A 72,089-nucleotide genomic window follows, 5' to 3' on the forward strand; every position below is an offset into this window, starting at 1 on the left:
GGAATTTCTGACTTCCAAGTATTTGTTAAATAATTGGATTATTGACTACATACTGAAATAGCAAAACTTTTCAACTGCATCTGCTCTTAAACTAGAAAGAACCTTTGAGGAGATTAGAATACGAAAGAGGAAGGATCTGGCCATAGAAGAGTAGTCAGGAGTTGGCTAGAGAAATCTAGTAGTTAGATCATTTTTAACATTTATGAAGCTAAAAGTGTTTTATGAAAGTGAGGGGATAGTTGCTGAATGAATTGATACTCAAGGATTTCTAATCTTTTTGGGGTAGGAAAGATAAACAACAATATGGAATGAATGAAAATGATGAAGCACTGTGCAAGCCACACTAACATAGCTGAAGCAGTGAACGCACCATATTCATTCTATTGCTCTGCTCCCACTTGTGCCCTGCAGTCTACACATCAGCAACATCATGCAAGGTGGACTGGCATATATTAAAAATTCTGGTAGCTTGGAGAAAAATTTCCAATTTTTAACAGTTATGGAGCAGGTTATTCAGGAACTCTACAAAATGGAAAAGAATCACAGAATCACAGTGCAGAAGAGGCCCTTTGGCCCATTGAGTCTGCACCGACATGTGAGAAACACCTGACCTACCTACCTAATCCCATTTACTAGCACTTGGCCCATAGCTTTGAATGTTATGACATGCCAAGTGCTCATCCAGGTACTTTCTAAAGGATGTGAGGCAACCCACCTCCACCACCCTCCCAGGCAATGCATTCCAGGCCGTCACCACCCTCTGGGTAAAAAGGTTTTTCCTCATATCCCCCCTAAACCTCCTGCCCCTCACCTTGAACTTATGCCCCCTTGTGACTGACACTTCAACTAAGGGGAACAGTTGCTCCCTATCCACCCTGTCCATGCCCCTCATAATCTTGTACATCTCGATCAGATCGCCCCTCAGTCTTCTCTTTTCCAACGAAAACAACCCAAGTCTATCCAACCTCTCTTCATAACTTAAATGTTTCATCCCAGGCAACATCCTGGTGAATCTCCTCTGCACCCCCTCCAGTGCAATCCATCCTTCCTATAATGTGGTGACCAGAACTGCACACAGTACTCCAGCTGTGGCCTCACTAAGGTTCTATACAACTCCAATATGACCTCCCTACTTTTGTAATCTATGTCTCGATTGATAAAGGCAAGTGTCCCATATGCCTTTTTCACCACACCACTAACGTGCCCTTCTGCCTTCAGAGATCTATGGACACACACGCCAAGGTCCCTTTGTTCCTCAGAACTTCCTAGTGCCATGCCGTTCATTGAGTACTTCCTTGTCAAATTACTCCTTCTAAAGTGTATCACCTCACACTTCTCAGGGTTAAATTCCATCTGCCACTTATCTGCCCATTTGACCATCCCGTCTATATCTTCCTGTAGCCCAAGACACTCAACCTCACTGTTAACCACCCAGCCAATCTTTGTGTCATCTGCAAACTTACTAATCCTACCCCCCACATAGTCATCAGAAGCATTCTGATGGAATTTCATAAGTATTTGGAGCAAAGATCACCATCCTCCCTTGCCCTAAATGATAATTCTCAATCTCTACTAATTTTAGCCCTAGCCATCACCCCCACTTTATGAATCCCATTTTGTTGACTATGTAAGTATTATTCAATGAAAGGTACGTGTAGTGCTTGATACCGTCAATATAATGTAATCCTGGCTAATAGAAACAATATGTATAATTTTCTTTTTGTTCCCTACATTAAAAAAAAAATTCTGGTTACCACATTCAACTGGACATGAACATCAATAAAATCTATCAGAAAATATCTCCACTGGATTGCCCAAGGGGCTACCACCCTGATTGAGAGGCATTCATGCTCGTAACATTCAGCACTGGTCCAGTAAACAAGGAAATAAATGAGAAACCAAAATATGAATATATTTTACTAGATTGGCCCTTACATTGAATGTTTTCCTCCTACTTAGTTTCTCTTTACAGTTCACACTTTTGCATTTCATATTTACATTCTATATTAAAGTTTCTAGTACATTGCATGGTCCTTATATGGATTCTGTGATTCAGGGTGGATTTTATTTTTTAGGAGGCCAACTGTTGAAACATGTCAGTTGCCCAATGATTCTTGGGAGAAGAGCTGGAAGCTGTCATGAGGTCTTGGCTTCATTTAAATGGAACTGCTAAGCTATGGGCTCTAAACAGGCTTCCCTATGTAGCTTGCCAATTTCAGGCTTGAGCAATTTAACTTCGCTCTTATGCCAAAGGCGGTCCACAAGAATGCCTTTGGAGGCGGTGGGGGGGGGGTGCTGGAGGGTGGTGGGGTATAGTTGAAGTGTGTGTAATTGGGTGGGGGGGAGAGTGGGGAGAGATGATCCAGAGTCAGCAACAGCCCACAAATTTTTGTAGATCAAGGGGCAGTAAGTGGGAAAAAATTGTTAAGTAAGCTTCTTCCTTTTAGGGAAATTCCCTGAAGAAGAAACAATCTTGAGGAAGAATTTAAAATGAAGTTAGAAGCATCCAAAATAAAGAACAAAAAATGTTGGCATGAGGTCAATCCAAAGTAATGAGTCCCTATGTAACAACACAATGAAAGGCAACTATTCATCTTTAACATTTCTGTATTATACTTCCACAGTTGGTGTTTTAAGTTATCACTGTATAATAGTGGCATAAGTTACAGTGATGGAGTCTCAGATGCAGATAACTAAATGTGGGACTAACAATACCATCTTGACGTGAACTAATCATTTGCATGGTTGCACCTTAGCTCAGGTCGATGTAACAGACAATGGTCCTCACTTCCGACAGACTTTAGGGTAGAACTTAAGCACAGTGTAATACTGGCGATGCTCTCTCTCCTCCCCAATTCCATACACAAGGAGGTAATTCAGCTGGATTTCAGCTCTACCAAACCATTGACATTTAGAAACCAATTTCTGACACTTGTTGAGCATTCTGACTTCTCTATTCAAGAGTTAAAATGGAGAGTTAATCGCCACCTGCTGAACAGGGTTTTCTGCAGCATGTGCTAGGCTGTGTAAAACTTGTGACTTCCCAGTTGGCATGGTGCCTACAACTGATTGAAGTTTTTTTTGTTTTCGGTATTAAGTTTGTGAGTTACCTTTCTTAGAAATGTCCCTCCTTCCTATAGTTCTAGCATCTAATATTATAAACTTTCTGACTACTGATAGGAAACAACATTGCACAAATGCCATCTCCTGTTATCAGACCCCAGGAATTTTGTTACAGTTCATAATTCACCCTAACATTTCAATTTTCCAATGCATATGCAGAGTATAGTGTCACCTGGATAGTTGTGAGCAATGTGCAGCCAAGGATCACTTATGAGATAGTGTTACAGTTTATCACAAAAGTTCTCAGCATCATCATATGTGTAACAGGGAGGCCCAGTAATAAAAGCAGAAACATTTTTCATCATTGAACAATTAACTTATTCAGTACATGTGTTAAACTATTTGATAATTGAAGCTTTATTTACAGGATTATTGTAAACACAACACCAACCTGATGTTTTTCAAATGGTGCAGAATGAGGGCGCCTGAGTTTCCTTTTGCAAGTATCTCCATGCTCACCAACTATCATGATGAAAACATCTACATCAGTGCTTGCTGCAGGAAGGTTCCCAGTTAACACATGTACTGAATACAAGATATCTGCAGGAAGCAGAAACAGTTAGTCCATTATAGTTTCTTCTAATGCATTGAGAACTGTGAAAGAAAATAATAAGATAGTCACACATAATAACCTCAGGGATCACAGAATCTTTACAGTGCAAAAGGAGGCCATTCAGCCCATCAAGTCTGCACTGGCTCTCTGAAAAAGCATTCTACCCAGTTCCACTCCCCTGCCTTATCCCTGTAACCTTGCACATTCTTTCTTTTCAGATAGCAATCCAGTCCCCTTTTGTATACCTTGATCAAACCTGCCTAAAAGTCCATTCCAGACAACAACCCTCTGGGTAAAAAAATGTTTCCTCACATCAATTTTACCCCTTTTGTCGATTATTTTGAATTTATGCCCTCTAGTTCTTGATGCTCGCTTGAGTGGGAACGGTTTCTCACTATTGACCCTGTCCATACCCCTCAGGATCTTGGATACAGCTATCAAATCTCTCATCCTTCTTTTTTTCAGGGAAAACAGTCCCAACCTCTCTAATCTATCCTCATAGCTATAGTTCTTTATTTCTGGAATCATTCTTGTGAACCTCTTCTGTACTCTCTCCAATGCCTTCACATCCTTCCTCAAGTATGGTGCCCAGAATTGGATGCAGTAAGCTAAGGCCTAACTAGTGCCTTATACAAATTCAACATAACTTCCTTACTCTTGTACTCAATGCCCCTATTGATAATGCCTAAGATTCTATATGCTTTCTTAGCTGGTCTGTCAACATGCTCTGTCACCTTCAATGATTTATTTACATATACACTGAGATCCCTCTGTTCTTGCACCTCCTTTAGAGTTTTTCCCTTTGTTTTATACTGTCTCTCCAAATTCTTCCTGCCAAAATGAAGCACCTCACACTTCTCTGCATTGAATTTCATCTGCCACTTGTCTGCCTAATCCACCAACATGTCTATGTCCTTTTGAAGTTCAAGACTATTCTCATCACAGTTGGCAATTATGGTTGTTAAATATGGCAGTGTCCGCACCAACATCACCAATGACAACTCATGCCAGAGATCTCATTAGCATACACTTCAATGTACAAACCAACATGAACCATGTATTTAGGAATAGCTAAAGTGCTGATGAGCCCTTGGAAATCTCAGCAGCAGAAATGTTGTTCTTCAGACTGGGGTTTGGGTTCACAGGTAACTGCACCACAGGCCTGGGTTTTAAATGTTCAAATGTACAGGCAATGGGGAAAGGTGTCCAATCATATATGGGAAACCTGAAAGAATGTGAATTGTGTCCATCGATGATTTTCTCAAACAGCAACTGCATTAATATATGATTTCCTGGTTTTCCAGAAGTTCTGGGGGTTGCGAGAGCCAGGAGAAAGAAGCTGGCTGGGGACAACAAGAAGGTGCAATTTGCAGGAACACAAGATGTGAGCAGCAGGATTGTTGTACCACGCTCCTGGAAACATTGCAGGAAGCAGTTCAATGACCCCAGCAGGTCAGGAGAGGTACATTAATCTAAATTCTTACATGTGTATCACACAAAGGCCCTCATTCTGCCTACTCAAGTTTACTCCAACACACTACTCCTCACACCAATTTACTTTACAGGCTTTCTCATCCCTTTCTGTCTATGCACTTCCTCATATTTTCATCTTTGAATCTACTGCTGACATTGACCCTCATCTTTATGATGCCTCACTCTCAGTCACCTGCAACAAATGTTCTCCATCCATTTGTTCAACACATTCCATTACCCTTACCTAAAGGCCTGTTCTTTCCCTCCTTGCAAGGGAAGAGAGCACAGGACATGAGAGAAAAGTAGAGAACTAGAGGTGCCCCTCCAGCCATCTCACAGTTAACAAGTGTAGGGTTGCTGCCACTGAAAATTAATGGAGTCTCGGCATACTGGGCAGTCAGAGATAGGGGCCACTCAGCTAACCGGTGTAGAATTAAATATCAGACATCAGATCATGCACTAACCACTCACGTTCACTTGATGTTAACAGCAAGTGAAATACCATCATGTGCATACGATAACATAGGAGCAGGAGTAAGCCATTCAGTCCCTTGATCCTGCTCTGCCATTCAGCAAGATCATGGCTGATCAACTACTTCAATGCCATTTTCTCGCTCTATCCCCATAATCTCTTGATGTCATTAATATCTAGAAATCTATCAATCTCTGTTTTGAACATAGTCAATGACTGAGCTTTCACAAGCCTCTGGAGTACAGAATTCCAAAGATTCACTATCCTCTGAGTGAAGAAATTCCACATCTCACTCCTAAATGGCCTACCCTTTATTCTAACACTGTGTCCCGTGGTTCTAGACCATCCCGCCCCTGTGCCCCCCCACACCCACCCACCCCCAACCAGGGAAAACATCCTTTCTGCATCTACCCTGTCTAGCCCCTTAAGAATTTTGTAAGCTTCAATGAGATCACCTCTCATTCTTCTAAACTTGAGAGAAAATGGGTCCAGACTCCTCAATCTCTCCTTATAGGACAATGCCACCATCCCAGGAATTAATCTGGTGAGCCTCTGTTGCACTCCCTCCATGGAAAGTATATCCTTCCTGAGGTCAGGAGACGAAAACTGTACACAATACTCCAGGTGCCGTCTAACCAAGGTTCTATATAATTGAAGCAAGATATCTTCATTTCTTCAAACATTCTTACCTTGCGTGAACTCATTCATGTCTTTTACCTCCCATAGGGTTTTCCTGTGTCTTGCAGGAGATGATTGAGGTCATCTCCTCCTCCTCCCTCCTTCTCCTTGTTTGCTTTCTCCTCCTTGGAATTATCTGAAGAGGTTTTGTGTTCTGCCTTGTTCCACCTGTGGATTCAAACCTCGCTGCTGTACAACGTTGTACAGAATGCAGCACATCATGATCTTTTTATTGACCCTGACTGGAGCATAGTAAAGGGCACCTCCAGATCCATTTAAGCACCTGAAGTGCATCCAGATGGCCTGTTTAATCACACAACTGGTGGGTATGTGGCATTCATTAGATTGCTCCTGGGCCTCATTCCTCAGGTTTCTGAGAGGTGGCATCAGCCCCTTTAAAGTGGGGGTTCCTTGTCTCCGGTCACTCTGCTTCCAGGTATGAAGAAATCAAGGAGGGTGGCCTGTGGTAGGACTAAAGCATCATGGAGGCTGCCCTGGAATCTTGTGCATGCCTACAAATCATTTTGTCGCTGCACATCAGCTGCACTTTGGTGAAGTGCAAACCCTTGCGGTTGACTGGGTGATTTATGGGTGGCTTAATTGCCACACGTGTGCAGTCAATGATAACCTGCATCTGTGGGAAGCCAGCCAGAGCCACAAACCTGAGTGAGTGCCTGGTGATTCTGACTGGCAAAATTGACATAATTGCTGGGTCTGACAAAGAAGCAATCAGTTATTTGTCTAATGCATTTGTCAGTCTCCAACTGCGAGATCCTACAAATGTCTCCGCAGAGCCCGGGAAAGAACCAAAGGCAAAGAAGCTGAGGGCGGTGGTGTTTTTGACAGCCAATGATAAAGCCTGGCCACCAGGTGGAGGTGGCAGCTGGCCTTGACCGCAAATGTATACCGTTAGCGGAGGTGACATCCTGAGCTTCCTATTACTCTGGTGTTCCAAGAAGGCAAGGCAGCTTATCCTCTGCTTGTAGACCCAATGTGCCAGGATTGGCTCCTGTGAGCTGTAACTCACTGTTAATCCCCCTACTCTTGTGCAGCTGTAGTTGCTGCTACTCAACACCTTGGCCCTCATCTGAGCTCCAAAGTAACACATAAATCAAAGTTCCAAAGGTGTAGATCAAATCTCCGAACCTCCTTTATGCACCTTAAAAATGTGTAAAGTGACCTTTCAGATCAAGTACTGTGAACGGACCCTTTCACATAAGTAGGTAAGAAGGCAGCTGTGAGTACTGAGTACTTAGCAGCATATTTCCCTGCCATGTGCTCATGCCCCACAGTTGCCACTTTCTTCTTGCCTCAGTTTCACAGGCAAGTGCCAGAAAGCCTAGGACATGTCATGACAAAATTAAACTCCAAAACCAACATGCTGTAACTAATTTATTCATATAACGGAGTTGACAAGCTGCCTGTCCCGGTGGGGGGGTTGCTTGCAGGCAGGTTCATGTGGCCCATTAAATATGGAACTCAGCAGGTTGGAGCTGGCTTCCCAAAATGCTCACTTTTTCACAGATTTCACCCACATGCTAACATTTCCATTGTTAACTCTGTTTCTCCCTCCACATATGCTGCCTGGCCTTTTGGTTGTTTTCCAGCATTTTCAGTTTCATTGATGAAAGGTTCAGCCTCAGACAGTTGCCAAGAATAGGGAAGAGGCTGAATTTTCCTAGCCCATTGGTCATGGATTAGGAAGTGGGAGGACTGGCAAAATAGCAGGGGGAGGCATCTGGAGGGGAGCCCAATGTCTTCATCTTGCCAATTGGTGGGAAACTTGGCAGCTTGGCCATCCACTGGTTGAGAGCCACTTCCCACCCAATAACCTCCTAGCAGATTCTACAGATTGGGGGGAAGTGGAGGCAGGAAATGAGGCTCTCCTTGATGAGTACTCCTCATGGAAAGGCCCCTTGTATAAAATTTTCCACCAGTGCTCCATCACCACCCCTGCACCAATCACCAGGGCCTGGCAGCCCCCCACCCCACTAACCTGTCTTCGAGGGCACCCAGTTGTTGAGGTGCCTTCTCACCGGTGATGCAGCCTCAGCAATGGTCACCATTCCCAGTGGAGCTGCTTAGGCTTCTGGGCAGCCAGCCATCTGATTGGGCTTATAGCTCTTGGAGGTTGGGGCACCACTTAATTGGCCACCTCTGGCAAAATTTCACCTATGGGTCCCTGCTGCCGCTTGGAGTGGGGTTGGTTCTCACTTTTGGACCTGCCAGATGGACTTCACTGTGGCCAACAAAATTCAGCCCATGGAGTCTGTGGCTAGGGAACAAAGTTTGTGCTGGAGACTATGGATTCAATCTCCCCAATATTTAATTGGATAAAATTTATACTCATCCATAACTGGAGGTCGGACAAGCCATTTGATAATTTAGCAAAAGTGGAGAAGTCGAGGGAAGTGATGGTGAGGTAAAGATGGGCGTCGTCAGTGTACATGTGAAAACTGATGGATATTGTCACCGAGTGGCAGCATGTTGATGACAAATAGAAGGGAGAGAAGGATAGATCCTTGGACAGCACCAGGGATAATGCAAGAATGAGAAGAGAAACTATTAATGATGATCTCTGACTATGATTAGCTAGATAAGAGTGGAACCAGGTGGCTGCAGTTCCATCCAGCTGGATGATGGTGGAGAGGTGTTGGAGGAGGATGGTGTGATCAACCGTGTCAAAGACTGTACACAGGGGCTTAAGAAGATGGTTTCTACTAGAGAACAAAAGCTGGAGGCTATTTTTGCAGTACAGTGTAATGCTGGCATAGTGAGCAATTTTGGCAATGAGCAGGACCCAATAGCACTTTATGTGGTCCAGCCGGATCTGGTGGTGAATGGCTAAACTAGTTATTCACAATATAAATTCAAGTCAGTGTCCCTTGGACCTACAAGATGAGGGCCGTACTGGGGGAACAGCTTGGGCTAAATTGGTTTATAAGGCAAAAAATTTGTCTGTACCATTAATTGGGCGCAAGGAGGGATGTCACAATTCAGTTCAAATAGGGGTGGGTTGCATGCAAATTTGGTGCTGCCACCTCATTTACATAACAGGAGCACTGGGCTGAGTGGCTCCAGCACTGTTGGCTGCCTCTACACTCAGTTAGAGGTTGAACAGTGTGTGCTAATAGTATGTGGTGCAGCCAGCCTTCTGTTCTTAAAGACAGTCTGTCCCTCTCCAGGGGGAAATGCATGGAAGGACAGGAGTCTGCTGCTGCACACTGTTGTTGCAATTCTGAGCAAACAAAATGGAACACTAGGGCATAGGTGACAGCGTGGATCTAGAGTCACCAAAGCAATGCTGGAGGCATTAGTGGTAGAAGTAGATAGGAGGTGAGAGGTTATGGTACTATAGAGAGCCAAGGGAACTTCAAAGATACTCTAAGTAAAAAGTGGGAGCAGGTGGCGAGGGAGATCAATTCTAGGTGTCTGGACCTGAGGACTTGGCAGTAGTGCCACAGTAAGTCTATTGACCTCATGTGAAGATGCATTCACTGACCTTGACCACCCACATGGCATCTTCTACATACTTCTCTCACACCATTCAATGCACCACAGCCCCATGATGACCCCATCTACAGCCTATGGCGCTCAGGACTCATGCCTAATATCTAGAAACTCCATCTCACCCTCAGACAGTAAAAAATTCTGCCAGCCTCACATCCATTTCTTGCTGTTTTTTTGGTGTTGCTTGGTGTTTTTAGCAACTGATCAGAGGTAAAGGAGCACAAGCAGCAGAGAGTAGTAAAAACACTTAGGGCAGGATTTTTAGGTTGGCGTGCGGGTGCAATCGGCAGGCCCAGGAGTGGCCGAGGAACGGAACGCCACCCATGATAGGCCCTCGACTGTGATTTCACGCTGGCTGGCCAATTAATGGCCAGACAGCATGAAGGGCACGCTGAAATGCTCAGCACCGCCGGAGTGAGGGCGGGAGGAGGGCGGGAGCTGACATAAGCGCAGGTGAATGCTGAACGAAAGCTCCCTGAAGGCAGAAAGCTGCCTCAAGGAGCTGAAGACTTTAAAACCAATAAATAAAACTTTTAAAATCTGGAAAAAAATGTCTACGCATCGCAATCAGTCACCTAAACATATACATAATGAAAATTCTGTCCATACATTTTCATTATTTTTTTAATTAAATAACGGAAACCTCACCCTGCCCTTGGCTGAGGTTTCATGAAAAATGCAGAGTCCGCCTGGCCAATTTGTCCATCTGCCAACCGTAAGGTTGGACGGACCATGAAAAATTGGAGACAATTACAACTTTAATTGCACTAATTGGCCTCTTAATTGTCAGAGGGCACACTTCCAAATTTTGCACGCACCGCCAACTGAAATATCTCACGCGATTTTGCATCCGATCGGGTCGGGTGCGCGCCTACACGTTGACCTAAAAATTCTGCTCTTAAACTGACATTAATATGAGGGGAAGGACTGATTGGTGAGTGGCTGGTAAGTGTTTCCTTTATTCATCTTAATTTTATTTCTGTTAAGTTAGTTACAGCCTAATAAATAGAACGATGGCAGGGCACTCCAATCCTGTGGAATGTACATCCTGTTTCATGTGGGAATTTCAGGATGTTTCTCCTGTCCTAGGTAACTACATGTGCAGGAAGTGTCATCAGCTGATGCTTGAACAGCAACTGGTGTCACTGCAATCCATTAGTAAGGATGAGTGCTACATGGATAGCATATTTCTGGAGTGGTTGTACTGCAGCTTAAGAGTGTGAAAGCTGAGAGGAAATGAGTGACCTCCAGCTAGTCAAGCAGTACCATGCAGGTAGTGCAGGAGGCCTCTGAGTGCATCGCGCTCTCCAGCCAGTATTCAATTCTGAATAAAGATGAGGGTGACAATTCCTCTGGGGAGTTGAACCAGAGCCAAGTGGGTACCATGGGCGGATCAGCTGTACAGGAGGAGAGGAGGAAGATCAGGAAAAGAATAGAGGTAGGGACTCAAGAGTTAAGGAAACAGACAAGTGTTTTTGTGGACAGAGACATGACTCCAGGATGGTATGTTGCCTTCCTGATGCCAGGGACAAGAATGTCTCTGAGAGGCTGCAGAATACTCTGAGGAGGGAGGGCGAACAGCCAAAGATCATGGTCCATACTGATACTAATGATATAGGTAGAAGAGGAATCAGGTCCTAGTGGTAGATTTGAAGGAGCTTGGGAATACATTAAAAAGTAAGCCTTCAAATGTAGTAAACTCCAGATTACCGTGAGTGCCATGCACTATTGAGTGAAGATCTTGGAGGATAGTGCAGCTGAATGCATGGCTGAAGAGATGGTGCAGGAGGTAGTGCTTTAAATTTCTAGGGCATAAGGACCAGTTTTGAGGGAGTTGGGACCTGTGCCAGCTGCGTGGGTTGCACTTTACTGGGCCAAGGCCAATATCTTGGTGTGGGAGATTTGCTGGTGCTGTTGGGAAGGGTTTATATTAGCTTGGCCGGGGATGGAAAACTGACTGCAAGTTCCGAAGGAAGAGAAAGAAACCTGGAAATTGAAGCCAGGCAATTAGTAAGTGAGCATGGAAGGTTGAGGAAAGAAAAGCTAGAAAATAGATAAGGGAATGGATCAGTGATTATCTGTGCATACTTCAAAGCAAGGAGTCCAGTCAATTAAGCGGATGAGCAGAGGGCACAGGCAGACACCTGGAAGAATGATATCAGTCAATAGTGAACTGCGGCTTAAAGAAGGGCCTGAAGGCAGCTGAACATTCCTGGTTCCATGGTCTTCAGACAGGATAGAGTGAAGGATTAGAAAAACAGATGGGGTTTGCAATATTGGTTAAAGAAACAATCACAGCTCTGAGGAGGAAAGATAATCTGGAAGGATCATCAAATGAGACCACAGGCATTAAACAAAGGAGCAAACAATAGACAACCACACTGCTAGGAATATAGAATAGGCCTCCAAACAGCCACAGGAAGGTAGAAAAGCAAATATGTAGGCAAGTACTGAAAAGTGCATAAACAAAAGGGCAGTAATGGTATGAGATTTCAACTACCCTAATATTAATTGAGACAAATTCATTGTGAAAGGTACAGATGGTACAGAAGTCTTAAAATATATTGAGGAGAACTTTTTTAATCAATACATAACAAGCTCAACAAGAGAAGGGTCAGTTCTAGACTTAGTTTTAGGAAATGAGTCTGGGAAGGTTAGGAATAAGAGACCACTGTAGTGGTGGTGATCATGATTCAGTTAGATTTAGTGTAGTTGTGGAAAACGGTAAAGATACCAAGGGTAAAAGTTTCAAATTGGGGAAAGACCAATTTTTCAAAGCTGAGAAGCGAATTGGCAAAAGCGGACTGGAAACTGCTACTTGGTGGTAAATCAGTGTGCAAGCAGTGGGAAGCATCCAAGGAGAACCTAAAGAGGATTCAGAACAATTATGTTCCCCTAAAGAAGGAAGGGGGGACTCACAAATCTAGACACCTCCCACACCTTACTTTCCTACACTTCCCTCCACCACCACTCCCACAGATGTCAAAGAGAATGCAGAATCGAAAAAGCAAAAAAAAAAGGAAACTTACGTCAGATACTAAGGGCTGGATTTTTGCTACTGAGGCAGATAACTCGAGTAGGGAAATTTCCCAACTCACCAGGCCCACCTTGGTAAAAGTACCCTGAATCGCACCGTTTTCTCTTGGTGGAGAGGGCGCAGAATGGAGTTGGGTCCACTGACCCCAAAACAGAGCATTGGCAGCCAAAGGGGTGTGTAAGTGCAAGGTGGGCTGATTAGAAGGCATTAGTGCCCGACCTGGTCACTCCACCCTTCTTCACTGTGATGCCCAATTTTGAATCATGCCTCACCAGCAAGTTGCCTGTTCTTGGCAACATAGCAGCTTGATGCAAGTGAAGCTTGAGGCCCAGTTGCTGGTTGTCTCAGGCCTTATGGTTCAGGAACTGGAAAATATTCCTGCACCGGCTTCATCCAAATTTCTAGGTCAACAGCTCTTACAGAAGAGAACAAAAACATGTCTGAGTTGGGAAAATGTCAAATTATCGTAAGACAGGTCCTAATCAGATGAAAGTTTCACAGTTAAGTGATATGAAACTAAATTATATTCAGAAACAATTTTTGGAATGCTTACTAACCCTTTGATAAATACTTATTATATTTACCTCTCAGTGGTCGTCGGTCTGGCCGAATAGCTGCCAGTTCTGTCACAGTTTCAGTTCCACGTTCTTCAAACAACCAACAATGTGCAGTGTTAAATCCCAGCTCCTGTTTTGTTTTTAGGTTCTTCATACGTAGCTGGGATAATACAGATTTATTGTACATGTCTAGATCTATAGCCAGCAACAGTTAAATAATTCATTTTTTTCTTTTAAGCACAAAGCAATAATATTTTTCCAAGAAGTTGCTTCAAAATTTTCCCATAAATCTCTTACCTTAAATAGTCTTATCCCCTTACTCAAGTAAGGGTTTAGTAACACAAAGGAAACTTTCTCTATTTCACCAATCCCTTCAAGGCTTATCTATAAAAAGGCAATAAAGTATACAAGGTTCTAGCATCAATAAGACAAATCTACTGAGCAGTAATCACAAACAAATTGGATTATTTTCAGCAAAAAGCTGAAATTACTAGAATGCAGCATAGGTTTCTTACAGAAAGAGAAAATGTTAGAAATATTCAGCAGGTCATGCAGCAACTGTGGATGAGAAACAAAGTAAACGTTTCAGGTCGATGACCTTTCATCAGAACTGGGAAAAATCAGAGATGTAATAGGTTCTGTGATAGGATGAAAGAGAGAAGAGATTGAATGGCAGAAAATTTAACCTTACAGTATCAAATGGAATGGTGATGAGGCAAGAAAAGAGACAAAGAAACAACATGTGTGCCTTGTGCTGCTGTCCTACTGTATGAAAGTGATTTTAAGAGAAAAAAACAAAACTTGCAAACAAAAGGAAACAAAATGACTGTAAACTCTGTCCCCCCACCCTTCTTATTCTGGGGACAGAAGATCAGGAGGCAGGCCTCCCAACCACAATAGGGCAATCAGATGAGCAAAAGAAAGGCTGCAGGCAATAGGTGCACAACTGTCAGATTTGGGGCTCAGTGGCAATGAGGGGCAACACCCCTTGCAGGGAAAATGAAACCCTGAGCTGCAGAAGAGGAAAAAGGGCAGGAAGCAACAGAGGCCAAACCTTCACCACAGGATCTACCGCCAAACCCTGAAGCTACCTGAAGGTGACCGAGACCGAGAGCTGTGGGAGATTGTGACCCTCCAGGCAGATGTTCACAGAGATCTGTGCCCTCGTCACTGAAGACCTTGCACCTCGCAGTACTGCTGGGTGGCCATGCCCTGCCAGTTGCCATCAACGTCATTGTGACTTTGAACTTCTTCATTTCCAAGGATCCGCTGTGGACCTTAGCAACATCTCATAAATGGCAGCACACTGCATCTCGCAGGCCACTAATGCCCGTTTTGCCAGAGTTGGACAGTGCATTCATTTCATGACAGATGCTTTCTCATAGACACAGGGGGCAGAAAGGATATAAATCTGTTAGAAGCAGTTCGGAGAAGTTCACTCGATTGAAACCCTGTGATGGGGTGGTTATCCTTTGAGGAAAGGTTGGACAGGCTGGGCCCCTATCCATTGGAGTTCAGAAGAATGAGAGGTGATCTTATTGAAATGTATATATCCTGAGGGGACTTAACAAGATGGATGCAGCGAGGATGTTCCCACTTGTGGCAGAGACTAGAACTAGGGGACACAGTTTAAAAATAAGGGGTCTCCCATTTAAGATGGACATAAGGGGAAATGTTTTATTTAAAAGGGTTGGGAGTCTTTGCAACTCTCTTCTTCAGAGAGCAGTGGTGGCAGGGTGATTGAATATTTTTAAGGCAGAGGCAGATAGATTCTTGACTAACAAGGGAGTCAAAGGATATCGGTGGTAGGTGGGAATGTGGAGTTGAGGCCACAATCAGATCAGCTGTGATTTTATTGAATGGTGGAGCAGATTCAAGGGACTGAAAGGCCGACTCCTGCCTGCCTAATTCATCTGATTGTATATTTGTATTTTTGTATTCGATTAAAAGAAGAGGATTATAGCGTGGCAAAGAATGGCAGTAAGCATGAGTAATGGTTACAATGTGCAAAGGACCACCAAAAAGTTGATAAAAATGGGAATAAAGAATATGAGAGTAAACTAGCAGGAATATGAAAACAAAGCTTTTTATAAGTTTATAAAGAGGAGGAGAGTAGCTAAAGTAAACTTTGGTCCCTTGGAGCCAGAAATTATCATGGGGAATGAGAAAATTGTAGACATTGAACACATTTTTTTTTTGTCAGCACCAGAAATTAAAAAGAGTGAGGAACTTAAGGTAATTATTATCAGTAGAGAAAATTATTGAAGAAACTTAAGCGATTCAAATCCAACAATTCCTCAGGACCTGATGGCCTTGTTTCTAAAAGAGGTAGCTGCAAAGATGGTAAATGCACTGGTTATGATTTTCCAAAATTCCCTAGACGCTGGAATGGTCCCAGCAGAATGAAAGTTAGCAAACCTCCACTATTCAAGAAAGGAGGGAGAGAGAAAACAGTGAACTATTGGCTAGTTAGCCTGACATCAGTTGTCAGGAAAATGCTGGAATCTTTAAATAAGGAAGTCTTAACAAATCACTTAGAAAATCATAATGATGTCAGACAAAGTCAACATGGTTTACGAAAGGGAAACTGTGTTCGACAAATTTATTAGAACTTTTTGAGGATGTAACTAGTAGGGTATATAAAGGAGAACCAGTAGACATAGTATACTTGGATTTATAAAAGGTATTTGATAAGGTGCTGCACAAATGGTTTATACACAGGATAAGGGTTCATGGAGTTGGAGGTAATATGTTAGTATGGATAGAGGATTAGTCAATGGACAGGAAGCAGAGAGTAGGGCTGTGACTAGTGGAGTGCTGCAAGGATCAGTGCTGGGGCCTCAGCCATTTACAATCTATATTAATGACTTAGCTGAAGAGACCAAGGGTAATGTAATGTAAAATTTCCTGATGATACAAGGCTAGGTGAGAATGTAAGCTGTGAAGAGAATACAAAGAAGCTCCAAATGGATATAGGCAGGTTAAATGAGTGGACAATAAGGTGGGAGATGGAATGTAATGTGGGGAAGTATGAGCGTATTCACTTTGGTCGTAAGAATAAAAAAGTAGAATATCTTTTAGAAGGTGATAAATTTGTAAATGTTGATGTTCAGAGGGATTTGGATATACTTGTACAAGGAACACACAAAGTTAGCATGCAAATGCAGCAAGTAATGAGAAAGGCAAATAGCATGCTGGCCTTTATTGCAAGGGGATTGGAGTACAAGAATAAAGAAATCTTACTACAATTGTGCAGGACTTCAATGAGACTACAGCTGGAGTAATATTTGCAGTTTGGGTCTCCATATTTAAAGGGAGGGTACACTTGAATTGGAGGCAGCGCAGCGATGGCTTAATAGATTAGCACCTGGGATGAGAGATTGAGTAAATTGGCCTATATTCTCTGGATTTTAGAAGAATAAGAGGTGATCTCATTGAAACATGCAAGATTCTGAAAGGGCTTGATAGAGTAGAGGCTGAGAGGCTGTTTCCCCTGGCTGGGAGATCGAGAACATGGGAGCACAGTCTCAGGAGAAGAAGTTGATCATTTAGGACTAAAATGAGGAAAAATGTCTTCAATCAAAGGGTGATGAATCTTTGGAATTCTCCATCACAGAGGGTTATGGATACTCCAATGTTGAGTATATTTGAGGCTGAGATAGACAGGTTTTTGATCTGTCAGGGAATCGCGGAATATGGGGAGCAGGTAGAAAAAATAGTACTCTGCTTATAGAACCTGAGGAAGTAAAGAATAGATAGAAAGAATACATCAAACACCTGTCTGACAAAGATGGCAAAGCAACAGAACAAGAACCAGAGAATGAAGAAGGCATTTCCCAGGATGATCTAGGACTTGTTCTTCTGGAGTGTGAAATATTTAACGCCATATATAAAGCCAAGAAAAGCAAATCCCTGCTGAAATGATAAAAGGACTTGAAGAAAAGGCAATAAGATAATTGATTAACTTATGTAAGGAGGTGTACGCTAAGGGAGAATGGCTGGAAGACTTTTTGAGGAGCACAATGGTCCCATTGGAGAAGAAGGCAAATCCCATGAAATGTGAAGAGTATTGCACAATAACTCTGATTACACAAGCTTCCAAAGTAATTTTAAAGACCTTAGCAAATAGATTGAAAGCCAAATCAAGCTATTGCATTAGCTGTGATCAATTTGGTTTCAGGAAGGGTTGTGGAGCTGGAGAGGCTACAGAAGTGATCAGAGTGTTGTGGAAGAAGCATTGAATACCAGCAAGAAGTGTACACCTGCTTTGTGGATTATGAAAAAGTTTTCAACTGTTGAACTGACAAAAGCTGTTACAAGAGCTGGAAGTAATCTTTGATGATTGGAAAGATCAAAGAAAGGTTGTAGCTCCATACATGGGATAGACTGCAACAATCAGGACAATATTCGGTGAAAGCGAATCAGTGTAATCAGGTGCAGGGTGAGACACGGCTGCTTAATATCATCATTGCTCTTTAAATCTATGTGGAAGCCATAACAAAAGAAGCAATAGATACAGAAAAGTGTTGAAGTCGGAGGTCAATTGGTGAAGATAATAAGATTTGCAGATAACCAGGCCCCAGTAGCTAGAACAGCAGAAGGTCTAAAGGTACTAATGGATAGAATGGATGAAGTGGTGAAAGCATGCGGAATGGAAATTAACGTAACAAAGATGAAACTTCTGAAAATTAGGAGAAATTATGGTGGGAAAGCAAAGGCCAAGGTCAACAGCTAGAATAGATATCACAGTGTAAGTACCTGGGAAGCATCTTGTCAGAAGATGACTACTGCCATAAAGAGATCAGAAGCTAGAATAACAATGACAAAGAATGAATTCTCCAAACATAAAGAATTGCTCAGCAGAGGAATGAGTAGAGATCTTAAGAAAAGAATTATCAAGAGTGGAGTGTCTTGCTGTCCGGTGCTGAAATGTGAATCTTGAGAAAAGCAGACATCCAAAGACTACAAAGTTGTGAAATATGGTTCTGGAGAAGGATAGAGTGGGCCAGTTGGAGAAAACACAAGATCAATGAATAAGTTCTCAGGATGGTGGAGTGGGAAAGATCATTAGTGAATATCATCTCGAAAAGGCAACAAGGTTGGATTGAAAAGGTATGAGAATTTTCTCAAGTAGGTGATCGAAGGAGGATTAGGGGGATGTAGACCAAGAGGTAGAAAAAGAATGATGATGTTAGACAGCTTGACATTGAAAATGGGTGCTCCAATGGGCAACTGAAAAGAAAAGCACAAGACCATGAAGCATGGAGAAATTACCTTAAGCAGATTTCTACCACATAATGAGGCACTTTCCTCAAGTTTGGAAGGAGCTTTGCAGTATGCTCCAAGCTGTGTGGCATGCATAGTTGCATACAAAGAGGCCTGGACATGGACAATGTTCATCAAGCAGCTCTAGCTGCATTGGTGGCAGGAGGACATTGAAGGGAGCATCACAATGACCTTACTCAGAGGTCTCTTCAGTGATTGCTTCAAGGGATAACAGAACACTGCTGAAGTATTCAGCAATTTTTGACACCAGTGCCTTTCCTCCTTCCCCCCTATCTTAAAATAAAGGGCCAAACCTTCAATCTAGTAGCATTGTAGGGCATCACAACATATTATCCCACTTACCTCTACATAACTTTGCTAAAAATTATCATCGGATTAAATAAGTCAGCAACAACTAAGCGCATCCTTTCCTGTGTGACTCTAATCTCAAGGAACAACAAAGCACAATGTAACTATACATTTCTAATTTAATACTACAAACTTCAAAATGGACAGAAGTCAAACTAATCTTGCCTAACACTATACTTAACCTTGGGCAGCTAAACATGCCTATCTTTCACCTATTCTAGTGTTTGTCTTGGGTGCAATCTAAGGGTCAATAGCACAAGAGGTAATAAGCTGCTTATTTCTAAAAAAGGTTCACGGGACTGAGCTCATCCTCATACCATTGCTACTGATTGGAAGTCACTTCTGACACCTTCTGTGAAAGTCTCATATTATTTCCTACATTGCAATTGTTAGAGCTCTGAGTGAGAAGGTAGAGGCACGGAACATGCAGTTGTTCTGAGAGTTGTAAGACACGAGGAATTCCTGAAATGAAAAGAGAACTTTATTGATTTTGATATTTTAGCCCAATGAGGAAGGTAGTGTTGGATCTACTTCCGGGGAATAAAATTCAGCAAATGCAGCATATTTCAATGGGAAAACAGCTGTGAAACAGTGATTATAATATCATCAGGTTTAGAGTAATTCTGGTAAGGGACAAGGAACAATCAAAAATGAAAATGCTCAATTGGAAAAGGGTTAATTTAAATGAGCTGAAATGGGATCTGCCCCAAGTGGATTTGAAACAAAGGTTATCAGGCAAAACAGTAAATGAGCAATGTGAGGTCTGCAAGGAGATCACTCATGAAACACATTCCCGTGAGAGGAAAAGGAAGGACAGCCAAAGCTACAGCTCCTTTGACTAAAACACTGAGACTAAAATGAAATAGAAAAAGAGACTAATGATAAATTTTAGGTTCAAAATATGATAAGAATCAAGCAGAATAAAGAAAATGGAGGGAAACAAAAAATGGGAATAAGAGAAGCAAAGAGAGCGTATGGGAAAATATTAGTAGGTACTATAAAAGGGAACAATAAACTCTCTTATAAGCATATAAAGAGTAAAGGGATAGTCAAAAGAGAGGTGGGGCCAATTAGGGATTGTAAAGGAGATTGCCTTGTGGAGGCAGGGGGCATGGCTGAGGTACTAAGTAAGTACTTTGCATCTGTCTTTACTAAAGAAGAGGATGCTTCCAATGTCACAGTATAGGAAGAGTAGCAGATAAACTGGATAAGATAAAAATAAAGAGAGTGCAGCAGGTGTTATGTACATGAACTTTCAAAAATCATTTGATAGAGTACAACATAATAGACTTATCAAAATTGAATCCCATGCAATTAAAGGGGTAGTGGCTGCAGGGATATGAAATTGGCTAAAGGCACAGAGAGTGGAGAGTAATGATGAACAGTTATTTTTCAGACTGGGGGGAAGTATGTTGTGGTGTTCCTAGGGGCCAGTGTTGGGACCATTTCTCTTTTCGTTATATATTAATGCCTTGGATATTGGTGTACAGGAAATAATTTCAAAGTGTGCAAATGGCACAACACTTGAAATGTAAGCAATGAGGAGGGTAGTAACAGACTTTAGGTGAACATAGAATGATGAATTGGACAGACAAATGGCATTGAAATTTAATGTGAAAAGGTGTGAAATGATGGATTTTGGGAGAAAGAAATTGCAGTTTTCAAGGGGTGCTGGAACAGAGAAACCTTATGCAATCAGATTGAAGTGGAATTGAAATGGATAGGTTGAGTGAGTGGGCAAAGATCTGGCAAATGGAGTTTAATGTGGGAAAATGTGAAGTTGTTCACTTTGGCAGGAAGAACATAAAAGCAGAGTATTACTTAAATGGAGAACGGCTGCATAATTCTGAGGTGCAGAGGGATCTAGGTGTTCCAGTACATGAATCACAAAAGGTTAGTACGCAGGTACAGCAAGTAATTAAGAAGGCTAGTGGAATGTTATCCTTTATTACGAGAGGGATTGAACATAAAAGTAAGGATACTATGCTTCAGTTATATAGGGCATTGGTAAGACCACACGTTGAATACTGAGTGCAGTTTTAATCTCCTTATTTAAGGAAGGATGTAAATGCATTGGAGGCGGTTCAAAGGAGGTTTACTAAATTGATACCTGGAATGAATGAGTTGTCTTATGAGGAAAGGTTGGACAGACTGGGCTTGAGTTTAGAAGACTGGACTGGAGTTTAGAAGAGTGTGGGGCGATTTGATTGAAGTATACAAGACCCTGAATGGCCTTGAGGTGGATGTCGAAAGGATGTTTCCTCTTGTAGATGAGTCCAGAACTAGGGGTCATTGTTTTAAAATTAGGGGTCGCCCTTTTAGGACCTAAGAGGAGAATTTTTTTCTCTGAGGGTTGTGTGACTTTGGAACATTCTGCCTTAGAGGTAGATAGGTTCTTGTCAGGCAAGGGAGTCAAAGGTTATTGGGGTTAGATGGGAATTTGGGAATTGAAACACAAGAAGATCAGCCATGACTGGGGGTAATATACTGGCATGGATTGAGAATTGATTGACAGGCCGGAAAGAGAGAGTGGGAATAAATGGCTCTTTTTCCGAGTGGCAGGCAGTGACTAGTGATGTACCGCAGGGATCAGTGCTTGGGCCCCAGCTATTCACGATATATATAAATGACTTGAATGGGGAATCCAAATGCAATATTTCCAAGTTTGCTGATGACACAAAACTGGGCGGGGTTATGAATTGTGAGGAGGATGCAAGGAGGCTTCAGGGCGATTTACACAAGTTGTGTGTGTGGGCAAACACATGGCAGATGCAGTATAACGTGGATAAATGTGAAGTTATACACTTTGGTGTGAAAAACAGAAACGTAGGATATTATTTAAATGGTGATATATTGGGAAATGTGGATGTACAAAGGGATCTGGGTGTCTTTGTACACCAGTCAATGAAAGTAAATAGGCAGGTGCAGCAAGCAATTAGGAAGGCAAATGATATGTTGGCCTTCATTGCAAGAGGATTTGAGTTCAGGAGTAGGGATGTCTTACTGCAGTTATACAAGACCTTGGTGAGACCACACCTGGAGTATTGCGTGCAGTTTTGTCTCCCTACCTAAGAAAGGATATACTTGCCATAGAGGGAGTACAGCGAATGTTCACTTGGCTGATACCAGGGATGGCAGGACTGTCGTTTGAGGGGAGATTGGTTCGACTGGGCCTGTATTCACAAGAGTTTAGAAGAATGAGAGGGGATCTAAATGAAACATATAAAATTCTATCAGGGCTGGGCAGACTGGATGCAGGGAGGATGTTTCCGCTAGTTGGGGAGTCTAGAACCAGGGGCCACAGTCTCAGGGTAAGGGATAGGCCATTTAGGACTGAGATGAGGAAAGATTTCTTCACTCAGAGAGTGGTAAACCTGTGGAATTCTCTACCACAGATGGCTGTGGAGGCTGGGTCACTGAGTATATTCAAGAAAGAAATTGATAATTTTTTGGATATTAGGGGCATCAAGGGGTAGGAAAAGAAAGTGGGACTATGGCATTGAGATAGAGGATCAGCCATGATCTTACTGAATGCTGAAGCAAGCTCAAGGGGCTGAATGGTCTACCCCTGTTCCTATTTTCTATTTCTTAAGTTATCAACATAACGGGTTACCATTAACCAGAAAATAGATTGGACTAGGCATATAAACACTGTGGCTTCAAGAGCAGGTCAGAGGCTAGGAATTGTGTGATGAGTAACTCGCCTCCTGACTCCCCAAAGCTTGTCCACCATCTACAAGGCACAAGTCAGGACTGTGATGGAATACTCGCCACTTGCCTGGATGAGTACAACTCCAACAATATTCAAGATGATTCACACCATCCAGGACAAAGCAGTTTGCTTGATTGGCACCCCATCCACCACCTTCAACATTCACTCCCTCCACCACTGATGCATAGCGGCAGCAGTGTGTACCATCTACTGAATACACTGCAGCAACTCACAACGGCTCCTTCGACAGCACCTTCCAAACCCGCAACCTCTATCATCTAGAAGGACAAAGGCAGCAGATGGAAGGGAACACCACCACCTGCAAACTCCACTCCAAGCCACACACAATCCTGACTTGGGACTGTATCGCCTTGCCGGTCCTTAACTGTCGCTGGGTCAAATCTAGGAACTCCCTTCCTAATGGCACTGTGGGTGCAGCAGTTCAAGAAGCTGGCTCACCACCACCTTCTCAAGGGCAATTCCGGATGGGCAATAAATGCTGGCCTAGCCAGGGATGCCCACATCCAGTGAATGAATACATTTAAAAAAACAGATGAACTAATGTCAAATCTTTGTAGATCATTGATTAGGTTCAGCTAACATATTGTCTCCAATTTTGGCCACCACACCTCAAGAAGGATATCAAGATCTTGGAAAGGATGCAGAGGAGATTCACCAAAGTGGATACCGGAGATGAAGGACTTCAGTTATGTAGAGAGTAGAGAAGCTGGGGTTATTCTTTTCAGAGAGAGGAGGTTAAGGAGAAATTTAAGATGTTTCAACATTATGAGGGATTTTGATAAAGTAAGTGAAGAGAAACAGTTTGCACTGAAAGTAGTGGCAATGGGGGTGGGGAGGGGAGGTTGTTGGCTGGGAGATATACAGAGGTTACAGATTTAAGAGAATTGGCAAAGTATTAGAGGGGAGTTGAGAATATTTTTTTATGCACCGAGTTGTGATGATTTGGAATGCACTGCCTGAAAGGGTGATGGCAGTAGATTCAATAGCAACTTTCAAAAGAAAATTGAATAAATATTTGAAATAGTCGTTTGGTAATACAGAACTTGAGTATTGCTGAAAAAAGAGACATTTTTTGTCAAAACTTTTCATCCTCCACTCATCAGGGCAACTCGCAAGAAAATACCGATGTCAGGGGAAATAACATATTTATACTATGTGAGAAAAGAATGCTGAGTTGTTGACAAGTGTCCTCTGATTTGTGGAGATGTTGCCATGGAGAATGCATCAGTTGATGTTGACTGACAGTTAACTGCCAAGCACTTGAGCAACAGGTGAAGCTAGCTGTTTCATGCTGCTACTATGTAGTAGCAACATGATTGGCATTTGCCACTAACAGGATGCTGCTGTCAAGCCAAAGAGATGCTCTGTCTATCACACAAACGAGTAATATGGTGTATTAATTTCAGTGCCAGTATGATGCTGGGTATGTAGGCAACACGTCCCAAAGACAGACAGATCATATCAAACAGCATGTCCCAGCTGATGTTTGTAACAGGCAAGGTACAGACTGTACCCAACCAGCCCATGCTTGTAAAACTCAAAACAGGGTGTTCAAAATTAGATGTGATTCTGTGATTGGGCATTATTTGTTAAATAATCCTCAATGTGATAAGAATTATGCTGAGAACCAATTTAAGATTGTCAGTTGGGCTTGCAGTGTGGCACATTTGCATGTACTGAAAGCTACATATATTAATACACAGGGCCCTGTACTTTGCTGACAGAAAGAACATGTACACACATTGCACCTTTTGTTAAACAAAACAAGTGACAACCATTCACTGGTTCATTCCTCAGGGCAACGTCTTGACCAATCAGAGTCAAGCTGCCTGATTTCAATTTCAAACAATGTTTGGCAGTTAACTGTCAGTCACCATCTAATGGTGCATTCTCCATGGAAACACCTCTACCAATCAGAGTCTACTTGCCAACCAATCAGCACTCTCTTCTCATACAGTATAAATATGTTGTTTCCCCCTGACATTGGTATTCTGTTGCAAATTGTCCTGATGAGTGTAAGACAAAAAGCTTCTACAAACAAAACTCAAATATTGGAAAAGCACAGCACTATGGGAAAAGAGCAGAGGAGTGAGACTAAATGATTGGCTCTTTTAAGAAGCCTATTTCACAGGCATAATGGGTCAAGGGGCAGCATCTCTGCTGTTTGATTATGATTCTACATATTTCTCACTATTTGGAAACTATATCATATGAAGCTACCACAGGGCTGGTCCTAAGTTCCCATGGGTCTTGTGGGGAGGGTGGGTGCAGGAATGTTACAGGCTGTGTATCCATGACTTCTCAACATGCTCCTATTCCTACATGGGGTGCAGCGGCATGGATGGTCATATGGTTATTTCCCAGTCTCTCACTAAACCTACATTTGTCATCCTGAACAAAAATTAACAGCAAAAAAGAATAAAATAATTGTTTATGATAATAATCTGTCCACTAATGACTTTCGAAAGAGTGTTATGCTTGAAAAAAAATGCATGACTATCGGGAAAGTGTAGATGAGTGGCATTAATAGGATAGTTATTTCAAGGAGCCAGCACAGACACAATGGGCCAAAGCACCAACTTCTACACTGTATGACATTTTCTTCTACTTTGGAAAAGAAAAAGGAAAAGTTTATAAGTTTTGGGATAGAGCAGGGAAGTGGGACTAATTGGACAGCTCTTTCAAAGAGCTCAGTCCAGGCATGATTTTGCAGACATGAACCTGCACTAGAAAATTGGAAACTAACAACCTTCAAAGAATATATAGCTCACACATAGAGCTCAAAATTCAGTCCCAAATGTGAAGCAGGTGCCATTTGTGATTTAATTTCCATAAACTACAAGCTTAAAATAAGCCAGACATTCATTTTCTTCATGAATTCTTCCACAACAATTACTCCCAGAAACTGGTTAAGCTGCACAAAATGGCTACCCTGTTTATCTGCATAACTACAATAGTCACTACATTTCAAGCAAGGAATTGCATGTGAAGTGCTCTGAGATGATTCCGAGCTGTGATTACGTGCCATGTGAATAATAGTCATCCAATCTTTTGTAAAAATTACTGGAAACACTCAACAGGTAAGGCAGAATCTGTGGAGAGAGAAAAAATGCTTAGGGTCTGAATTTTGGAAACCCAGCAGAGATGGAACAGAGCCTGATAAGCCCAGAATTTCCTGCTGCTGGCTGGGGGTTTTCCAGCACAGTTCTGCTTCGTGGCCATTTTTAAGGTGGCCAGGTCAGAGTGAGGCCATTAAAGGACCTATTAAGCCCCCCACCCCTGCCCTCTCAGATTGAAATGGCAGTGTTTGTTAAGCATCTCCCACACTGTTGCCAATGCAGAAAAATGGCCACAGCTGCAGCCACAAGATTTTCCTTCCACAATGGCAGTCTGGCAGCTGTGACATTGTTATTCTCAATTGACTAACTCAACAAAAATCACGTTGGGTGTGTCATGCCCATGCTTTGTAGAATCAGGACCTGGAAACGATCCCGACATTGGGGTCCCCATCCTAAAGCAAAAATCCTGCCTAATGTTTCAATGATCTTTTGTCAGAACTGGAACATTTTAGAGACGTAAGGGGTTTTAAGCAAATAGACCAGCAGAGAAAGAAGTGGGGAATGGAAGGAAAGAACAAAATGGAAGGTCTGTAATTGCATGGAAGGCAGGAGAGATAAAATGATAGAAAGGATGATCAAGCAGGGCAAAAGATGATAGTAATGGGTGTGGTTTCCCATGAAATTATGCCCCTTGCCCATTTAGTGTCGATGGTATGTTGTGCTATATGTTTCTGGAAGTGTGGGATGGAAATGGCACAGAGCCCTCTTCAAGGCATCTGAGATCTAACTGAACAGATCAACAACTGTGTATCCCCTTAACCAGTCAGATTGAAGCATTTTGAAATTAACAGCTCAAGTACTGAGAAGGAAATGTAAGTTAGAATGGGTGAATTCAACATCAAATCAGGTACAGAAAGACAATTAAGGAGATGGAAAGAAAGATTGGATTAAGAGAGAGTGAAAAAAAAGAGACAGAAATAAAGGAATAAAAAACAAGTTTGATTTTAAGTTCTAAATAAAATGGTAATGTGTAATTTTCAGTGTCACAGAGGTTGAACGGCAGTGGTTAATATCACTTCATTAAAACAGTAATTAGACTTGAAACAACTTAATTTACTATAGCAAGCTTACTTTATATTTACCGTGCAAGTACAGGGCCATTGCCGCTCAACGTATTTGAATGGGGAGCAAACAGCAAGATGTTGTTTTCACAAAGGTAATGACAGAGTAACACATCTGTGAGAGCAACGTTTTGATTTCCACATTTAACTGAGCATCAGCCCTCACCTAAAGTTTCTATGGTATTTGCATATAAATAACACTGAGCGCTCTATCAGTCTCACCTGTTATTTTGACAACAAATTTTGAGCCAATGTGTAATGAAATTACTGTGGGAAGAATACCATTTTAACTGCTCAGAGGAGCTTAACATTTTAGGTAGATATTATAGTAATGAAGTTGAAGTACGAAAAGGGTAATAGTATACTATTTATGCCAAGCTTACAATCAGAAGATGTCATCGGAAGAAAAAATAGGTAAACATTCAAAATATTTTGAGCATCTTTTTGTAAAATTAACTTACTTCAAATGGGAGATTTTTCATATTTGCAATTTCCAGCAAAGGGGTTTTACCCTTTGTACCAAATACTATCATGGAAATTTCTGGTTTGTGTAATAATTCCTTGCTGTCAGGCAAGCTAAGTACCCACACGCACCACCGTTCTTTACGGTCAGTTGTAACATGCTTCAACGGGTTAGTGAAAATGTCAGCAGATTCTGAATAAAAACAAACAAACAAGGCTGCTTTAAAAATAATAAATACTAATCAGTCTTCCATGTACTGAAAACAGAGTCATGAACAAGTATAGTCTTCATGTGACACCAGTTAAAGGGTGGAAGATAATTGGATCAGAAGTGTTCAGACATAATTCATTTGTTATTTTAAAGTTGATCAAACATTTATTTTCAGTGACATATTTCTATGCCAATATTAATAATGGAAAATATCTAATAAATGTATAATGTAGTAATTAACTTCCCTGGAAAATTCTGACAGGAGGTTTGTTCAGAAGTAAGACCTTAATATGTTATAGATATATACAACACATTCAAACAATATTCAAACATTGTTTCAGAGAAGCATTTTCTTTTGTTTACTTCTAAAGAAAGCTGAGGGAACAATAGAGGGAAATGAAACCAAATAATTGTTTCCTGTCAGACAATCCAATACATAATACCATTATTTTATAAAGAAACATGATTAAAGTTTTACAAAAATATTACAGATAGCTCATTTATTTAAAAAGATCATTGAACAAATACAAATGTCCTTCCTTTGGTTTTCCCTATAAATACTTGCAGCTAACACAATGGAACCTATTGTCAGGGTTAACTTGTATTTTGTGCATAAAGTTAATGATTATAATTAGTTGGGTAGGCTATATTAATGATTTGTATACCTTCAAGATGGATGATTACTTCAGAGAATTCATTGTCCTTCTGTTTTTTTCCAATCCAGTCATTGTGGATGAATATACAGCTAGAAACAGGCATTTCCCCCTCTGTTATCATAACTTTCTCCAGGAACCATTCATCTGATTATGAAATATAAATAAAAATAATTAAAACCAAAGTAAAATCAGTCTACATCAGCTGGAATAAAACATAAAGGGATGATTTTCAATTTGCAGTGGAAAACAGGTGGGAGATAGGCTTGCCAAGAGCAACGATCACTCGGAGGAGTCGCCGGAAGCATATACCCTTATTTGCATGGTTGTGGCAAGCTGCCGGCAGGAAATATGCTCCCCAAGTGCTTGTAGATTAGAAGGCTGGAAATCGGGTACAACTGCAGGTTCTTGAGGGCATTGAGTACCTTAAGCACACAATAGATAAACATTCCCTAACACATTTAATTTTTTCTGGCCATAACAAGGAAACAACACCGTAGATCTGCAGGAATATGCCAATGGGCAAGATTAGTTGCACCAGGCTCCTGAGCTTTTAGAAACAGCCATGGAGATGCTTATGGAGCAAGGTCACAATAAAAAGGAGCTCCTTTAATGACAAATTGGTGAATGAGCTATCCGAGAGCTGGCATAACATGTAGAATCATAGAATAATTACAGCACAGAAAGGGATCATTTGGCCTGTTATGTCTGTGTTGGCCCTCTGAAGAGCAATTCACCTAGTGCTACTGCCCTGCTTTTGCCCTGTAGCCCTGCAAATACTTCCTTTCCAGATAATAATCCAATACCCTTTTGGAAGCTTCAACTGACCCTGCCTCCACCACACTCTCAGGCAGTACATTCTAGATCCTAAACACTCGTTGCGTGAAAAAGATTTTCCTCATGTCACCATTGCTTCTTTTGTCAATTAACTTAAATCAGTGCCCTTTGGTTCTCGATCCTTCCACCAGGAGCAGTTTCTCCCTACCTACTCTGTCCAGACCCCTCATGATTTTGAATACTTCTATCAAATCTCCTCTCAACCTTCTCTTCTTCAAAGAGAACAGTCCCAATTTCTCCAATCTTTCTACATAACTGAAGTTCCGTGTGTCTGGAACCATTGTCATGAATCTTTTCTGCACCCTCTCTAATGCCTTCACATCCTTCCTAAAGTATGGTGCCCAAAACTGGACACAATACTCCAGTTGAGACTGAACCAGAGTTTTATATGGGTTTATCAAAACGTCCTTGCTTTTGTTCTCTATGCCCCTATGGATAAAGCCCAGGATGCCGTATGCTTTATTAACTGCTCTCTGAACTTGTCCTGCCACCTTCAATGATTTATGCACATACACGCTCAGGTCCCTTTGCTCCTACACTCCCTTTAGATTGGACCCTTTATTTATATTGTCTCCCTGCATTCTTCCAAATAAAATGAATCAAGTTCACACTTCTCTGCATTAAATTTAATCTGCCACTTGTCCGCTCATTCCACTAACCTGTTGATGAAGTTCTACACTTTCTTCTTTGTGGTTCACAATATTACCAAGTTTTGTATCATCCACAGATTTTGAAATTGTGCCCTGTACACCAAGGTCTAGGTGATTAACAGAAACCAGGAATGGATCTCTTAGGGCAGAAGTTCAGTACATGGCCTGACTTGGATGGCTATCATCACAATTCGGGCTGTTCCTCATGTTCTACTTGTGGAGCAGGTGGCCATGTCTTTCCTGGCCAGTCCTCAAGCAGTTGAGGGTTGTTCAGATTTTGCATGGAAGGTTGAAACCTGGACTTCACCATCTGGGTAAATCAGATAACTACCACTGATAGAGGATAGCTGCGGAGTGGTTATGAGGTGATTACTGAGGGAGTGCTGCACTATTGGAGGTGCCATATTTTGGATGAGATGTTAAATTGAGGCACCATCTGCCTGCTCTAGTGGATGTAAAGATCCCCTTGCACTATTTCAAAAGAGACAGAGGAATTATCCCTGGTGCCTTGATCAATATTTATTCCTCAATCAACATGGGAAAAGCAGATTATCTAGTCATTACCATATTGCTTTGTGTGGGAGTTTGCTGTGTGCAAAATTGGCTGCTAAGTTTCCTGCACTACAACAGTTAATACAATTTAAAAGTACTACATTTGCTGTAAAGCACTTGAGATGTCTGGTGGTCATGGATGGTGCAACTCTTTCTTTTTGTGTTCCTATCTGTTCCTGGCCATTTGAAACAGAAAACATCATAGGAGCAGAAGGATACCCTTCAGTCCCTCTAGCCTGTTTGACCGTTCAATTAGATTATGGCTGATCCGTACCTTAACTTGCTCTGCCAAGAATCAGCACAGAAATCAGCACCCCAAGTAACTTAGGTAATGGGCAGAATCATCCGTGCCTACTGGCATCGGGCGTGTTCACTGGCGTGAGTGGACAATATGGAGTGAAGGCCAAAAATCAGTTTCACAATGTCGTGAAACCAGTTTGTGATCGTCTGCCCAGCCCGTCGATGGCGGGCTAGGTTCCCCGCCATTGGATATTGGGAACCTCATTGTAGTACATCTGCATATTATTATAAGGCCAGCCTGCCAGGCTCACCCCCACCCCCACCCGCACTGGATCGTCGGCCTATGTCGATGGGAAAACACGCCAGCGCACAGCACGTCTTGACAACTATGATGTGCAGAAGTCAGGAATTATCGCCAGGGCCTTGCTCACATCACGGACATCCGAGGAGCAGAAGATGCTACAGCCTGACAGTAACAGCACACTGGAGGAATGTCCATGGCATGCTGGCTGGATTCCATTGGACATGGCTCAGCCGCGAAGCAGCTCATGGAAGTTGGAAAATTACCGTTGATGCTCACAATGGATGAGTGGGTGGGAGAGGAAGGTCTAGGATCAACTGGGAGAGGAGGAGGTGTCGGAGGGGACGGTGAGGTTGGGAGGGGGGGAATGAAGGTGTCGGGGGGGTGAGGCTGGGAGGGGGGAAGGAGTATGGGGAGAGCAGGCGGTAATGGGGGAGAAGCAACTGGGGAGGTAGGTGTAATGGGGGGTGGAAGGTGTAAGGGAAGGAGTTTGGAGGGGTGAAGGAGTGCGGAGAGTGGAAGGAGTCCAGAGGGAGGAAGGAGTGCGGAGATGGGAGGAAGTCCTGGGGGTGGGGTGGGAGGGGGGAGGAAGAAGTAAGGGTGAGGAAAGAGTCAGGAAGGGGGAAGGAATAAAGCTGGAGGAAGTAGTGAGGTTGTCTGATGGAGTCCAGAAGACAGAAGGAGTAAGGCTGGAGGAAGAAGCGAGGCTGGAGGAAGAGGTAAGGCTGGAGGAAGGAGTCAGAAGGGGGGAAGGACTAAGGGTGGTGGAGGAAGTAACGGTGTCTGAGGGAGGGAAGGGGATCCGGGGGAAGGGATCCAGAAGGAGGAAAGGGGTTCCAGAGTGGGGGGAAGGGATTCTGGTGGGGGTGGGGGGGGAAGGGGTTCCATGGGGGGTGGGGTCTGGAGTGGGGAAGGGGTTCCAGGGGGAAAGGGTTTCTGGGGGAGGGGGTCTGGGAGGGTGGAAGTTGGCTCTGGGATGAAGGGATCTGGAGGGGGGAAGGGATTCCGTGGACAAAGGGGTCCAAAGAGGGGAAAGGGGCCCTGCGGGGGAAGGGGCCCGCAGTGGGTGGGGATGTCCAGGTGACCATGCAAAGGAGAGGTCTGATGGGTCCATGACTGCCTCCTGGGCAGCAAACTGAGGGTGGGTGTGGTATGAGGGAATGGTGAGAATGACCAAGTGCAGAGTGAGGTGGTAGGGTGGGAGGGTGAGAGTTCGACGATCATAGTAGAAGGGACAGCGAGGGTGGTTGGTGGGGATTTGAAGGCAGACACGGGCCCTGGGGATGGGAAGGAGGAGGTTGGGGAGCTGAATGTGGATGGGGATGGGATTTTTGGGAAGGAAGAGAACGTGAACGTTCACCTGGACATCCCGGAAGGAAAAGAGTTGTGGCTGGTAGGTCATGGAGGGGAGATGGAAGGTGATGCCAGGGGGGTCAACTGTGATGGGGGAAAGGAAATAGGTGGCTGGGGGAGGGGAAAAGATGGTGGAGCTGACGAAAAAGCGAATCCGGACCATGCTGTCCAAATTGAAAGTGAAACGACAGTCATGGTGGGTGAGATCAGGTGCTGCATGGGAGTATGATCAGTGGGTGGGCGGAGATGCAGGTCGGCTCAAATGGACAACTGAAAGTGAACCCCAGGAGGCAGCACTGAAAATGCTCAAGACATTGAGATGAGTGTGACGAATGAAAGCTCCGTGTGTGTGGGAGAGTGCTTGCATGAGGCTCAGGAAGGACATACCACACACAAACACTTCTCCCTCCAGAATCACTCATTGGCCAGCTGCTCCCTCTGCAGTGACAGAGGATGAGGTTGAGGGGGTCACAGACAAAGGGGACTCGGAGGGAGAGAACAGCCTCAGAGATTCCTGAATGGATGACCCGGGGGTGTCCAGCTGCCGCGTGCCTGGGGGCCCCGGCTTGACTCCTTGAGGGGATGGAGCACCTGGAGGGACGTCAAGGTGCCCAGTTTCCCTCTCATGTTGCCACTGCAGAAACTCACCCATGGCTTCTGCAACAGAGTACAGGTCTGCATGCATCTCTGCGTTCTGCTGGACCAGGGTCTCCATGGTGTCCGCCATCGTCCCCATGGGGACCACCATATGCGCACATGTGGGTATCACTTCATCAGAGAGCAGGCGAATGCACTCCTCTGACTCGCCATGCCACTTTACTGACGGCTTCTAACAGCTCTGCATGATGTTCCCACGCCTTCTGCTGACTCTCCAGGATGGGTTGGAAGGCCAAATCTGGAGGCTCATCATCTGACTCGGACCTCACAGATGCCTGATCCCCAGTCCTCCGAGCGCTGGGGAGCTCAGCCAAACCTGCCTCCTCCTGCTATGGACACATGCCCATGCGGTGACCACCAGATTGTGAACCCGAGCCTGCTCTAGATCTAGGTCCCACTGAGGTGTGTGTCTCTGCGCTGGTGGAGGGAGTGGGTAAGAACTGTGATGGATCTTCCAGGCTGCTTATTTCCAGCTCTTCAATGGAGGAGGTGTCCTCTTGGCTGGAGGTGAGGACATGGATGGAGGTGAGGGACCGGGTGGCTGAGGGTGTCGGTCGCTTGACAGAGCTCGATGTGAACCAAAGTAGAGACAATTAGTGCATGGCAGCAGAATCAAAAGCAGGAGAGAGAGCACTCACAGTTGCTTTGAGAGAGGGATGATGTGGTGCAGGATCCTCACGAGGGTGTTTGCCGCCGACCTCACCATTGCCGCAGGCAGGGTCCATGTCCTCACCAGACAGCGCAATGGCACGCTCCTTAAAGAGAGTGAGGGGCCTAATGTGGGCAATTCCACCCCCAGACTGGGACCTCTTCCTGCTGATGTGAGCAGGCTTCTCCTGCATGCAAACATATGGAGTGAGTGTGAGCAGGACACATGGCACTGCATGGAATGTTTGTGTGGTGAGCGGAGCCATGGATGGGATGAAGACGTGCGCTTGAGAGGATATGAGCCTGATGAAGGTGTGAGGGTGTGTGTGAGAGTTAGTGGTGTTGTCCCTTGAGGTGTGAGATCCCTCTGGATGTGTGGTGGGTTTGTGAGTGTGTGGGCTGATAGTGATGAGAAGAAAGAGTTATCATGGTGGAATGGATGAGACCATTCATCCTGTAGTGGCACTGGGTAGGCTGTCCTCTTTTGCAGGACATTGGTGCTGACCACCGCTGCCACTGCCTCCCATGCTGAATTGGTGCTGCTGCTGCCTCTCCTGCGGCCAGAGTGGGGGTAGAGAACATCATGGCGGGCCTCCACTGCATCCAAAAAGTGCTCGAGTGACATGCCATTAAAACTGGGGGCTGGAGTCTTTTTGCCTTTCGGGGCCATCCTGTCTTCTGTGCAGCAGTTGTGGGCTGGAAGCACTGAGAGGTGTTTGCGTGGCTGGACTTTAAATATGGCGTCCAGCATGAAGAATTGGCGAGATGATGGCGTACCGGGTGAATGAATGCCTACCCACCATGGAAACAGCGTGTTTCCCAGGAATGCATAATTAATGTGTCAGGTTTGGGATGACATGGCGTGTAAAGCCACCCTCTACCGCATCTCGTGCAAATCTGGGACGATTCCCTCCAATGAATTTAAGGGGATTGTATTGGGAGATTCACCAAGCACAAGTGAGGAACAGCAACTACAAGTGGCAAAGCAAGTCAATGAAAGAACTCATAGGAGGCAAGCTCAAATCTTATATCTGCTGAAGAGGACAGAGGTGCTGGCTTCAAGGCTCCAGAATCTGAAGCGATTGTCGAATGCATTTGACTGTCTGCCAGGGAGCTTCGGTGGCCTGCTGGAGAATGTGGAGGAGTCTACTACTGCCAAATTGTGTGGGATTCTATTCACTCTTTACGGTCAAAAATGGTACGTACACCTCAATGGCCACTGTAGCTGAGTCCTCTCTGCAGGAGGTATGGCAACAGTAACAGCATCTCTGAGAGATGTTCATACTGGGACAAAGGAGGTTCTGGTTGGACAGGCCTTGGACAGTCTGCAAGAGTGAATACATTATGGCTTTATTTGGATCACAGATTTCCTGAAGGCTGCAATCCTACAGATCAATGGATGTGCTGAACTGCATCCCGATAACATGGGTCGTAATGCAATGGGAATGGGGACATGATGTATAACAAAAGCAAAGGGCAACAGGTTCTAGAAATCTGAAATAAAAACCAGAAAATTCTGGAAATGCTCAGCAAGTCAGGCAGAATCTTTGGGGAGTAAAACAGAATTAATGTTTCAGGTCTGTGACCTTTCATTAGAACTGAGGAAAGTTACAAATGTAATAGGTTTTGAGAAAGTGAAAGGGGAGAGGTCAGGGAGGACAAGCCAAAGGGAAAGTCTATGGTAGGGTGGAGGGCAGGAGAGATTAAAAAACACAGGGTTTCATGGTTCAAATGTGAAGAGGAGTGGTGATGGAAAAGAAATAAAAGATCTGTCTAGATGAGGTGCGAATGTCTGGATAGCAGCCATCCAAATTCAAAGTAAAGGGATTAAGAAGGAAACAAGAGGAAAACTTAATGAGCAAAAAGAAACACACAGGAAAAAAGGACTCTTTGCTTGAAAGCTGCCCAAAGGCAGCTGCATAGGGAGCAGAGGTTATGATCACAAGTTGTTGAATTCAGTGTCGAGTGCAGAAGACTGTAGAGTGCCGAACAAATGTCTGGGAGCTCCTGGATGCCGGGTGATCCAGGGCAAACACGTCTGTAATATGTGTCTATGGCTTGGGGAGCTTCGGCTCAGAGTCATTGAGTTGGAGGTCAAGCTGCAGGTACTACAACACATCAACTAGAGGAAAAGTTACCTGGATGCTTTGTACCAGGAGGAAGCCGCACCCCTTAGGATAGGGTCTTCTGATTTGATCAGTGGTCAGGGATGGGAGATTGTGACTACAAGTGAGGCAGGTATGTAGACGTAGAACGTAGAAGTGGAGCAGCCTCAGCCTTTGTAATTGTCCAACAGGTTTGAGGTGCTTGCAACCTGTATGGATAAAAATGGGGCTGCAAGGTGGTTGAGCAAACTGCCCATTCAATCGGAGGAGTAAGTAGGAATTTAGTGCTAGTAGAAGACAATATAGTCAGGGAGATAGACACCATTTTCTAGGAATGAAGTTCTGCATAGGGAGCATGAGCAGGTAGGTGCTAAATTAAGAAGCAGAACCTCAAAGGTAATAATTTTTGGATTATTACCTGAGTCACAATCAAATTGGCACAGGGTAAATAAGATTACAGAGATGAATGCATAACTCAAAGATTGGTGTGGGGAAAATGGGTTTCAATTCATGGAGCACTGGCACCAGTAATGAGGAAAGTGGGAGCTGTTATGTTGGGATGGTCTTCACCTGAATCGTGTTGGGATCAGTGTTCTGGTGAGTCATATAACTAAGGCAGTAGAGAGGGCTTTAAACTAAATAGTGTGGACAAGGGAACAAGTGTGGGAAGATGTGACCAATTAAAGAGAGAGGACAAACCAAGACAACAAGGTTGCAATAAGAGAAGTGATAATCAGCGCATGGCAGGAAGAGACAGATCAAACAACCTTTAGAGCGCACCAACAGATAAGGTCAGTGAAGGCAAAAGTGGTAAAAAAAACAGAGTTAAAGGCTCTGTATATGAATGCATGTAGCATTCATAACAAAATAGATGAATTGGCAGCTCAAATAGAAATAAATGTGTATGATCTGATAGGCATGACAGAGATATGGCTGCAAGATTACAAAGGCTGGGCCCTGAATATTTAAGGGTACATGAGATTTTGGAAGGACAGGAAGCTAGGAAAAGATGGGGAGATAGCTTTATTAGGTAAGGATGACCATTACGGAAAGGAGAGAGAGGGGAAAACTGAACTCCTTCATTTCCCTCACCATCGGTCCGTAAGTAGAGGTGTTTTAATTTGTAAAACAGGCTATGGCGTGTTTCACCAATCCCTCTGTTTGTGAAATCGATTTAAAATGACTTGCAGCAAACTCTCCTTAGGGTTAAATCAGGAGTATAGTTTACTCATACATTCAAACCTAGGGTATGGTCGCAACTTCATGCACACACATAAGCACACAAAAAGAATTAGGAAAGAGGAGATTTTACAACTATGAATAACTTAAAAGGAAAGAACTACAGTTAAAAAAATCAGTTCATGTGATTGTCAGAGTCCAGGAAGTCAGAGTCCAGTAAAGTTTCATTCATGTAGGAGTTACGGTTCAGGTGGGTTTAGTTAGCTAGAAGCAGGAGTTACAGTAATCCTTTAAAGTTGATGGCAACACAGGGAGGTGAGGTTGGTCATACAGAGACTGGTCTGTCTGGCACACAACAGCAGGAATAAGAACAAAGAACAAAGAAAAGTACAGCACAGGGATAGACCCTTTGGCCCTCCAAGCCTGCGCCGATCATATCGCCCGTCATAACAACTAAAACATTTTGCACTTTCGGAGCACGTATCCCTATATTCCCATCCTATTCATGTATTTGTCAAGCTGCCTCTTAAACACCACTATTGTACCTGCTCCCACCACCTCCTCTGGCAGCGAATTCCAGACACTCACTACCCTCTGCGTAAAAAACTTGCCCTGCACATCTCCTCTATAGTTTTCTCCTCTCACCTTAAATCTATGTCCCCTAGTGATTGACTCTTCCACCCTGGGAAAAAGCTTCTGACTATCTACTCTGTCCATGTCACTCATAATTTTGTAAACTTCTATCAAGTCGCCCCTCAATCTCCGTCGCTCGAGTGAGAACAATCCAAGTTTCTCCAACCTCTCCTCATAGCTAATAACCTCCAGACCAGGCAGCATCCTGGTAAACCTCCTCTGCACCTTCTTTCAGAATCTTTCAGAAAACCAGGCTTTGAGGAGGCTAAGACTTTACGCAGGCTATTGGTCAGCTTGGGTGTCCTGCTTTGGTGTTTGCAGGTTGGAGGTTAAACAGCAGACTGAGTTGCGAGTTTAGAAATGTAATAATAACTTTCCAAAGGTCCAGAAGCCTAGGTCATGTGATGTTGCCCATTAATGAGTCAGTGGCAGGTTAACAAACAGTTTCTACCATTGTTTACCTTAGAAGATAGAAGGTGGCTATTAGCATCCCTGCAGGTATAATGAGTTTCAGTGGTTCTCCCTTTGCTATAGTCCATGCTGGGGAGACAAGTTGTCTTTTGATCCCTGTCTTCGTTGATTGTAATATGTCCTCACAATGAGAGGTGTGAGGCTTCACAAGACTGAGTGTTGAGTTTTTGTCCTATAATTGCTGCTGGATGTTTCCAGAAACTGTAGCAGACTTGAAAATCAAGTGACCTGTAGCAGCCATCTTTTGGTTCAGCAAAGTCAATTTTTTAAATAGGCAAGAAGTAAGGTTTGATTTGGACAACTTCTGATCTTTCATGTCTTATGGCCATGACAATGACATTACTACAAGACATAGAGATAATCTTTGTTCTAAAGATCAAGATGTGGAATCAATGTTGGTAGAAATAAGAAATAGTAAGTCAATTGTGGGAGTAGTTTATAAGCCCCCTAATAGTAACCACACTGTAGGACAGGGAATACAGGATGAAACAATCAGGGCTTGTGAGAAAGGCACAGCAAATTCATGGGTGATTTTAATCTACATTTAGATTGGATGAATCAGATTGGCAAAGGTAGTCAGGAAGATGAGTTCAGAGAGTGTTTTTTGGGACAATTTCTTAGAGCAGGACATGGTAGAACCAACCAGAGAGCAGGTTATACTAGATCTGGTAATATGCAATGAGCCAAGACTAATGTTTTGAACTTAAATAAGGGCAGTAATGAGGGTATGAAGACAGAATTGGTTAAAGTGAACTATGAAATTAAGTTAAGGGATAGGTCAGTAGAGATGTAGTGGCAGACATTTAAGGAGATATTTCATAACACTCAGCAACTATACTTCCCAGCAAGAAAGAAAGTCTCTTGGGGAAGGACCTACCATTCATGGCTAACTAAGGCAGTTAAAGGTAGCATCAAACTGAAAGAAAAAGGGTACAATTCTGCAAAGATTAGAGGCAGGTTAGAAAATTGGAAAGAATATAAAGAACAGCAAAGCATGACTAAAAGATTAATGAGTTGGTGGGGTGGGGGGGGGGGAATTAGAGTATGAGAGAAAGCTAGCTAGAAATATAAAAACAGATAGTAAGAGCTTCTACAGGTATTTAAAAAGGAAAAGAATAAATAAAGTGAACATTGGTCCTCTACAGAGTGTGGGAAATTAACAATGGAAAATAAGGAAATGGCGGATGAATTGAACAGATATTTTGCATCTGTTTTCACTGTAGAGTATAGAAATTACATCCCAGAAGTAAGTGTGAAAGGAAGGGAGGAACTGAAAACATTTACAATCACCAGGCAAAGAGTACTGAGAAAATTATTAGAACTAAAAGCTGACAAGTCCACAGGTCCTGATGGACTTTATCCTAGGATATTAAAATAAATGGCTGCTGAGATAGTAGATGCATTGGTTTCAATTTTCCAAAATTCCGTAGATTCTGGATAGGTCCCATCAGATTGGAAATTAGCAAATGTAACTCCTCTATTCAAGTTAGGAGGGAGACAGAAAGCAGGAAAGTAAAGACTAATTAGCTTAACATCCATCACAGGAAAAGTGCTGGAATCTATTATTAAGGAGGCTGTTTTGAGGCGCTTAGAAAATATCAATGCAATCAGGCAAAGTCAACATGGTTTTGTGAAAGGGAAATTGTGTTTGACTAACTAATAGGTTCTTCAAGGAAATAACAAGAAATGTATAAAAAGGGGAATCTGTGAATGTGTTGTACTTAGTTTTCCAGAAGGCATTTGACAAGGTGCCACATCAAAGGTTACGATACAAAATAAGAAATCATGGTGTAGGGAATAATATATTAGCATGGATAGAGGATTGGTTAGCTAAGAAGAAACTGAGAGTAGGCATAAATGGTTAATTTTCAGGTTGGCAAGATGTAACGAGTGGAGTGCCACAGGGATCAGTGCTGAGGCCTCAACTGTATTAATGACTTAGATGACAGTACCGAATGTATGGTTGCTAAATTTGCTGATGATAGAAAGATAGGTAGGAAAGTAAGTTGTGGGAAGGACATTAGGAGTCTGCAAAGAGATATAGATAGGTTAAGCGAGTGGGCAAAAATTTGGCAGATGAAGTATGATATGGGAAAATGTGAAATTGTCCATTTTGGTGGAAAGAATTAAAAAAGCAACATATTATGTAAATGGGGAGAGATTCCAGAATTCTCAGGTACAAAGGGATCTGGGTATCCAGGTATATGAATCACAAAAAGTTATTATGCAGGTACAGTAAGTGATTAGGAAGGCAAATGGATTGTTGTCATTTATTGCAAGGGGGATGGAATATAAAAGTAGGCATGTTTTGCAAAAAGCTAAAAGCTACTGCGGATGCTGGAAATCCAAAACAAAAACAGAATTACCTGGAAAAACTCAGCAGGTCTGGCAGCATCAGCGGAGAAGAAATCAGTTAACGTTTCGAGCCTTCATGGCCCTTCGGCAGAACTGAAGCATAGTTAGAAGAAGGGAGAAATATAAATTGGTTTAAGGTGGGTGGGGGGGTGGGGTGGGGGGGGGGGGGGGTGGAGAGAGACACATTGAGGGTGTGGTGATTGTGGAGATGAGCAGTAATCAAAAGATGTCACAGACAAAAGGGTCAAAGAGGTGTCGAAGGTGGTGACATTTGTCTGAGAAAAGTGCTAATTAAGAATGGAAGACAGGATATTCAAAGTACAGCTCTAGTGGGGGTGGGGTGGAAAGACTAACAAGGTTTTAGTTTAGATTTAAAAATAATGGAAATAGGTGGGGAAAGAAGAATCTACATAAATTATTGAAAAAAAAAGGGGGGGGGGAAGAAACGGGGTGGGGATGGGGGGAAGGGGAGTTTAAGATCTAAAGTTGTTGAATTCAATATTCAGCCCAGAACGCTGTAAAGTGCCTAGTCGGAAGATGAGGTACTGTTCCTCCAGTTTGCGTTGGGCTTCACTGGAACAATGCAGCAAGCCAAGGACAGACATGTGGGCAAGAGAACAGGGTGGTGTGTTAAAATGGCAAGCGACAGGGAGGTTTGGGTCTTTCTTGCGGACAGACCGCAGGTGTTCAGCAAAACGGTCGCCCAGTTTGCGTTTGGTCTCTCCAATGTAGAGGAGACCGCATTGGGAGCAACGAATGCAGTAGACTAAGTTAGGGGAAATGCAAGTGAAATGCTGCTTCACTTGAAAGGAGTGTTTGGGCCCTTGGACGGTGAGGAGAGAGGAAGTGAAGGGGCAGGTGTTGCATCTTCTGTGTGGGCATGGGGAGGTGCCATAAGTGGGGGTTGAGGAGTAGGGGGTGATGGAGGAGTGGACCAGGGTGTCCCGGAGGGAACGATCCCTACGGAATGCCGTCAGGGGGGGTGAAGGGAAGATATGTTTGGTGGTGGCATCATGCTGGAGTTGGCGGAAATGGCGGAGGATGATCCTTTGAATGCGGAGGCTGGTGGGGTGATAAGTGAGGACAAGGGGGACCCTATCATGTTTCTGGGAAGGAGGAGAAGGCGTGAGGGAGGATGCGCGGGTTATGGGCCGGACACGGTTGTGGGCCCTGTCAACGACCGTGGATGGAAAACCTCGGTTAAGGAAGAAGGAGGACATGTCAGAGGAGCTGTTTTTGAAGGTAGCGTCATCAGAACAGATGCGACGGAGGCGAAGGAACTGAGAGAATGGGATGGAGTCTTTACAAGAAGCGGGGTGTGAGGAGCTGTAGTTGAGGTAGCTGTGGGAGTCGGTAGGCTTGTAATGGATATTGGTGGACAGTCTATCATCAGAAATTGAGACAGAGAGGTCAAGGAAAGGAAGAGAAGTGTCAGAGATGGACCATGTGAAGATGATGGAGGGGTGGAGATTGGAAGCAAAATTAATAAATTTTTCCAGGTCCCGACGAGAGCATGAAACAGCACCGAAGTAATCATCGATGTACCGGAGAAAGAGTTGTGGGAGGGGGCCGGAGTAGGACTGGAACAAGGAATGTTCCACATACCCCATAAAGAGACAGGCATAGCTGGGGCCCATGCGGGTACCCATAGCCACACCTTTTATTTGGAGGAAGTGAGAGGAGTTAAAGGAGAAATTGTTCAGTGTGAGAACAAGTTCAGCCAGACGGAGGAGAGTAGTGGTGGATGGGGATTGTTGGGGCCTCTGTTCAAGGAAGAGGCTAAGGGCCCTCAGACCATCCTGGTGGTGGATGGAGGTGTAGAGGGATTGGACATCCATGGTGAAGAGGAAGCGGTTGGGGCCAGGGAACTGGAAATTGTTGATGTGACGTAAGGTGTCAGAGGAATCACGGATGTAGGTGGGAAGGGACTGGACAAGGGGAGAGAGAAGGGAGTCAAGATAACGAGAAATGAGTTCCGTGGGGCAGGAACAGGCTGACACGATCGGTCTGCCAGGACAGTTCTGTTTGTGGATTTTGGGTAAGAGGTAGAAGCGGGCCGTCCGAGGTTGGGCGACTATCAAGTTGGAAGCTGTGGGGAGATCTCCTCTGGACCCAAACCTCCCTGTCGCTTGCCATTTTAACACTCCACCCTGTTCTCTTGCCCACATGTCTGTCCTTGGCTTGCTGCATTGTTCCAGTGAAGCCCAACGCAAACTGGAGGAACAGTACCTCATCTTCCGACTAGGCACTTTACAGCCTTCTGGGCTGAATATTGAATTCAACAACTTTAGATCTTAAACTCCCCTTCCCCCCATCCCCACCCCGTTTCTTCCCCCCCCCTTTTTTTTTCAATAATTTATATAGATTCTTCTTTCCCCACCTATTTCCATTATTTTTAAATCTAAACTAAAACCTTGTTAGTCTTTCCACCCCACCCCCACTAGAGCTGTACTTTGAATATCCTGTCTTCCATTCTTAATTAGCACTTTTCTCAGACAAATGTCACCACCTTCGACACCTCTTTGACCCTTTTGTCTGTGACATCTTTTGATTACCTGCTCATCTCCACAATCACCACACCCTCAATGTGTCTCTCTCCCCCCCCCCCCCCCTACCCCCCCCCCACCCACCTTAAACCAATTTATATTTCTCCCTTCTTCTAACTATGCTTCAGTTCTGCCGAAGGGCCATGAAGGCTCGAAACGTTAACTGATTTCTTCTCCGCCGATGCTGCCAGACCTGCTGAGTTTTTCCAGGTAATTCTGTTTTTGTGTTAGGCATGTTTTGCTACAGTTGTATAAGGTATTAGTGAGACCAAATCTGGAATACTGTGTACAGTTTTGGTCTCCTTATTTAAGAAAGGATATAATTGCATTAGAAGCAGTCCAGAGAAGGTTCACTAAACTCCCTCATTCCAGGAATCAGTCATCTTATGAGGAAAGATTGGACAGGTTGGGCCTGTATCCATTGGAGTTTAGAAGAATGAGAGGTGATCTTATTGAAACATATAAGATCTTGAGGGGACTTGACAAGATGGATACTGAGAGGATGTTTCCCTTGTAGGAAAAACTAGAACTAGAAGTCACAGTTTAAAAATAAGAGGTCTCCCATTTAAATGGAGATAATGAGAATTTTTTTCTCTCACAGGGTCGTGAGTTTGTGGAACTCACTTCCCCAGATAGCAGTGGAGGCAGGGTTGTTGAATATTTTTAAGGCTGAGTTAGATATATTCTTGATTGACAGGGATTAAAAGGGTATTATGGAGTAGGAAGGACAGTGGAGTTGAGGCCACAATCAGGTCAGCCATGATCTTATTGAAAGGCAGAACAGGCTCAAATGGCTGACTGGTCTACTCCTGCTCCTGATTCGAATGTTCGTATGTCTGGCCTGGCACCTAAAAGCCAGCTGGGCAAGACCACCCTAACTGCTGCTGAATTGTTGCAATTTGAAGCTGACTCTCTGAAATGGGAGTATCATAGGAACAGTAGTAGGCCATTCAGTCTCTCAAGCCTGTTTAACCATTGAATTAAATTATCACTGATCTGTATCTTAACTCAATCTACTTGCCTTGGTTCTTCTCCTTGAGTTCTCGGCCTAAAGGCAGGTCCACTTCACAGTTCCACAGCCTCCACCACAGGTAGGGCAAGGAGACAGGTCCTGAATCCATCCCAGCTGGAACAGGGATCAAACCCCATATTGTTGGCACCAATCTGATCCACAATGGCTATCCAGCCAACCTAGCCAGCCACCCTCCCCACCCCAGTTGGGGTGCAGCCGGGTTTTGGGTGGGGAGGTTGATGATTGACTTTTCAGTTGGGAGGGGGTAAGAATATAGCACTCTATAAAAGGTTACTAGAAAAGATAAGAGCTTGTGGTGTTTGGGGCTGACATTTCGCATACATAGATGATTGGTTAGCTAACAGGAAGCAGAAAGTCAGAAAAAATGGATCATTTTTGGGTTTGCAAAATGTAACTGGTGCAGTGCCACATGGTTCAATGCTGGGGCTTCAACTATTTACGATTTATATTCATAACTTGGATAAAGGGACAGGCTGCATTCTAGCCAAATTTGCTGATAATACAAAGATAGATAGGAAATCAAGTTGTGAGAGGGATACAAATAGTCTGCAAATGAAGCCTTTAAACAGCCATTAATTGGCCAAGATAGGTTAAATGAGTCAGCAACAAATTTGGCCAACGGAGTATAATGTAGGAAAATGTGAGGTTGTCCACTTTGGCAGAAAGAATAGAAAAACAGAATATTATTTAAATAGAAGAGACTACAGAATGCTGCAGTACAGAGGGATCAGGGTGTCCATGTGCATGAATCACAAAAAGTTAACATGCAGGTAGAGCAAGTAATTAGGAAGGCAAATGGAATGTTGGCCTTTACTGCATGGGGGTTGGAGTATTAAAGTAGGCAGGTCTTGGTACAGCTGTACAGGGCATTGGTGACTGCACCTGGAGTACTGTGTAGAGTTTTGATCTCCTTACTTAAAGAAGGATATACTTGCATTGGAAGCAGTTCAGGGAAGGTTAACTAGGCTGACTCAGCAAGTTGGTCTATATTCATTTCAGTTTAAAAGAATGAGCGGTGATCTTATTGAAACATGTAAGATTCTGTGGGGACTTGACAGGATGGAAGCTGGGAGGATGTTTCCTCCCATGAAGGAATCTAGAACTATGGAGCACAGTTTAAAAATAGGGGCTAGCTTATTTAAAATGGAGGATTTTCTTCCAACAGAGGTTGTTAGTCTTTCGAATTCTCTTTCACAGACAGCAGTGGAGGCTGGACCATTGAATATATTCAAGGCTGAGTTAGACAGATTTTTGATTGGCAGGGGAGTTAAGGGTTATGGGGGACAGGAAAGAAAGTGGAGTTAAGGCCACAAACAGATCAGCCATGATGTTATCAAATGGCTGAGAAGTCTCAGTGGGCCGAATGGCCCACTACTGCTCATATTTCTTATGATTTCATGGAGAAGAGATGGTTGAGAGGAAATTTGATAGAGGTATTCAAAATCATGGGGGGGGGGAATTTTATATCCCGCGGGCAGGTGCGCAGCTGACCCAATCGGGCGTAAAATAGCGCGCGATGATATCAGGTGAGCGCCCTGATGGCATCGCGCACACGTGCGATATTTCAGTCAGTGGGCATGAGCGGGTGCTTGAGCTGCGCCCGCCATTAATTAAGAGGCCACTTAAGGCCATTAAAAAGCCAATTAATGCTGATTTTTCGTTGCCCGTGCAATTTCGCACTCGTCACACGGGCAAAACGGGCAGGCAGCCAGCTGACATTTTCAAAAGCCTCATCCACAGGCGGGATAAAATGTGTGTGCAGCATTGCCAGTGTCAATCGTGGGGAGTTTGGTACATAGCTTGCTGCTGGTGACTTATTGGTAGTTGGCAGCTTCATCTCTGTTTGGGGCTTCATTCTTAGCATTTCGGCTTCATTTCAGGACTCATTGATGTCTGCAAGGCCCCAGGAGGATTAGGACTATGTGGACCCTTCCAGTCTTCCGTTACTCTGGTAATGGGGATTGTGGTCTCCGCTGGAGGCACTTCCTCTGAGGAGGAAGAGAGGGGCAGAAGGCAGAGGAGGCCAGGTGTCCCAATACAGCTTCCAGGGGAGGGAGCTGTGGGAGGGGAGGCGCAGACACAATGGGCGCAGGGTCAGCAGGTAGTCCAAGGCAGAAGGGGCCACAGAAGACATCACTATCCTGCTGCCAAGGTTTACAGGTGGTGATGCAGCTACCTCAATATGTCTAAGGTGCAATGCCGAAGGAGGCTCTGTCTCTCAAGGGAGGCAGTGACCTCCATTTGCCAGATGATTGGGCCTGAGATCAGCTCTGACTGTGTGGGTGGATGCCCCAGGCCAGTGGCTCTGGAGATCACAGCTGCTCTCAACTTCTATGCCTCTGGCTCCTTCCAGGGGTTAGTGGGGGATCTTTGTGGAGTGTCACAATCAGCTGGCCACAGTTGCGTCAAGCTTTTTTAAATTCATTCATGGGATGTGGGCGTCGCTGGCTAGACCAGCATTTATTGCTCATCCCGAGTTGCCCTTGTTCAGAGGGCATTTAAGAGTCAACCATATTGCTGTGGATCTGGAGTCACATGTAGGTCACACCAGGTAAGGACAGCAGATTTCCTTCCCTAAAGGGCATTAGTGAACCAAATATGTTTTTACAATGGACGATGGTTTTATGGTCATCATTAGACTTTTTAATTCCAGGTTTTTTTTAATTGAATTCAAATTCCAGCATCTGCCATGGCAGGATTCTAGAGCATTACCCTGGGTCCCTGGATTACTAGTCCAGCGACAATAACACTACGCCATTGCCTTCCCCAAGCTGGTGACAGAAGATTTGTTCATGCAGGCAATGACCTTTATTCTTTACCATACAGACGAGGCCAGCCAGGCTGAGCAAGCTAGAGGTTTCGCAGCAGTTGCTGGGTTCCCCCGCGCAAGGGTGTAATCGACTGCACACATGTGGCCATCAGTGGGTCAGCCAGGTGCCTTCGTCAACAGGAAGGGCTTCCACTCCATGAACATCCAGATAGTGTGTGACCACAGGGTGCAGATTCTGCAAGTCTATGCAAGGTACCCTGGCAGCTCCCATGATGCTTATATTCTGAGACACTCCTAGGTGCCGAGGCTCTTCTGTGCTCCAGCCTGACTGGATGGATGGCTTCTGGGTGACAAGGACTATCTGTTGAAGAAGTGACTCATGGCGCCTCTCCGCCACCCAAGAACAGAGGCAGAGAAGCATTACAATACGAGTCATGCCTCCACAAGGGCGGTGATAGAGAAGACCATAGGTTTTCTCAAGATGCGCTTCCAATGCCTGGACCGTTCAGGGGGCACACTACCTTACCCCCCAGATCAGGTGTCACTGCTAGTGGTTGCATGCTGCGGTCTCCACAATCTGGCACTGGCAAGGGGGGACCCACTGGAGGAAGAGGATCTTGACACAGTTGCACAGGCCACAGATGATGAGTCCAGTAGTTGAGTCAAAAAAGAAGCATGATGAGGAGAACGCTGAGGGTGTGGAGGCAGACCTCAGTAGCCTCCAGAGAGGCGGGAACAGCAGGGATACCTTGACCCAATGCTCCTTCAGTTAGGCTACCAAAGATCAGCTTCAACCACATGCCAGGGCTGCCGTTTCCATCCTGGATGTCTGAAAGGACCCTTTCATTTGAACCTAAAGTCCACTCAGTGCCTGTGCAATAAAATTTAGAGCCACTTGCGTCCAGCATTACATACCGGCGTACCCTGCATCAAAAGCTAAAAAGGTGAAGCATACACAGGCCATTGCAACAAAAACAAAATTTATCTCATTTTGACAAACCAAAAAAATTTACATAATCTTCTCTGGTCTTCATTCCCAGGCCAGTAAAGATAAATGAACAGAAAATCACCCGTGAACTGTCCCTTTTGTGCTCATGATGCCTTAACTTACGTTTGCAAGTGCTACGTCTTGGTGTGTGTGTCCCCCTCCCCACTGGCATTGGAGACAGTCTACTGACTCTGCTGTCTTGTTGGCCTTGATGACCTTGGCGGTCGTCCTCTGGCCAGTGGAGCCTCTGCTGGCCCCACCTGGGAAGGAGAAGCTAGTGCCATGGCTGGAAAATCTGCAGTCACCACAGCCTCATCAGATCCCATGGTCACTGGTGGAGGAACTGCTGGCATCATCCAGAGCTACCTGAGAGGAGCCTGTAGAGACGACAAGCAGCTCGTGTGCCAATGTGAGTTTGCTCTGGGCCTCCCTGCTCACCATTGGTGGATGGGCACTTAACTGGGGACAGTGGGTACCTCAACCATCTCCCACACTGACACTGACCACCTGTGGTAATTGCCTGTGTGAGGGCTTGCAGGTCTGAGCGCAACCCCAGCAACCCCTCATTCTGTTCCTGGAGTGGCATCTCCATGAGTGTTGCCACTCTCTGAATGGAGGAAGCAGTGTGCTTGGCCATGAGGGTCCATGCAGTGCTCACGCTCCACACGGACTCCACAATAGAGACCATGGCACGCATTCCCTCATGGATCTTCCCCAGATTCTCCCACACATCTCTCTGGACATACAGTATCTGCCGCCTAATGGACGACTCCAGAAGCTCATCATTAGCCTTCAACTGAGCATCTCTTGGCCCCCAGCAGTCCTTCAACTGCCGTTTCCCTGGGCCCTCTCTGCCTCCACCTGCACCTCAAGTGATTGTGAAGTGCCCTCACTAATGTGCACCGACATTCTAGCTGCCGATCTAATGCCCATCTGAATGCTGGTATCTGCACTGGTGCCTGCTTCAGAGAGCGACTGTGATGCAGAACCAAGTGAAGCTTGGTGGTCCTCTGGCATCAGGGGTGGCCCTTCGGAGTTTGCAGAGCGAACGCCTGCTGGTGAACCTAAAAACGAGAAGATGGACATGTCATTACTTAAAGTTACCAACTGTCACTGTGCATGCCAGGCACCCAGGTGAGACAATGGAAATCTGCATCATGGTGCCATTGTTTTTCAACGATCTTTGGGGTCTCCAGGTTCGAGGCTCCCATCAATGAAGGGACTATACTAGAAAGGTTGCACAATCTGAAACTCTCACCTCTGTGCACTGCTCTTACCTTTGTCTGGCACCCCTGCCTCTCCATGCCCGTTTGCACATGGAGCATGCCGGATCTCGAGCTCGAGGGCATGCAGCTCAAACCTGCCTAGCAGCAGGGGGTTGGGTGGGCCTCCACTTGTATGTGACATCTCTGCTTGGTTATGGCTTGTCCTCTCCTTAAAGGACTGAGGAGCATTGATTAGATCACTTTCTACTTGCAGCGCCATTGCAGCCTGGCCAACCCCAGCTGAGGAACACCTTGCAGGGAACATCCGAGTTGTGGCCCTCGAGCCGCAAGGTACTCAGTCCAAGCAGCCAGGGCTCACCCCCTTGGCCAGCTCCGGCATCATTGACAGTTGGCTCTCAGACTCTAGCTCCCCTGAGGTCTATGGGGGAGGGCCACACCTTAACACTTCTGCAAACTGACCCATGCCAACACGGTACTCACCCTTCCTGAGTGCAGTAGATCATTGAAGCGCTTCTGGCACTGCACCCATGTGCATCGCACCATGTCATGGCTGCTGCTCACCAGCGGGGCCACCTCCTCCCATACCCTCTTGGTGAGGTGCGGTGGCCTCCTCCTCCCATCTCTGGGGACAAGGGTGTCTTTCCTGGCAGCCACCTCCTCCAGCAGGATGGCGAGGCACTCATCCAAAAAGCGGGGGGCTGAGCGCCCACCTGACCTGCCCTCTCACCTGGCATCTCCAGCCGCACTCGACCCCATAACTTGACTGTTGAAGATTCAAAACATACGTCCCTCCGTGCCAGCCTTCCTGGGCTGCCTGGATTGTTTTTAAACCGGCCACCAGGTTGCCATTGGATCAGGCAGCCGACAGGCACTCACCACCCCCCACTTCCCCTCGGCCCTTCCCGACCAATGACGAACCGCGTTTCATGTTGGTTGGGCCTTAATTGGCCCACCAGCGTGAAATCCTGGTCTGGAGCTGATCACAAGCGGTGGACCGTTTCCTGGCCATTCCCGGACCCCCACTGCACCCACCCGATGACCTCAAATTCTGCCCAAGGGGTCTGGACAGAGTAGATAGGGAGAAACTGTTCCCATTGGTGGAAGGATTAACAACCAGAGGGCACTGATTTAAGTTAATTGGCAAAAGAAACAGTGGCAACATGAGGAAATTCTTTTCATGCAGCGAGTGTTTAGGATCTAGAATGAACTGCCTGAGAAAGTGATGAAGGTAAGGTCAACTGAAGTTTCCAAAAGGGGATTGGATCATTATCTGAAAAGGAAAAATTTGGAGGGCTACGGGGAAAAGGCAGAGAAGTTGAACTAGGAGAATTGATCCTTCAGAGGCCCAGCGCAGACATGACGGGCCAAATGGCCTCCTTCTATTCTGCAAAATACAATACATTCAACCTTGCAGAAAAGTAGAACAAAAAAGTGCTTAATATCCAAAACAAAACTAAAAATACCTGGAAAAACTCAGCAGGTCTGGCACCATCTGTGGAGAGGAGCACAGTTAACGTTTCGAGTCCGTATGACTCTTCAACAGAACTAAGTAAAAATAGAAAAGAGGTGAAATATAAACTGTTTTTGGTGGGGGGTGGGGAGGTGGGACAGGTCAAGCTAGATAAAGGGCGAGTGATAGGTGGAGATTGCCAAAAGATGTCATAGACAAAAGGACAAAGAGGTGTTGAAGTTGGTGATATTGTCTAAGGAACGTGCTAATTAAGAGAAGAAAGCAGGACAAGCAAGGTACAGAAAGCCCTAGTTGGGGTGGGGTGGGGTGAAGGGAAGGGGTCGAAATAGGCTAAAAGGTAGAGATAAAACAATGGATGGAAATACATTTAAAAATAATGGAAATAGGTGGGACAAGAAAAACCTATACAAATTATTGGAAAAAAAGAGGGGGGATCGGAAAGGGGGTGGGGATGGAGGAGAGAGTTCATGATCTAAAATTGTTGAACTCAATATTCAGTCTGGAAGGCTGTAAAGTGCCTAGTCGGAAGATGAGGTGCTGTTCCTCCAGTTTGAGTTGAGCTTCACTGGAACAATGCAGCAGGCCAAGGACGGACATGTGGGCATGAGGGCAGGGTGGAGTGTTGAAATGGCAAGTGACAGGGAGGTCTGGATCATGCTTGCGGACAGACCGAAGGTGTTCTGCAAAGCGGTCACCCAGTCTGCAACGAATGCAATAGACTAAATTGAGGGAAGTGCAAGTGAAATGCTGCTTCGCTTGAAAGGAGTGTTTGGGCCCTTGGACGGTGAGGAGAGGGGAAGTAAAGGGCAGGTGTTGCGCCTTCTGCGGTTGCATGGGAAGGTGTCGTGGGAGGTTATTGAGGTGTAGGGGGTGATGGAGGAGTGGATCAGGGTGTCCCAGAGGGAATGATGAACACTGCTTTCAAGTGAAGCAGCATTTCAATTGCACTTCCCTCAATTTAGTCTACTGCATTCGTTGGTCCCAATGCGGTTTCCTCTACATTGGAGAGACCAAACGCAGACTGGGTGACCGCTTTGCAGAACACCTTTGGTCTGTCCGCAAGCATGACCCAGACCTCCCTGTCGCTTGCCATTTCAACACTCTACCCTGCTCTCATGCCCACATGTCCATCCTTGGCCTGCTGCATTGTTCCAGTGAAGCTCAATACAAACTGGAGGAACAGCACCTCATCTTCTGACTAGGCACTTTAAAGCCTTCCGGACTGAATATTGAGTTCAACAATTTTAGATCATGAACTCTCTCCTCCATTCCCACCCCCTTTCTGATCCCCCCCTTTTTATTCCAATAATTTATATAGATTTTTATTTTCCCGCCTATTTCCATTATTTTTAAATGTATTTCCATCCATTGTTTTATCTCTACCTTTTAGTCTATTTCGATCCCTTCCCTTCACCCCACCCCACCCCCACTAGGGCTATCTGTACCTTGCTTATCCTACTTTCCACCCTTAATTAGCACATTCCTTAGATAATATCACCACCTTCAACACCTCTTTGTCCTTTTGCCAATGACATCTTTTGGCTATATCCACCTATCACTGGCCCTCTATCCAGCTCTACTTGTTCCCCCCCCCCACGCCTTAAACCAGCTTATATTTCACCTCTTTTCTATTTTTACTTAGTTCTGTTGAAGTGTCATACGGACTCGAAACGTTAACTGTGTTCCTCTCCACATATGCTGCCAGACCTGCTGAGTTTTTCCAGGTATTTTTATTTTTGTTTTGGATTTCCAGCATCCGCAGTTTTTTGCTTTTATCTTAGTGCTTAATATCCATATCATATCAATGCTGCTTATGTGATGTTAAAGTTAAAGACTGTGATTAAAAATACCTTTTTTCTGGCTACTGTATCCAATAATAATATGGTATAATTTCCTGAGGCAAACTGCATTAAATTTGAATATGTTCACCTGAAAGTACAGACAATTAGTAATTGTGTAAATACTCTTTATCTTCTGTATGTTACACAAAGGACAAATTGAAGCTGGTTAATTGGATTATCTGCTGGAAATGAGGTCACTTCAACTTTCTGATGGCTGCTTAATCCAAACTCCATCAAGACTAATTTAGATACACAGAAAGAAAATTTCTCCCTCATTGCAGAGTGGTTCTATTAACCAGCACCATTTCTAAAAGATTTTTCTAAAATGTTGCACAATTAAAATAAAGTATAAAGTAAATATTTTTGCTGACTACTTTTTTCACATATTATTTGTGTTCTATTTGTAAATGATAAAGGAAGAATTGTTTTTCACACACAGTATGTAGCAAATATGTAAACAAATTGCTGAGAAATGCAGAAATCAAATGGCAGTAAGAGACAGGGATTTTGCCTACCCTAATATTAACTGGGATAAATTCAGTGGTAAAGCTATAGCAGACACAGAATTTAAACTGAACTCAGGAGAACTTTTTTTTTAGAAAGTACATAGCAAGCCCAACAAGAGAAGGGGCAACTGAGGACATAGTTTTAAGGAATTAATCTGGGTAGGTGCAGAAGGGGTACCAGTGAGAGATCATTTTAGTTGTAGTGATCAGAATTTAGATAGACTTCGAGAAGCTATGAAAAAGAATAACGGTAAAAGTTTTAAATTGGGGAAAGGCCAGTTTTACTAACCTCATGTGATTTGTTAAAAATGGACTGGAAACAGCTATCTCAAGATAAATCAGTGTCAGAACAGTGGGAGACATTTAAGGAAGAGCTGAAGAGGGTTCAGAATAATGGCCGGGATTTTCTGTGCCCGCTGTCGTTGGGCGTGTTCAGTGGCGTGAGCGGATAATATGGCGAGAAGGCAGTTTCACGATGTCATGAAATCAATTTGTGATCATCCGTTCTGCCTGCCGAGGGCGGCCGTGTTTCCCACCATCGGACTTGGGGAAACTCATTGTAATACATCAGCATATCATTATAAGGCCAGCCTGCCAGAATCGTTCCCCCCACCACTGCTGGATCGTCCATCCACGTTGGTGTGATTGCACACTGACATGTTTCACAACAGCATATAAAAGGTGCGCACTTGGGGGGCTGCACTTTGAGGGAAACATGGAGGTGAGTGCACAGTAACGTTGCAGAGTGCTCGCCCAGAAGCGCTCGCCAATTCTCTCAGTTCCTTCGCCTCCGTCGCATCTGTTCTGATGATATCACTTTCCAGGGCAGTTCTTCTGATGTGTCTTCCTTCTTCCTTAACCGAGGTTTTCCACCACAGTGTTTGGCGGGGCCCTCGGCTGTGTCCGGCCCATCTCCCGCGCACCCACCCTCACACCTTCCTCTCCCTCCTGGAGCCATGGTGGGGTCCCCCTTGTCCTCACTTGTCACCCCATCAGCCTCCGCATTCAGAGGATCATCCTCCGCCATTTCTGCCAACTCCAGCGCGATGCCACCACCAAACACATCTTCCCTTCAACCCCCTGTTGGCATTCCGTAGCAACCATTCCCTCCGGGATGCCCTGGTCCACTCCTCCATCACCCCCAACAACTCAACCTCCTCCCACCACACCTTCCCATGCAACCGCAGAAGGTGCAACACCTGCCCTTTTACTTCCCCCCTTCTCACTGTCCAGGGGCCCAAACACTCCTTTCAAGTGAAGCAGCATTTCACTTGCACTTCCCTCAATTTAGTCTACTGCATTCGCTGCTCCCAATGCGGTCTCCTCTACATTGGAAAGACCAAACGCAGACTGGGTGTCCACTTTGTGGAACACCTTCAGTCTGTCCGCAAGCATGACCCAGGCCTCCTTGTCGCTTGCCATTTCAACACACCACCCTGCTCTCATGCCCACATGTCCATCCTTGGCCTGCTTCAATGTTCCAGTGAAGCTCAGCGTGAACTGGAGGAACAGCACCTCATCTTTCAATTAGGCACTTTACAGCCTTCCGGACTCGGCATTGGGCTCGACAACTTCAGATCATGAACTCTCTCCTCCATCCTCACTCCCTTTTTGATCCCCTTTTTTCTAATAATTATTATATATTTTTTGTATATATTTTTTTCTTTTCCAACCTATTTCTATTACTTTTTAAAAAAATTATTGCCATTCATTGTTTTATCTCCATCTTTTAGCCTATTTCAATCCCTCCCCCCCCACCCCACCCCCACTAGGGCCATCTGCCACTTGCTCATCCTGCTTTCTACCCTTAATGTCACCATTAGCACCTCCTTTAGCCAGTATCGCCACTGTCAACACTCCTTTGTCCTTTTGTCTATGACATCTTTAGCAATCTCTCCTTTGCCTCCACCTATCACTGGCCCTCTATCCAGCAACACCTGTCCCACCCCCTTAAACAGCTTATATTTCACCACATTTCTATTCCTCTTTAGTTCTGATGAAGAGTCATAACGACTCGATAACGTTAACTCTGTCTTCCTCTCCACAGATGCTGTCAGACCTACTGAGTTTTTCCAGTAATTTTTGTTTTCGCCCAGGTTGCTTGTTGGACTTCACGGTTGAGGCGCGTTGGGGGGTTGGAGGAGGAGTGGGTGCGGCGAGGGCTGCCCTGTAATTGAGGTGCCTTGGGGGGCAGGGTCAAGGGATGCCCTGTAGTTGAAGAGCACGTGCGGGGCGGGGGGCAGGGAGGATGGCGAGGAAAGCGGCCACACAGGGGGGTGGTGGGGGTTTTACCTGCGCATCCACCTCCCTATGCATGCCCAAGGGCCCCTGGCTGACTCCATGAACAGAATGGGTAGCTGAAGTGAGATCAAGCTGCCCAGCACCCCTCTCGCAAACACACTGTTGGAGACCAACTATGGCATTAGCGATGGAGTTCAGCCTGTGCAGCAGTGCAGGAGCGATGTCCTGGACCAAGGTCTCCATGGCAGCCGCCATCCTGCCAGTGTTGACCTCAGTGCATTGCAATGCCAGCACTAACACCTCAGATTGAAGGCAGATGGACTCCTCCATCATGCCTTGCAATCTGAGGAGTGCAGTGGACATCCCTTCCTGATGTTCCCTAGCTTGGCATTGCAGCTCCAGCAACTGTGACATGATCGAGACCAGGGGCTCATCATCTGACTTGGACTCAGCAAATTTCTGGCCTCCAGCAGTTCAGAGTGCCGGACACCTGGGAAGTCCCTGCACCCACCTGTTGTGGATCAGAAGGTGCGATGTGCTCACCACACTGTGATCCCGAGGCTACTCTAAAGGTAGTTGCCACTGAGGTGTATGTCTCTGCGCTGGTGGAGAGTGTGGGTGAGCACTGTGATAGACTTTAAGGAGGGTGCCTTCAGATTCCTCTTCAGAGGTTTCTCCGGGGCTTGATTGGAGGCCCTCAGTCGTGGCCTCTGTCAGCTGTTTCCTAGGTGTGTCTGCGAAAGCAAGGAGAGATAATTAGTGCATGGCAATGGCCTGTGAAATAGGACACATCGCTCACAGCATGGCTGTCTGATGGATGTTGCACTAATGGATCTTCACTTGGTTGAGCACCGGCCACCTCACTGTCAGCACAGGACCAGTCCAGATCATCGCCGGCCAGCTGGATGGTTCTGTTTTCAAAGTCCACGAGAAGATTGATTTCAGCCATTCCTCCATCGGCCTGCAACCTCTCCCTCTTGTTGTGTGCCAGCTTGTCCTGCATGAATAAAGATGGAGAGAGTGTAAGCAGGATGCCTGCCAGGCCAGAGGATAAGTATGCCTGGCATGTGTGGGTGGTGTGTGGTCCCATGGATGGGATGAGGACAATGAAGTTGTGTGTGAGAGTGTGCGTGGTGATACCCCTTGAACTGGCAGTAAGTGAGAGCCCTATGGATGTTTGATGGGTTTGTGAGTGTGTGAGTTAAGCGTGATGAAAAGAGTGACTTACACTGGCAGAAAAGAGGAGATCATTCATCCTCTTGCGGCACTGGGTGGCTGTCCTCTTTTGAAAGGCGTTGATGCAGACCACCACCGCCACTGCCTCCCAAGCCTGGTTGGTCACGCCCCTGTCCATCCTGTGGCCAGAGCGGGGATAGGGGACATCGCAGTGGGCCTCCACTGCGCCCAAAAGTCATTCCACTGATGCATCATTAAACCTGGAGGCTGCAGTCTTTATGCCTTTCGTGGACGTCTTCCCTGCAGTAGTCCTGAGCTGGAAGCACTGAGTGCATGTGGCGGAACTTTAAATATGGCACCCAGCGAGATGAAATGGCGAGGTGATGGCGTGGCGGGTGAATGAGAGCTCGTCTGCCATGGAAACGGTGTGTTTCCTGGGAATGCGTAATTAATGCGGCAGGTTTGGGACAATACAGCATGAAAAGCCGCCATTGCGGCCAGCAGGTTAAATGTCGTTTTACCTGCCCGCTACAACACTTAGTGCAAATCTGGGACCATTCTACCCAATATATTCCCACAAAGGAAAAGGGTTGTACTCACAAATCTGGACCAACCCTGGATGTCAAATAATAAGGCCAAAATAGAAAGATTCTGCTAAATGCCAAAATGTAATACCGCAGAAAGCCTGGAGAGTATAAAAAAGCGCAGAGGTGAAATTGAAAAGAAAATTATGGAAACAAAAAGAGAAAGTAAAAAAAAATTGGCAAGTAAAATCAAGGAAAACCCAAGGATATTTTATAAATGCATTAACAGCAAGAGGATAATTAAAGAAAGAGTAGAATCAATTAGATTCCAAAGAGGAAACTTGTGTGTGGAGGTGCAAGATGTGGGCATGCTTCTTAATGAATGTTTTGTATCTATTTTCACAAAAAACATTATAGTTGAGGAATGCGAAATACTGGATGGGATAAACATAGGGACCGAGGAACTATTAGGGTGTTTAGCATCTTTGAAAGTGGATTAAGCCATAGGCCTGGAAGAAATGTATCCCTGGCTGCTAAGGAAACAAGAGAAGAAATAGTGGAGGCTCTGACCATTATTTTTCAACCCACTCTAGCTCCTGGAATGGTGCCAGAGGACTCCTGACATTGTACTATTGCTTATAAAGAGAGGAAGTGAGTGAGGGCACTGCGGAAGGGTGATGGGTTGGTAGTGTGTGGGTTGAGAGTGATGAGAAGAGTGACTTACTCTGGTGGCACAAAGGAGATCATTGATCCTTTTGCGGCACTGGGTGGCTGTCCTCTTTTGAAGGGTGATGGTGCAGACCACTGCTGCCACCGCCTCCCACACCTGGTTGGTCACGCCGCTGCCCATCCTGTGGCCAGAGCAGGGATAGAGGACATTGCAGCGGTCCTCCACTGTGTCCAAAAGGCATTCCACTGAATCATCATTAAACCTGGAGGCTGCAGTCTTTTTGCCTTTTGTGGACATATTCCTTGCAGTAGTCCTGGGCTGGAAGCACTGAGATGTGTGCACGCGCCGGGACATTAAATATGGCACCCAGCATGATAAGGCGGCGAGGTGATGGCGTGGCGGGTGAATGAGAGCCAGCCTGCCATGGAAAAGATATGTTTCCCGGGAATGCATAAATAATGCGGCGGGTTTGGGATAATACAGCGTGAAAAGCTGCCATTGCCGCCGGCTTACATGCCAGTCAGCCTAATCTCGGTGATGAGCAAACTACTGGAAGAAGTTCTGAGAGGCAGTATAATTCATCTTTTGGATAACCACAGATTAATCAAGATCAGTCAGCATGGATATGTTAAAGGAAAGTTGTGATTGAAAAAAAATGATTGAATATTTTGAGGAAGTAACAAGGAGTGTTGATGTAGTCCAGGTGGATTTTAGCAAAGTTTCTGTCAAGGTCCTATGTGACATACAGGTCAAAAAGATAAATGCTTGTGAGATCCAATGGAAAGTGGCAAATTGGAAGCAGAATTGTTCCAGTGGCAGGAAGCAAAGGTTATGGTTGGTGGGCAATTTTGTGGCTGCTAGTTGTTTTCGGTGGTGTTCCATGGGGCTCAGTACCAGGTCCCATGCTGTTCATAGTACATATCAATAATTTACACTAATGTGGGGCCATGATTAAGTAGTTCGCAGACGATATGAAAAATGGCTGTGTGTTTGATAGTGAGGGAGGAAGCTGTCGACTAGTGGAAGATATCAATGGACTGGTCAGGTGGGCAGAAAAGTGGCAAATGGAATTCAATTTGCAGAAGTTGAGGTAATGTGTTTAGGGCGGACAAGGGCCGGGAGGACAAGAGTATAAGGGCAGGGAATTAACACTAGAAATATATAAAACACTAGTCAGACCACAGCAAAAGTACTGTGTACAATTAACTCTGCATTGCAGAAAAAATGTAATCATGGCTCCACATAAGTGTAAGTTATGCTATGAAGGGTCCAGAAGAGATTTACAAGGGTATTGTCACATGTCAGCCAGATTTCCTTCCCTAAAGGACATTAGTGAACCAGATGGGTTTTTACAACAATTGACAATGGTTTCATGGTCATCACCAGACTTCTAATTCTGGATTTTTATTGAATTCAAATTTCACCATCAGCCATAGTGGGATTTGAACCTGGGCCCCCAGAGCATGACCCTGGGTTTCTGGAATACCAGTCCAGTGACAATACCACTATGCACCACCTCCCCTAATTAAGGTGCATAAAATTATGAGGGGCCCAGGTGGAGTGGATAGAAGGACCTATTTGTGTTAGTAGCATGATCAATAACCAAGGGATTTATATTTAACACATTTAGTAGAAGGATTAAAGAGGAGATGATGAGTAACTTTTTCACCCAGAGGTTGTTGGAGGTTTGGAACTCACTGCATGAAAGGGTGGTAGAGGCAGAAAGTCTTGTTAATTTAAAAAAAAACTTGGATCTGCAATTGAGATGCTGTAACCTACAAGGCGACGGGCCTAGAGCTTCTTTTCGGCAGGCATGGACATGATGGGCCAAATGGCCTCCTTTGTGCCATAACCTTTCTATGTTTCTATAAAAATCTACATTAACCCCATCATTCCTGAAGTGAATAGAATCTGAGTTAAACAATTTCTTTGGAAAACAAATTTATCACAATTGTCATTTTCAGTGTCTACATCATTTTTTTTTTTGCAATTGGCTTTCAGAGCAAGAATTGAAATGTCACTTAGAATGATATAAATTTTGGAAAATTTTGGAAAATTAACTCAAAGTGGCCTTTAAAATAAATACACTAAAACTAGAGAATTGTGTGATGTTTTAAACTTGGAAATTGTACAGTGATAACACATTGAAAAATACAATCTTTTAAGCTGTTTTATATTCATTTTGACAAATTCTCTCCATTTCAAAAAATATTTGTTTTTATTTTTTTCCCTCTCTTTAAGTCACTCTGTTACTAAAAGGACAGCTAGCCATATCCCTTGAGTTTGTCAAGGCATTTAAGCAGCCAAACGTAAGCCATCCTTCACTATGACCTCCCTCCCAATAAGGATGCATGAGGCCCTTTGCTCTGTTGGAATAATTAAATTTGGGAACTCGCTTTATGAAGATCTTCTTTGGTTTCATAGATGTTCATAAAATCTATTCCAAGAGCACCTCTGTTTGCTATATCTCCAATATGTATGTGACTGCTATATTCCACAACTATCTAATGGGCTACAATACAGTTGGATAACTGTTAAAATGTGTAAGGTAGGAATATTCTCCTCAAAAGAAATGTTAACAATAGATTCAAAGCTACATCCTGCTTCTCAGATGGAATTCTGCAGCAAGATTATAATTCTGTCACAAATTTTCAGCATGCTTTTGTAAAATATTTATGTAAAATATGATGCATTTTGGAATCAAAAATAACTATGTATGGCATCACTATTAATTTTGCTTCAAGTCTTATTTTTTCTCATAATGATGGGAATCAGAAGATTACTTTACATATCTACTTGAGCAAGTCTTTCATCCTTTAATGGTTGTGGTGTGCTAATTAGAATAGTTGAAGTTGTTCAATAATACATGCAGAGAAGTTCCATCAAAGGGATATGGATATTGGACATTTCAATGCTTTAGCATGTTTACTAATGTCAGAGAAACCACGCTAGAAGGAAGAGCAGGCAACACAGACTGGAGCATTAGTAAGAATTATAAAGTGGGAGGCTAAATCTATGGTCCATTTATAATTCTGCACATATAAAAGGTGCTGAATAAAATCAACTTATTAACTAAATTCAATCTATAATATCTACTTATGAGTGTATCTAAATCAATACTCATACAATTTTCACCATACAATCAAAAGCAAAAGAAAACTACATTGTTGTTGGTCTGATGATGAAAACTGGATTGATTTGCAGAAATCATACAACTTAGAAAAAAATAAAAATGTGGTAACAACTGTACATTATAGCCAGAACACTGAGTACTTCATCTATTCAAACTTACCTTCCCTTTATCAAAAGTAACAAGTTCTGAATTAGAATCTGTCAGCCATTGTTTTCCAGAGTCTCCTTTGTCTCCATGGACAATAATAAAAACTGATCCAACAGCACCTGCTTTGGCTTTATCTCCAGTATATATGTGAACACTGTATTCCACAACTAAATTATAAGTAACAATGCAGTTAGATAGCTCTTAAACATGAAACAGTTATAAAACATTCATAATGCTGATTTAAGATACAGATTTTTATAGAACCATTAGAAAAGTTTCACCTGAATCTTACTTTTATATCCGTTCTGCTGGATTGGTAATCATTAAATATGCAGGGCAGTGTTTTGTCAGGGTATGTTCGGGGTCTAGATGGGGTTTTTCTGGGTTTGTTTATTCTCCAAATGTAAGCTGCTTGAGATTGTAGTTTGTTAAAACTATTAGTCTTTATTTACAGCTACCATATACATGTTGGGATCTCTGCCCGATGTTGGAACCTCTGATCCCTCCAGATCTCTGTTACTCAATCATATGATGTTACATCATCATTACATCAGCATAATGTACTTCTTGTGTTAACCCTTTACACTACGTCTCCCCCCCAAGTCTTTATCCCAATTATATACATCTCCCTACATCTCCTCGCAAAGTCTCAGACTTCACGGAGTTAGTCTCTGAGGTGCCTTGACCAATCTCCCTGATCTTGTTCTGATGTTGGGGACATGCCACACTTTCCCTTCTGTCAGTATGAGTGTCCTTCTCCAGGGTGACAGTAGAGCTTTGTCTTGTTACTTTGGCTTTATCTCCTTCAGGATCTGACTAGTAAGTCCAAGTTTCTCTTGGCTTTCTTTCCAAGGTTATTAAGGCACTGCGGTTCCTTGTGGTTCCCTGATTTGTCTCAATCCCATATGATCTTGATTATGGAACTCTTTCAATTATTACACCATCTTTCTGTTGGCCTCATGCCCATACTCACTCCCTGGTCTTCAGCACTCATAAGTCTCATGCTCTGTGCCTGAAGTTAAAGTTAGGATCCTGTTTGTTCCACCGTTCTTCCTCACACCGTTTTACCTTCTCATACTCATTCACAGTAATATTAGGGTTTAGTTTCTGTTGCAGAGCTGAAAGTTGTGCTCTGTCTCCTTCCCATTAACAACTCTGATGGTGAGAAACCATTTTGCTGTGGTGAGGTTTGGTAACTGAGAAGCACTAAATTAAGTTCTTCATTCTTCTTCATTAAGTCTTTGATGGTTCGTACACTTCTCTCAGCTTCTCCATTAGCCTGAGGATAATGAGATGAACTAGTTACGTGAATTAATCCATATTCCTTTGCAAAATTTTGGAATAACTCATGAGCAAATTGCTGCCTATTGTCTGACATCACAATGTCTGGAATGCCATGTGTTGCACAAGCTCTCTTCAATGATTGAATGACTGCTTTCGCTGTGATGCTGTGCAATCTGTTCAGCTCAATCCACCTTGAGTAGTAATCAATGGTAATAAGGAATATCTTGCCTTTAAAATTAAATAAATCCATTCTCAGGCCCTCCCACAGCCTTGATGGAAAAATAGAAAGTGATAGTTGTTCTTTTTGCTTTTGGCTGTTCACTGCACACATAAAACAATCAGAAGATTGGAAGATATTTGATTCTGGACAACATACAGAGGTTCAATGATTTCTTTATCAAAATATTCTCAATTTTACCACGTGTTGGCCTATGATTTTCAGTATACTCCCTCCTGGACTCTGTAATCTGATAGATGAAGACCGATGTGTAATCTGCTTAAGCCATTTTACTTCGTTGGAAAAGACATAAACTCCTGCCCCCATGTCTAATTTATACTCTGTGGGGTGTCCATCCACTTCAAGTTTAATGCTCCAGTATTTATTTTCCAATTCATTTCCTTCTCCTAGGAAAGTTATTTCCTTTCTCCATGGTTCTTGCACTTCTTCTCCACAAACAAATGCTTTATTTTGTTTCCTGAGCTCAGTTTGTTTTGAAATTTGTACTGCCTTGACTGGAGTTAGTTCCTCTCTCATCTGCAAGAGATCTGGTAGAGCTTCATCTAAGACCATAACTACTATTTGATCATGAATCAATTCATACCTCAATATTCTGTAGTTGCAATTTTCTGCCAGGCTATATAGATTGTTGATGAATGAATCTATGCTCTAGCCTGGTCTTTGCTTTTGCTTGTTATATTTTGTACTTTCTATAATTAAATATTTGTGAATGCTAAAATATGAATCAGATGCTTGCAGGACTTCTTCGTAAGAAGTTGAAGTCTCAATGACTCCCTGCCTCATTATTACATCGTCAGCAATAGTTCCAATTGCATAGAGTAATGTACTGACCTGATCCTTTTGTTCTTTCTTGTGCAAATCAGAAGTGATTCTATAACGGAAAAACATCTTTCTCCAATTATCCCAGTGTTGGGCCTGTTGCAAGCCTCCAGAGCTCCGGAATGATTCTGGGAGTGGTAGCATGGATTCCACTCTTGTACCAAGCCCTGGAATTGCTGCAGCTTCATTGATGCTGCTTGTTGCTTTGGATCTGTCCAGAGTCCAGGTCTGTGTCTCAGCTTCCATCTGCTGTCCCTGTGATGCTCTGACTTTTTGGTGAGTTTTGAATCTGTTCCTTTCATCCTCCTTTCAAGGATATCTTGACTTGCCAGGTCTGTAGCTGCTTCTTGAAGTTTTTTCTGAGTTTTTTACTCACTGTCTGCTGTCACAATGTTTCGTTGTGTGTTTAGTGTATAACCGGGGTTCTTTGGGGCTCGTCCCTTCTCTTAAAGTAAGCTGCTCAAGATTGGAGTTTGTTAAAACCACTACTCTTTATTTACAGCTACTATATACATATCGGGACCTCTATACAAGGTTGAAACTTCAGCTCCCTCCACATCACTGTTACTCAATCATATGATGTTATATCATCATTACATTAGCATCATGTGCTTCTGATGTTAATCCTTTACTCTACTGGAAGGCTCCTTGCCTAATGTCAGGGAACTTCCATAAGTACTTCAGTGGGACCACCTACTATGGCACAGAGGCCACCCACTGTGACAGATAAATGGTGGATTCAACTGCTGAGGCATCCCAATGGGGACCTCAAGATTGGGCCAGGCAGGATCACAGCAGGGAAATCCTAAGCTTTCCCTATGGAGCTTGGAACAGCTCTCCTGCTCTTCCTGATTGCACAAAGAAGCTTAAAAAAATTGAAAACGTACTTTAATACATAAGCAAATACTTGGATGCTGGAAATCTGAAATAAAAGCAAAAAACGTTGGAAATACTCAGCAGGTCAGGACTTACCTGTAGAGAGAGAAAGGGAGTTAACGAGAAATGTTTGCCAGGATTTACTGACAGGGCAAGTCCTGAGAAATATGGGTCTCGAGCCTGTGCGAGCGGATGGTGACACTGTTGCAGCAATCTACTCAGCAGCTACCTCTTCATTGGCCTCCACTGGGACCCCTGTCCAATTAAGAATGGCGGGTTGACTCTCCTCGTTATCCAATCAGAGGGCCAGCAGCTCTGCAGCTTCAGCAGTGTCGCCGAGGGGGGTGGCCGCTGCTGAGGCTGCAAGGTTGAGAGGGCGTCTCCATTTTCAGATGCCTTCAGAGTTAACTTTTTTTCTCTGCCGAGGCCAGGCAGGCAAGCCCCAGCAATCAGCGGTGTCAGGCCTTCAGGGCTGGGCTTCACCGCCAGGGTTCCCTCCTGAGCCTTCGAATGCAATATCCTACTCCACGGGTGCAAGATGCTGGGAGGCTGCCTCCATGTAGCTGGTTGTCTTCCCATGTTTCTTTATTCTTTCATTGGATATGAGCATTACTGGCAAGGCCAACATTTGTTGCCCATCCCTAACTGCCCTTGAACCAAGTGGTTTGCTAGGTCATTTCAGAGGGCAGTTAAGAGTCAACCACATTGCTGTGGGTCTGGAGTCACATGTAGGCCAGGCCAGGTAAGGATGGCAGATTTCCTTCCCTAAAGGTCTTTAGTGAACCAGGTGGGTTTTTATGACAATCGATGATAGTTTCATGGTCACCATTACTAAGACTAGCTTTATATTCAAGGTTTATTAATTGAATTCAAATTACACTAGCTGCTGCCATGGTGGTATTTGAACCCATGTTCCCATTAGCATGGGTCTCTGGATTACTGGTCCAGCAACATTGCCACTACACCACCATCTCTGTGCCAGGGGGCTGCTGGCTACTGGAAGGGCCAGGGAAATAGCCCCTAAGTGTGCCTTTATTGCCTAAATTAGCCACCCGCCTCTGGTTGGTAGCATCTGTCAGTCCTACGGTGCTAAAGTGGCTTAATGCTGGGACTGCATCAGGGAGCCCTCCCATTGTGGCTCCCCTGCCCACTAGCCCATCACATGGGGGCCAGTGAAATCAGATCCTTTAACTCTGTTTCTCTGCCTGACCCGTTCAATAGTTCCAGCACTTTTTTTTTTCAGATTTCCAGCATCCGCAGTATTTTGCTTTTCTTTTAGATTTAAACTATTGTGTGACTAGGCAATTTTTTCAAAAAAGGTTTTTGTATATTGAATGGATAGAGAATGTTTATAGTTTTCTCTTACTGTTACACTTTACCTCTGAAAGTACTCTCATGACTTGCATTATAATAAAATGAGCAGGTGTTTTATAGCCAAGCCTAGATTCTTTCCAGCTGTTCATGTAGGCTGAACTCAGTAATGTACTGTCCCTGAGCTGAGCTTTGAACATTATGTATGTTCTAGCTGGAATGCTGAAGACCTGTGCTCCAGAACTAGCTGTACATTTGTCTTAGCTGTTTTAATTCAACTATAACTGTGCCATTTATATGGAAAATGGTTCACAAACATCTCACCCAAGAAAAGCAGACTAATCCAACTCAAAAAATTACTGCCCCATCAGTCTACTCCCAATAATCTGCAAAATGATTCTAGGAGATGTCAACAATGCTATCAACTAACAGTTACGCATGAATAACTTACTCATTGGGTTATGCCTGAACTATTTTGTTCCAGACCTGATTATAACTTTGTTCCAAACATGGACACAAGAGGTGATGTGAGAGGATTGCTTTGTGTAGGACATTGCTGAGTTTCTTCAGTGTTGATGGAGCAGCATCCATCCAAGCACCCTAGTGCAGAGCATTTCATCACACTCCTCTCTTGTGCATTCCCCGCCTCCCCCACTCCCCTAATTCCCACTGGCTTCAGTTTTGCTTGGTGACACACTCAAATCAAATGCTGCCTTGAACAGCACCCCACCCACTGTCTTAAACATTCACTCACTACACCATCAGTATGCTGTGTGTACTATCTCAAAGGTACATTGCAAGAACTTGCCAAAGCTTCTTTAGCGGCATCTCTCAAATCCATTTCTTCTACTACCTAGAAAGACAGGCACAGCGCTTGCATGGGAATACCATAACCTCAATGTTCCCCTCCAAGTCACACACCATTTTGACCTCAACTTATATCACTGTTCCTTCATTGTTACTATGTCAAAGTTCTAAAATTCCCTCCTTAACAGCATTGTAAGAGTACCTCCACTACATGCACTGCAGTTGTTTGCAAAGGCCAACTATAATCTCAACTACTTCTATTCCCACCTGTGCTGAAGCTCTTGTCCTTGCCTCATCCCTTACAGCCTCAGCTTCTTCAAAGCTCTCTTCACTCACTGCACAAGCTTCTTCTAATACAATCAACATTATTCAGAGCTCTACTCCCCTGTATCCTATCCCAGAGTTCTGCTAATATATCATATTGTCCCCAAGAATATTGATTTCAAAATCATCATCTTCATTTACAATCCCTCCATGCCCTCGCTTCCCCCATATCTGCAACTTCTTCCTGTCCTACATTTCAGATCATACCCTCCACGTTCTGAAGTCCTCTCCCTCCATTGCACCATTACACCTTTCCAAGTTGAAATTCTGTTCTTAAGTCACTACGCCTTCCTAAACCTCTTCAAAATTGATTTTTTTCAACTTCATCGCTTATCTTTCCTCACACTTCTCCCAACATTCTTGCAGTTTCTGCTTCTGGATTCTTCTGAATATTTCTCTATTGAATGCAAGCTGTTATCTATAGAACTGCTCATCAATATACATGCAAGAGTGCCACACATACACCAACTGTCGTTTCTTTTCGTAAGAATTGGCCTCTTAAAACTCGACTTAGAATACATGTGAAAACATAAGGAAGAATTTTGACCTCGATAGATGGGCTCGGTGGGGGCGGGTGGGGGTGGTTGGGAGGCCGACCGCTGCCCATGATTGAGGCTGGAAGGTGATTTCATGCTGACAGGCCAATTAAGGCCCGCCCAGCGTGAAACGCAAGCGGCAGCGCTCATCGCTGCGTGTGCGGGGGAGGGGAGGAGGGTGAGTGGGGCGAGCACAGAGCTGCCTCAGGGACATTAAGAGTTTTCGAAAAAATAATAAAGATTTGAAAAATGTTATAAAACATGTCCCGTCATGTGACTGTCACATGAGTAGGGACACGTTATAAGTGAAATTTTTTAAATTTTATTTTATTTTTATTTGATGTTGGAAACCTCATCCCATCTGTGGATGAAGTTTCCAAAAAATTGCAAAGGCAGCTTGGCCTTTTCACCTGCCTGCCAACTGTAAGGTTGGACGGGCAATGAAAAATTTAAGTTAATTGATACTTTAATGGTCTTAACAGGCCTTTTAATTATCAGCGGGCGTGCTGCCGATTCCCACGTACAACCGCTGACCGAACTATTGCCTGACTGCGCCTTGACGTCGGGATTCTCACCCAACGTCAACGTGCATCATTTCATGCTTGAACAGGATGAGCGCGCACCCGTTGAGGTGAAAATTCTGCCCATAATTCCAGTGAAGCAGATGTCACCTTTGGGTTAGCTTTCTCATTTTTCAGTATCAACAGAGAGCTTTGTTCACTGAGCCATTCATATTGACACAGTGAAGGTACACTCCCCATGACTTTCCATCCATTAATTTCCGTGAACACAATACAGAGTCCATGATTTCCTGAATTCCCCAGGTGCCAGGCAAGGCTCCCACAAGCAGTACGAGCTCAAAAGAATTGGCTCTATTATATAATCTGCAATCAACAGTGATATCAACAAGAAATATTTCCTGTCTCAAAGAAACCAATGGAAATTACTTAGTTTCTACTACTATGAAAAAAGTGCAGTCAAAAGGCACGTCAATTAGCCAATATAAAATGCAGTACAGGAGCAGTTTGAGGATCCTGAAAGATAAACTCCCGGTCAACAAAATATCAACCAAGTACAGCATTCAAAGGCAAACTGACCAATGTCTGGCTGATATTCGACATTTCTACTTTTTAGATTTGCCATATGTGAGGAACAATTTTAATTTTGTGTGCTTGATTAAAATGAATGAATCCTATACACTCTTGTTTCAGTTTGTCACTTTGCTTGTTATACTCAAATAAATAAAAACAGTATTTAAAACAATCTGCTTGTATGTACTGGGTATTGGTTAGCAACAAAATGTAAATCATTGTGGAAATAAAAGGTTTGGTGGCTTGCCAATGCTGAAAACCTGGGATGGATTAACAAATAGTCTTTCCTTTTTATTTATGTCTTACTCTATTTCTCCCTCTCTTCTAGGAATTTCTAATGTTCATTTTATGACAATTCTCTGGAACACATAAATTTATATGAACAGAAAAGAACTTTGGTGATCTGCAGTACCCTATTGACTCATTTTCCTCGACTAAATGCATGAAAAATTTCAAATTTCTGGCACTTTTTTTAATTCCTTCTGGGGAAATTTGAAATGTATAATAAGGGATGGTTGTTGTTTTTAGGGAAATTTTCAACTGTCAACCTCCCACTTTTTGCCTGAAAAACAGGGCATGAACACAGGAAAATCCCATGGGTACCCTGGACATCCATTTTTTCTCACTTAATTCATTTTCAGTCAAGTCTTTAAACTGGCATTTGGCTGCAAACAGGGCTAACCTAGTCTTGCTGTGGTACAGGAATGAACAATTATTTGGATTATTCATGTCTGGAAGCATCCTTTAAGGTGTAGAAATGTGTTTATGGTTTGCATTAAAATTATTGTTGGGTTACCTAGAGACTATTTGAGGCAACAGTGTTGAATCAGAAACAGAAATACCTGGAAAAACTCAGCAGGTCTGGCAGCATTGGCAGAGGAGAGCACAGTTGACGTTTCGAGTCCGAATCAGCTTTGTCTACAGTAATCCAGGTCTCCCCAAGACCGTGGTACTTCCTTGCACTTGGAGGTGTATATGTATGAAGCGCAGGGCTCCAGTTTAGATATCCTTTTTAGCTCTTTACATAATTCCATTAGATGCTCTTGAAACCAATGAAATTGCTTAAACTAATATTTTGGACAGATAGTGAGAGGCTAGTGCTTCCTGACATCATTATGAAAACTTAGGAGGCTGTTTAGCCAATGAAAAACAGACACTGTGTGGTCATGATCTAGGCCAGTATGTGATTATGAATATAAATAATCAACATCACCCAGAACAGTATTATAAAACTGTGAATTTCTTTTTTCTTCCCAGAGAAGTAAAGAGAAGTAGGTGTGGCTACCTTCCCTTTTAATTAATGGTTTTGGTTTGAACAGTAAAACTGACTTGAGGGCAAAACTGAATTAAATTATTTTCATGAAAGATTATGGAAATAATTCAGATTCAAATTTTTTCTTCAATTATCACAGGCTTTCTGCTAAATCTAGACCTTTTAATTCATTATCAGAGTGAAGGACTACTTAGAACCTGTTGTAGCATATATAACTACTCAAGAGGCAGCATTTTGTTTCCTGAGTCCAAACTCTCCAATGATAATAATATATACAATGATTGATATGCTGCTTTCATAATTTTCACAAGGCAATTGAATGGCTGTTATTCTATTATGTTTATTGAGATGGAGTGCATTTGGTGCAGAAACTCAGACATTTTACAGCCAATGGGAGCATTGTTAACTGAAGATTAGATATAATGTGGCCAAATGCTGTGTAAAGCTGTCTGCTCTTCTTTTAAATCCAAACCTTAAAGGAACATTCTTTATTACGAATGTGATTTTTCTCCCCCATTTTTTACATCCCTATCATAGGAACACAGGGACATAGGATCAAGAGTAGGCCATTCAGCCCATTGAGCCTGCTTTGTCATTCAATACAATCATGGCTGATCATCCACTTCAAGCCTTTTTCCCACACTATCCCCGTATGTCATTGTCAGCATTTATGATTGTGATGGCTAGTTTCGTGCAAATTCTACCAAACTATCATTATTCCATGTTGTGAAACCACACCATTACAAACTGAGGACACCCTGTGTCGTGTTGTGGCACTACCACCATGCTAAACAGGATAGATACAGAACAGATCTAGAAGCTCAAAACTGAGCATCCACTAGGTACCATGGACCATCAGCAACAGCTAAATTGTATTCAATCACAACCTGTAATCTCATGGTCTGGCATATTCCTCACTGTACCATTATCATCAAGCCAGGAGATCAACCCTGGTTCAATGAGGGGAATAGGAATAGATGCCAGGAGCAGCACCAGGCATACCTAGAGTAAAAATGAAGTACCATCCTGCTGAAGCTACAACACAGGACTACATGCATACTAAAATGTGGATAGACAGAGCAAAGCAAACCCACAACCAATGGATCAGATCAAAGCTATGCAGTCCTGTAACATCCAGTTGTGAATGGTGGTGTACAATTAAACAACTAACTGGAGGAGGAGTCTCCACAGAAAATCTCTATCCTCAATAATGGGGAAGCCTAGCATGTCAGTGGAAAAGAAAAGACTGAAACATTTTCAACAATCTTCAGTCAGAAGTACTGAATGAATGATTTACCTTGGACACTTCCTGGAGGTCTCCAGCATCACAGTTACCAGTCTTCATACAATTCAATTCAATCCATATGATATCAAGACATGGCTGAAGGCACTGGATACAGCAAAGGAGCTGAGCTCTGACAACATTCCAGCTGTTGTCCTGAAGACTTGTGCTCCAGAACTAACTTTGCCTATAGCCAAGCTGTTCCAGTACAGCGCCAACACTGGCATTTACCCAATAACGTGGAAAATTGTCCAGCTCTGTCCTGGCCACAGAGTAGATCAATTCCAATCTGGCCAATTAACACTCCTGCAGTCAATTCAGTCATCAGTAAAGTAATGCAAGGTGTTCTCGACAGGGCTATCAAGCGTGAAGGGTTCTCAAAATTCCCACATTTTTCATATCATCAACAAGGATATGACTTTTGGACTTTTAAACTGCTGAGTTAAGTGTAAAACCCTGCAGACAGGAGGCTGGGCCCATGAAGGCCTGGGGCTGCACATGCCTGGGCTTATTGAGTGCAGTGTGGATTGTTTTGCCTGAAACCAGACAACGAGAGGAGACAGAATACGCATTCTTCCTTTTAATACAATCAACCCAGAGAAAGGCTTCACCTCACACGAAACTGAAGCCCATCAAAATCTTGCATAAATAATTGCTACTAACTACTAAGGCAGGAAGGCACAATCAATTCAATTATGGAAACCCATTAATACTCCACACATACAATGGCTTTCAGTTCAAAACTAGTTACTAGGACAGGAAGACAACAATTAACATCATGCGAGCCCATTAAAAACAATGAGACTACAATCACCTAAGGAAGCCCACCAAAGTCAAACAAAGAACTAACCTTAATTTGGATTCCGATAAGAAATTCAAAAGACAGTATAACTGGCCCAGTCAGTTGCGAAGGAGAGAGAGGGAAACCAGCTAGCAGGCAGCGAGCAGTTGGGAGCGGTTGAAACAGAGTTTAAGCAAGAAGATCTGGAGGTTTTGCAGGCCCGCAGGCAACATCACGGCGAGGGACACGGGGTTGCAGGCTCAACCGAAGACAACAAGGCTGCAACCGCAGCCCTCCACGAAGATCGACCACCCACAACTGCATCCTCCACTCAACTGAAGAACCTTCGCAGATTCCACAGACCAGGACGGCGTGGGGACGGAGGACCCAGAGGACACAAAGACCGTACCCCAAAACTGCAACCAGCTTACCTGGCTGAATTTCGAACTGTCAAGGAACCCTGGGTTGGTGAGCATGATCCCTGACCTCTCCTAGTTCAATTTAGTTAGGTTTTGGGGGTGTGACAAGGGTAAGGGGATTAGTAGCGTGATTTTTCCCACGTTATGCCGTGTGTTCTCCATTCTTAACTAAGTGTACTTTGTAAATCTGTATAATCTCAGTGTAATCCTAATGTTATAAGTTCATTTGTGACTTCAATAAACTCAGTTTTTCTTGCACCAAAACCAGTTGTCTGCTGCACTTTGTCACAACCCCCAAATAAGTCCAAGGTCTAGAACCCAGGGAGTAGGAGCGATTCGAACCGCTCAGAAGTCAGAGGTGATACTGACACACACCACCACCCCCTACAGCGGCACCTACACAGAAATAACCTGCTCACTCCTACTCAGCTTTGGTTCCACCAGGGCTGTTCAGCTTCAGGCCTCATAACAAGCTTGGGTCCAAACATTGGACAAATAACCTGAATTCCAGGGGTCATG

Source organism: Cetorhinus maximus, chromosome 4, assembly GCF_964194155.1.
Source record: "Cetorhinus maximus chromosome 4, sCetMax3.hap1.1, whole genome shotgun sequence".
Taxonomy (NCBI): Eukaryota; Metazoa; Chordata; class Chondrichthyes; order Lamniformes; family Cetorhinidae; genus Cetorhinus; species Cetorhinus maximus.